Here is a 61870-nt window from a genome sequence, read left to right as displayed (position 1 = left end):
CGCCTGTACACTTTCTTGTTGACTCAGCTGGCTGCCAGTCTTGTGCTGCGTTCACATCATGCTGGAAGAAGTGGAAGAGTGGGATTACATTCACGTGTTTAACTTGGACGGTATTCTCGTGTTTAACTTGTCGCTGCTCACAAGCCAAATTATGTTTAATGATAAATTTCAGCTATCACTCTTCTCATAAGTTCAACTAGTGTGAATATAGTTTTATCTTTTGGAGTCCCTGTTTGATGCTCGTTGGTCACCAAACCACAGCTATGTTTATAATAAGTAATTGAGTCATTATAGTAATTACAACTACAGTCATTATCTACAATTTGTGGAGCAAAACAAACCAAAGTTTACTGTATTTTTCTTTTGTGACATCTTGGAAAATATTCTCATTCGTGCCCAGAGTTAGATGAGAAAAGCGATACCACTCGCAAATCTGTATGCTAATTATGGAGCTACAGGACAGCAGCCAGTTACTTTAGCCTAGCACAGTGATTTTCAAACTGCAGGCTGTAAGGAAAGGTCAGGAAAATGCTTGAATGATGTGAATTATTATAAAATATAATTTGTAATAACATAACATCTTACTTGTCCTGCCAGTCAAAACTATCACTCATCATGCCATAAGCTGTCAGTGTTGACCTGCACTGCCACAAAGCTCATAAAAACTGACAAGTTTTTGAAAACAATGAAACACGCAGACCAACAGTCTGACTGACAAAAGCTCCGCTGCAGAACACCCAAAGAACTCCTCCAAATAAAACTCACAAGTATAACGCAGCACATGTAAAGTATGGGTTTACCTCTGCTTATTACATTATTTTGTTAAATACTCAATTTGAATTGGTCAATTACATCATTCTGATCTATTATCTGGACGCACAATAAAAACTTTTTTAAATCCGTGAAATAGAAACGGAACAGTTATAGTTCTAGTTACAGGAGATTTTATGCATATTAAAACACGCTGTAATCAATCTCAGTTCTGTCAGCCAAAAATAATCAGAGAAAAGCAGGTCTCTTTTACTAAAAAGTAAATGTTCGTTGGGTTTGTTGTGTCTCTTGGCCCAATTACAAACAGAAAATGTAGCTCTGCAGTTAGAAAATAAAAAGTTTGATCCAAATCAAACAGCATGATGGCAAAAAACTCAGAAAATAAGGCCCAGATTTAAAAATAACTGGAATTATCCTTCACACTAATGAAAATAATGACCTATATGGTCACATATATAAAAGTTTTTGTGAAGAGTTAAACGAAGAGAAGTGCTGTTGTTTTGCTTGGGTTATACTGTGTCATTCAAAGGCCACCGTTCATACACCTGAAATCATCTCCACCCTGATGCTCCTGCTGCTCAAACAATAAATAAAACATCTTTCACCACCACCAAGCTGCTAAAACAGTGATACCTGCTACTTTTATCACATTCTTAGTCTTAAAGCAAAGAAGTGTTTTTATTATAGACTGGCATTTACTTTTACCATTCTCATGCTGATACGATTATGATCACAGGCAGGTAGGGCAGAAGTTATTGCTGACGTTACATTTTTTCCCCTCTGGTGGGTGAAGAAGACCACCTGAAAGTTACATTCACACAGAAAAGTCTAGGATGATTATTACATTTGCTACATTTATGTAAAAAAAAATAAATCAAAGTATAAAATCAACAGTTGTGTGGAGAAGCTTTAAAAAAAAAGGACAACAATTAAAAACTAAAAAGCTTATAAGTACAGGTGAAACAGAGAAATCACAAACTCTTTGACACGTACATTGAGGATCGCAACATCATGATATCCAATCGAAAGCAAGAAGCAGGCACTGGCGGCAAGATTTTCCTTTGCGAGATCTTTTTTTGTCGACCAGCTTGTGACATGATGTGCTCAGTTCAGCTCCAAGTTCAAAAAGCAGACCAAGTTCCCTTTAAATGATTGGTTGCATCTCTGTTTACACAGTAATTACAAACATAAGTGCTTGCTGAATCGTCTTTTAGCAGGGTGGTTGGCACATTTTGTCATCGATATAAAAATGTTTTTGTAGCATCTAAATTCACATGACAGAGAGATCTGTGCACACAGACGTGCTGACGCTCTGCAGCGTTCTCAGTCTTTGACTCGAGGTATGTTGTATGAGTAGTGTACCAGAGGAAGGCCTCTGCTCTGACAGAAGCACGCTCTGCCGCAGGCCTGAACCTGGTCTGAACTGTCCGACACAAACGAGTCGCCCTCGTCTGCATATTCAGACTGAGCAGAGGGCGTGCCACTATCTGCCCAGAACCCCTCGGCACGCTGGCAAACTGCAGCTCCCACCAGGAGGGTGGGACAGCTGTGAGACTTCACCAAGTGTCTACAGACTGTGGAGGACGAGGGAGATGAGCAGGTCCTGGCATGCAGTGCTGCCTCGCACTGCTCACATACAACTGTCTCTCCACAAAGCTGCGAGTAAACCCCGCAGTCAAAGCCCAGGTGGGTGGAGGAGCCGCCGTCTGTGAGCTCCGACCCTCCACCGCCATCGTCTCCATGACTTTCTGCGCCAGCCTTCACCTCCCTGCTCGAACCTCCACGGCCGCGCAGCCTCAGCCAGTCCTCCCTGAAAGCCGGGCTGAAGAACACGTACAACACCGGGTTCAGGCATGCAGGTAGCGGGAAGAAAATGAGCGTTACAGACTTGGCGATCTCAGGGCCGCCGGCTGTTGAGCCTGTCAGGAGAGGGGCAAAGGAGAAAGCCGCCACGGGGCAGAAGAAGATACAGTTGGTGAAGATGAGCCAAGCTACATGTCGCAGGGCGCCTGTTTGCTCCGGATCTGCTAGCTCCACTCGGCCCAGGTGGCAGTACAGCTGGGTGTACACAGCTGCGGTGAACAGGTACGCCAGCGCATTGAGCAGCACCAGCACGACCGTAACGCTAAGTGCTGGACTCTCCCCGCCAGCGAAGGGCAGGCAGAGTGGAGAGACCGACTGGTCGCTGGAGGTCAAGAGAGGCAGGCAGGCTCCAGCGGCAGCCAGCAGCCCCAGCAGTCCTGCAGCCAGGCTGAAGCGCCGGTCTCCTCTCCAGCATCCGCGATGGCTGCTGCCATTCCTCCTGGGAGACATCATAACCTTCCCAAGAATCGTCCGCACGGCCACGCTGCGCTCCACGGCAGCCAGGGAGAGTAACAAGACAGCCCACTCTGATGAGAAGACAGCAAGAGCTCCTGTGACCTGACAGCCGGGCCCCATCTCCCACCACACCCCGAACTCAGCAAAGGAACCCCACGTGGCAATGTCGAGCACAGTCAGCACGCCGACGTACAGGCCTGTGAGCAGGTTGGCGAGGGCCAGGAGCCCCATCAGCAACCGGGCCGGAGAGACAGCCGGGGCGAGGGAGTGGGAGTGGCCTGCCGCTCGGTGTGTGGAGGAGAAGGTGGCCACCAGCACCAGGCTGTTAAACACCAGCGACACCAGACAGATGAACCAGACAGTCAGACGAATCATCCAGTTACCCAGCAGGTGCTCACAAGGCTTGAAGGCTCCTGAAGACACAAACAATGTGGTTGTTCAAAAGTAGGGCTGCAACAATTTGTTGATTAATCAATCAAAATAAAATTAGCTGCCTATTCTGATAATCAATTCATTGCTTCAGTCATTTTCAAACTAAAATGTCCAACATTTGCTGGTTTCAGCTTCATAAATGTGAGGATTTGCTACTTTTCTTTGTCAGTTATGATAGTAAATGAAGAGTGTTTGGACAAAAGAAGCAATCTGAAGGTATCACTTTGGGCTCAGGGAAATCGTGATAAACATTTTTCTTTTCTTTTTTTTATTTTATAGACTAATCAATTAATCATGAAAATAATCTGCAGATTAATCAGTGATAAAAATAATAATTCGTCTCAGCCCTATTCAAAAGTGAACACTTAATTTTGTCATCTATTTAGATCATTTCAATAATAAACAAATACAAACATAATGAAAGATGCAAACAGCTGTTTGATGCTTACCTGGTGAAGGAGAACAATGTATAATCATTGAGATTCTTTCCACTTCCTCCCCACCTACAATAAAACATTTCATGTAAGAAAACAAATAGCAGACTTGCCAAAAACAGTAGTCAGGTGTATACAGTAGGAAGCATGTTAACAACTGCTTTTGTTTGACTTTCCAAATTGTTGTTTCTGCTATATAACAATCAACAATAGTTAAAGTTAATTATTACTGACCTAACTGTCCAGAAAAATAAGCAAACGATCGCAAAGAAGCAGAAATCCATTTTCAGGCATCTAAAACCCACTTTCAAAATATTAAACAAGGAAGATGCAAATTGTGCACTGGAGGAATAAAATTTGCTGGACTGATGTTCACTGCGACATTTGGAATCTCACACAAAATTCCAGGTGAAAACCCAAGAACACTGGATTTTTTACTTTATCCAAAACACATCTGGGTGAAATACTGCAGCATGTGATGGATTTACCGTCAGCAGCTGGTTGTGGCAAAAAGCGCCCCTCATTGAAGAAAGACACAAAAATGTGCCAGAATGTATCCATAGCCTCTCACCAAGTGAGTGAAAGCTTTTTTAGAGTTTTGTATTTTAGCTTTGAGTGATCATTAAGTTTATTAAGCCGACTATATTGAACATTGAAGTACACACGGTGCGTTCCCTCTGCTGCACACAGCAGCAGCCTCTGAATGCGAACAGAATGCAGAATCTGACTTTGAAAACACCAAATGACTTGTTTTAACAGATTTCATTTGTTTAAAATATAAAGAATTGCAAAATATTACTATCGTGAGAGTGTTCAGTCTGACAGTGACAGATCTCAGGCTGAACTTGGCATTTGCACACAGATACAGTCTGCTTCAATAACAATTATCAATACCACCAGATAAAACACTGAAGTGAAACCCACAAACTAAACAAAAATAGTGTTTCTTCCTCCCACCAGTCAATCATCCACATGTTACCCATTAATGGTGGAAACCGGCTGTCTGTACATGGTTATTCTGTGTTAACATGGTGCAAATATTTGTAATAAATGCCACATATATTTCTAATACATTTATCTTGTGTTGTTCTGTCATGTAATTGAGTGTGACTATAAAAAATAGGCTACATCAAATTATTCCAAGGGACATACATGAGAGGGTCCTGGTATATTTTCTACCCTGTAAGGGGTCCTTGGCTGAGAATAAATAATAAAACAAATAAAACACATTGTAACTATTCCCTGATGTACATAAAACTGCACTACACAATCTGTAAACAGCAAAAAATAGCATGTAGGCTGATGCCAGTGTGATTTAAATATTTAACCAGTACATCTAACAACTAAATCTGATAATCTGGTGGGAGATTGAAGAATACTGGTGATACATTCATGTTAAACATTCTCTGTCGATATTTTTAGCCACTTTTACATAACCAAAACAAAAAAGTTTATCTAACAAGTCAACTGTTCCAAGTAAAAGGCTCTGACTGCAGCATTCCCACCTGTAGATTTCTTTACATCATTTTCCTCAGAAGGGCTCGTCATTGAGTCACATCCAACAAACGCACAGCACTGGTAGGCGTACGGTACAGAGATGGACCTACAAACAAACAATAATCATTTAGAAAGGCTGTGAACATCCTGCTGAGGTCCTGTGTTAATAATAATACAGATGGTCCAGAATCTTAATACCAAACTGGGGAAAGGATAAATAATGTGTTTGTCTGCAAATATTTGGCCATCTTGATTTTTTTCAACGATAATATTTGGATGTTTCCATAGTGTGTCTACAATTGTGGAGAAAACAGATTCAGCTGGCTTTCTCATTTAACGTTAGAGAAGAGGTGGAGTTTGTCTGTTTTTCTGTCAGTCTGTCACACACACACACACACACACACACACACACACACACACACACACACACACACACACACACACACACAGAGAAAGAGAAAAACTGAAAAGGAGATGTACTATATTTTGTACACTTTTTGTTCTCTACAGGGTGAGTCCAGTTTATTTCAATCAAGGAATGTATGAACAGTCTATATGATGAGGGACGTCCCCCCTTTTCCTACTACCCATTTAAAACAAAAGTGTAGAAAATAACCTCACTAAATAGCTAAAAATCATATTCCAATTATTTTTGACCAATATTACAATTAAAATATGATTCACAAGTAGAGGGACTTATTTTTTTCATTACAATTTTCACTTTCACTAAAAAAAAATGTAATCATGATGATGTGACATTTGTTGGGGTCTGTACAGGACAAAAATGTTTCCTTACATCTGGAAAACAAGATTTGTAAACACATTTTACCTTTATCTAAAAATCGTTTTCTACAGTTTACAGCCTTAATGACATTTTTGTTTTAATTTAATGTTTTTATTTCAATACAAGTTGATCATTCTTGTATCTTAAGAGAAATCAAAATAATAATGTCTTAAATATTATTTTTTACAGTATTGTCTTAGAGAGACATTGGAGAAAATGAGAGGAGAGAGATGGGGGCTCATATGGCAGGAATCAAACCTGGGACAGTGCAGTTCAATAGTCAGAGCCAGCAGCCACTAGACCACCCACAGTTACATTTTTCTACTATCTCTCCTCAACACTTCAGATAACAGAACTAGGCTACAGAAGTGCTTTCTCACCTGAGTTTGGGCAGGTTTTTTGCAGTCAGCACATTTTTCATCTGCGGATTTCCTGAGAGCTTCAACTGACTGAGCACACTCAGTCCAGTCGTTGGAATCACAGTCAGACAGTTCATACTCAGATCTCTGCAAACAATGATTAAGAAACACAAGCAGTTTAATTCTGTATGATGCAGTCAAATGAAACAATGACATGCAAAGGCTGAAAAGTAACGGGAAGGTCAAACTCACAGGTTGGTGAGAGCGGTGAGGGTAAGGAAAGCATCTCCATGGATGACTCGAATTTCATTTCTGCTCAGATCTCTGTGTAAAATCAGAACACAATGAACTCACAATCCCAGCACAAAACATTTGTTTTTACAGCATCCAGTGTGTGTGTGTGACTGAGTGTGTGAGACCAAGTGGACTTACAGTAAACGCAGAGCAGAGAGACCTTGGAAAGTGTCCCTGTCAATTCGTTGAATATGGTTGTGTTGGAAGCTTCTGTTGATTGAAAACAAGAATAGAACCGATTGTAAACAACCAAATAATTATCATTCAATTATTTAAGCATTATTATTTTATTACATTATGTTAATCTTAAAAGAATCTGTCCTTTCAGCTTTACCATCCTTGTCTGAAATGATTTGTAAACTCACATCTCCTGCAGTCGGACGCAGCCCTGGAGGGCTGGTAGCTCCTTGATCTCATTGTAGGACAGGTCTCTGATGGAGGGAAATAAACAAAACAAAATGTTGAATTGTTAGTCATGCTACACTCTGTTTATCGGCCAATTACAGCTTACAATTACCTAATGCCTCAGTGTGAACACTTCTCTAAAATGGAATGTTTTTTTTTTTAACATAAATGGGAATCTGACTGTCTGTAACAGCAGTAAAACCATAGTGTGATTTACACTGTACCTGTAAGGTCCTAATTATCTTTAATCCTCCACAACTATTATTTGTAGAAGGTATGTTTTAAGTGCTACAGCAGGCGAGAGGACAAGAAAAGTCTCTTACAGTGTCCGGAGCAACTTGAGATCCTCACACAGATCAGCAGGGATGGATGATATCTTGGTTCCTGACAGTGTCCTGGAAATAAAAAACCTCATCAGTCACTTCTGAAACACACAAAGCACGAGCAGAAACAGATGCTGCATCCATGTTCACTCACAGACTCTCAAGGTTATTAGTCCATGTAAGGATGGGGAAGTCCTGCATCATGCAGGCCCCTCGCAACATCCTGAAACACACGTGGTGATGAATAGTGAAATCATAAACATCAAAGCATGAGAAGGTATGGATGGAACAAGAAGTCGTGCCTGACAGCGGGACTTACAGGGAGTGCAGGTCAGACAGATTCTGGAAAGCCGAGGCACCCACGAAGGACAGAGGGTTGTCATAAAGATGTCTGAGAGAGCAGAGGGGGAGAGTTCAAAGCAAAATCATTTACTATGCGAGAATGGCACCATCTTCTGGACATTCATCTACTGAAGCCTAAAACTCATAACCAGTTTTGGCTCACACTGTATGTGTGCTTTTCAGAAAGCCTGCTGTACGTTGTGCACAGTTCAAATTAGAGTTATTAGTGTGCTACATTTGTTTCTAAGTTCTGTCAGTAAATCAAAGGGGGGTTTGACCTTACATGGTTCGCAGCAGGGGGTTGTTATGGAAGGCCCCTTCAGGTATGGAAGCAATATTGTTGCTGTGAAACCCGCTGCAGGAAGAAAGTCAAGGACAGAGTGTAAAGAAATTTTGCTCAATGTGAAACCTGACATACAAGTAAATTAGGTTGACATATGCAAAACCAAAAAATGGAAATATGAAAAATACAAAAAGATGTAGACAGTAGCGTTGCAAATTGTAAACTCTTTCCTCAACCGATCACTGATAAAATTAACGATCAATTAATTAATTAATGATACTTACAAAATCTTAAACAAATTAGATGTACCAAACAACACCAAAAGCAATTTTCCCCTCAATAAAAGCTTTGTTTCCACAGCAACATGTTACATGTTCTCTGACAGCATCATAGGAGAACCATTTTTGGTTCCTGTTAAAAGGTTTTACAAAAGTTCACTTGGAACCCTTTTATGGTGCTGTGGTTCCACTTACAACCCTCTCTGGGGGCTCTATCCAGAACCTTTCAACCTTTCTAAGGGTGCTAACAAGACTCCAACCAGGGGCTCTACCGAGACTCATTGTAATATTCCAAGGGTTTTAGCAAAAACACAACCAGGGTTTAGTTAGAACTCAGACAGGGGGTTCTATGAGAAGCTTTTTATATTTCATAGGTTTGATCTAGAAGACACTTAGGAGGTTCTACTGAGAACCTTTTTATATTCCAAGGGTTTTAGTTAGAACCAGAGAACCCTTTTATATTATGGTACTAAGAACCATTGATGAAAGAACTCTTCCTTCTAAAAAAGGTTCTTTGCATAGGATTCCTAACAGAAACCTTAGTCTTACAAAGAACACATGACAAACCCTTTCTCCCAAAAAGGGTTCTTCAGGTGCAAGTTGTTCTGGGACCATTTTGGAACCGTTATTTTGAAAAGGGTAGCTTATGAAACATATAAAGGGCTACATATTAAATGCATATAAGATAATATTCAGAGTGCATTCAGAAAAATCTCCAATATACTTCAGACCATTATTTGATAGCAGATCGATTAAATTTTACATGATCAATCAAATTCTCAATTAATCAGCGACCGATTAATCAATCAATGATAAATTGTTATCATCTCTAGTAGACAGCTGAACTGAATCAAGTACCAACAAAAAATAATTCTTAGTGCCTGCTACAGTAAACAAGGTTGGTTAGTTGATTTAAAATACCTCCTTAATTAAATAAGTATTTGCTGAAAACCAAGAAACAAATCATGTGGCTTTCAAGCCTTCAAAATAAGAGCACAAATGTTGAAACACATTTCAAAATATTTCAGCTAATTTATTTCTATTTAATCATCATATCCACTTGATAAGTCAGACAAATAAAATAATGATAATAACAACAACAATAATTATAGTAATAGTAATACTAATATTAACACTACTACCACTACTACTACTACTACTACTACTACTACTACTACAACTACTACTACTAATGCTAATAATAATAATAATAATAATAATAATAATAATAATAATAATAATAATAATAATGATGATGTAATAAATTTAGTTTAATAATATTACAATAATTATTACAGGATCCTTTTAACCTCATGTTTCTGTATGTGAATACGAACTTTTAAACCACTCAATATTTGTATTTTAACTACTCGCTGAGACTGACAAAAAATGAGGACAGGTTTTGCTACTTTGCATGTGTGCTCCAGTTTTCCTTATTTAGCTACTTTGTCAGATATTTGTCAGCTCACTGACTTTAGTGTCAGAACAAAATGTTCTCTTCACTGAGGAGAAACAGGACGATATACTCACAGTTCCTTCAGTTTGGGCAGGGCCTCTATTGCTTTGGGAAAAACCTTCAGGTTGTTGAAGTTAAGATCTCTATGATGAGACAGAGAGAGACACAGGAAGTCAGTGCTGGGTTTCATTTTCATGCAAAAAGAAAAAAAAAATCAATCTCTCACAGCCCAAGACATAGTGAGCAAGGATGGATAATTTTGTATTCCACAGCTCAGGCCAAACCAACTCAAACTGACGCTAATCACTATCACAGCAAAGACGAACAACAGTTCATTCATTCATTTACAGTATTTTCTCCGGTAATCATTTAATGATCATTGTTTCAAAGGGCACAGACAAATACATAGCAGACCAGCAAATTTAGTCATACACTAACCCAAAGCAGGTAAAAAATACTGACTCCTTGGCTGTCAGTGGGGTTAAAGGAACATGGTGCGTGCCTTTCAGGTGCTGCTGTTAGTGTAAAACTGTATTAGAGCTTTAGTATTTTGTTCATGTCAGGGATGTAGAGAGTCTACCTAAATTCTTAAGAAGCCTCCCCATCACAGCAGCGCAAACTTCTCTTTCCACAGATATCATACAAAACACAACACTAAAGGTTATAAAACACCACTTGAAACATTGCAGAACAGCTATAATAGAGGACTGCACTGCATTACCTTTACTAATTTGTGGCTAAGTGTCTGCAGTGCTGTACACCAGCCTGAGTACCAGCAGACACGTCACTTTAAATGTACCAGACTGGGATTTAAAACCAAAAAAACACATCAGGTCATCCCTGATTTCCTGTAAAGGTCTGTGTGTTGTACAGTAGCTGTTTGCCATTAGGTAACATTGCAACTAAAAGATTTTTCATGGCTGTGTGGCAGGAGGAAGTGAACAGTGGGAGGGCAGATTTGATAAGCATCATGTACTTTGCTCTATTTATCCTAGAGCAATTAAAGGAGGAAGTGGACACAATGATGTCTGGAGGACTGGAGCAGAGGTGGGTGGGGAAGCTGTTAGCACACACAAACACGAGCAAAAACACACTCAAACTGACACACACACACACACACGTCAAATACTGTATGATTGTGCACTTACAGTGTCTCCAGGTTCACGAGGCCAGCAAAACAATTGTCTCTTATCTCTTTAATTCTGTTGTTATGAAGATGCCTGGAAAAGTAGTTTCATACACATCTGTAAGATTTTCATACCAGGACAGATATAAAATAATCTTTCACATTTATCTACTCTTGTTTTGCAGCTTTTGTTAAATGTTACAAATCAGTTTTGAATGTCACAGTGTGATTTGTGAATCAGGTGTCTGTCCAGTGTGTATATATGCAGAAGGCTTTCCTCGCCTAATACATTCAGGGTCTTTCCTTCCTGTTTATCCTGATGTGTTTATACTAACCCTGCAGCAATACCACTCTGTGTGTGTCTGTGTGCGTGTGCTTGTATGTGTGTTTGTGCAAATATATAACAGCAGAAAAAAAAAAAAAAAGCGGTATGTTTGGAACAATCCATCAGATTCGTAATGCACCACATATTTATAAGTTACCCTCGTGGAAGGTTTTAGCATTTTCCACCGTGCATTAAACAGGATAGACAAGATAATCTTAATTTTACATTAATGCTCAGAGTCAAGCAACTTTTTCAAAGTGTCATTAACATTCAAATTCAATCCCAATGGTGCATTTCACTGCAAAAGCGCTTGCATGCAAAAACGCAGCAGGGTATGAGCAGCAGCCTGTTTTGTTGACTTATTAACCGTAAGCTGTGGAAATAAATACAACAGTATGTTTGTGTTTGGAATGTGATTTGCAGTCGCTCGGAGGATACATTCAGAGCTCGAGCAGAACACAAGGAGAGGTGCTTTGCATTGATTTGTGGTGACAGAATAATGTAGATGATTTATGAACAACTAAACAGGAATTACAGCTTCTCTCATTTAGAGGGGAGCAGTAGCAGTACCATCATATTTTACTAACTGGATGGTAATCTGTGCTGTCAGGCAGACAGGAGATATTCCAGTTAGTTAATTCGAAAAATTACCCAAAAAAATCCCTTAAAATAAACAAAAAACACACCATGGCTCGGGAGCTAAAGAGACATCAAACCATTACTGTATAGTCACAGTGCAGAGAATTGCCTGTGTTGGCTTTCCTCATCTACTTAACACACAGTGACTTTTACTTCTCCAGATACTCCCTCAGGTCATTTTAGTAAACACGAGAATGTTCTCAGTCAGTGTGCCTGGTTAATTAAAGCTTTAAAAAGTACACCAGCAGGTTGTTCCTGCTGAGTAATTTAGTGTATAGGTCTGTGACAACTGCATGCAAAGTTCTCCTGGCTGTTCGGGTGAAGTTCACTTTGAGGACTCTGAAAATGTTTGTTAATCGCCTTCTGTAGCTTTTAAACGACACCTCACCAAAAGCCTAACTGATGAAACGGCATGTATATAACTGTCTAAACCATTTCTGAATTAATCCAGTGACTGATGGTGTCATGACATGGCCTATTATCCATTTACAAATGCTGTGCTTCTGGGTACCTTTTTCAGTTTTGTTTAGTGTTGGTGTAAAATATCATACTGTATTTGTATAAGGTTTATATTATATATATGATTTTTACTGCATCTGAAAAGATTAGTGCATATGGCTGACTGCAGTGGATGGTTTAGTCCAATGTAGTCAGAACCATTAGTGAAACAGATAAAGACATTTGAACATCAGGACTACTGTGCACCTTTGTCATTCTAAACCACAATTAGAACAATAAATTAATATAACTTACAGCACAACTAGACTGGTGAGGTTTGCAAAGGCGTTGTCTGGTATGTACGAGATGCAGTTGAGCGCCAATGTCAGAGCCTGAAGGTTCGCCTGGTGTCTCAGAGAACCGATAGGGACCTCCGTCAGGTTGTTATCATCCAACCAGAGGTGGCGCAGCTGCTGAAGGCCTTCAAAACTGTCATCTGGAACTGTGGTAATATGGTTTGCATCCAGGCGACTGACAAACAGAGATACAAGGAAAAGGCATGGGTTCGATACTGAAGTTTTCTCAGACAAATAGACCATTTTCATAACTGCCATTTTGACATGAAGTGTAAACACAGGTGTTACAAATGATACTAATTATGGTTCTATTGCATTCAGATCAAACAGAGTCAAGGTGCTGCTGCTGAGCAGAGTTGGCTACACTCAGGTTTGGGCAAATACCTAAATATCAATACTGCTACGATATTGTGAGGATGACTATTTGCTTTCACAATATATTGACACAATTAGATATTTTATAAATAATTAGCAGATGTGTAGATTTAATGACAAATGTATGATGGCAAATAATAGAACAGCTAGAACAGTCTGGTGAGTTCAGAATATGACATCCCTTTACTGTAAACCAGCCTTTAAAACAAGAAGACTACACTTATGACATATCACAATATGATGATACCCAAAATCTAAGACGATATATAGTCTCATATCACAACACCAATGTAATATTGATAAACGATGGTGATGGTAAGTTTATCCTGGGTTTGACTTTTGGTCTCCAGTTATTTTATTAACAGTTAAGTTTCCTTTAATTTAATTCAAGTTGTGCTATTTGTGTTTTTTTTTTATTTATAGTTATTTATAATTATTGAAAACACCAGCAAAAGTTTGCTGTTAGGGTGTCCAGATGTAATATAGTTTTTTATGTAAATAACTAACTAAATAAATAAATAATCCAACACACCCCTGCCATGAGTACATGGACAACACATTTAAGACCATGTGCTATGCACACATATATATTTAGATATTTTTATATTGTGTAGGATCTTAATATTTGATGTTTATATTTTTTATGCTTACATTTGTATTATGCTTATATTTTATTTAATTTATTCCTATTCATTCCTCTACATAGCTTTTGTATGCCACACTGAATCTTGCTGTACATGTACAATGACAATAAATCTATTCGCATTTGCAAATAAGAATATTGAATGATATATCAGTATCACAATCAGCCCCCAAAATCCAGTATTGGTTGGGCCTTAGTTTGCATCTAAAATGATTTCTCTCAGTGCAGAAGGGCAGAGGCTAAACTTCAACATACTGCTGGACTGCAGTCTCTTGAGGACTCATCTGATTCATTGGTCATTATCAACATCTTGTGACTTTGAGTGAAGGTTTGAAAAGAGGCAGACTGGTAAAAATTAAAGGGCTTTATCCTGTGGCTCCACTCCCTGTTTGCAACACTGTCCAGTACAATGCCTTCATTATTGTAACCACTGCTGCAATGGTTTTTTTTTACCCTTACTTCTGAGAAATATTGAGATACCTTCAATCCTCCACTTAGACCAACTCTTCATTCTTTAACTGAACGACACACATCATACTTCTAATTACCCAAAGGAGAATGACATAGATGTTTGCTTGGCTGCCATGGTAAATCTGATATATTAACTTGACTAACTGGTGACTTCACAAAACTTACATAATATAACAGAGCAGTAATACTTTCATGCTGTGGATATTCTCCCCATTGACCCTGCAAACTGATCAGATTCAAATTCTGATCACAGACCAATTCTTTGGTGGTAAAAAAGGAAATATTTTTAATTTAAGGAGTACTCTGAATGCACAAGTGCTCTTTTCACCATCACCACTCTGTTTTCTCCTGCTATCCTCCCTCACTGAGTGTCTCGCCCTCCCTCAAAATTCCTCAAGTGTCTGGGCTGGAAGAAAAACAGTCTTGATTGACATTTAGCTCTCTAAGGCTTTATACAAACCCAGTCCTGGCTCTGCCAAAGCATATTACTTCAGCTACAGACCTTAAAACCCTCACAGAGAAAAGACATCTGTTAAATAGAAAGAAGAAGGGCAGAAAAAAGAAGAGGGGAAGCAAAGGACAAGGGGAGGGATATAGAGGGGTGATAATAGCTGAAAGCTGGATTTTCAGCACGTTTCTCCAGCTGGATCCATTCCTCCATTAGTCCCTGTCAAACTCAAAGGCACAGTGGTGGAGGGAAGTGGCACAAATAGAGCCATGTACATACAATGGTCTCAATGAAAGTGACATTCAGTAGTTTCAGTAAACAATGCTAAGACTGAAGGCGAGTGGAGCTGGATTGTGAGAGCTACAGATAAACACGTGGAGACACATAAGCTCCTGAAGAACTCACCAATGTAACCTAAAAAATAGAAAAGTTTGCTACAGATCTGTTGAATAAGACTGACCTACATTTACACAGGGCTTTTGCTGGACTTAGTGCACAACAAACACTGCAGCAGTTAAGTATGTGATATGAGTGGAACCGCGCCTAAATGACATCAATGATGTCTCGAGTAAATAATGAATATTTGAACTTTTATTCTTGACGTGCAGGAAAAGTAAAGTCTTTAGTCTCATCATAATGCCATCTTAGAGTAGTGTAACATTTAAAATACTGCAAGTGACAGCTGCAGTCACATGACAAACAGGGGAATGTCAATTATCTTTGTGGACATCAGCTATCTGCCTGAATTGGGTCTGTATAGTTGAAGCAATCTGATCAACGTGACTGGGACTCCACCAGGAACTGTGGTGTAAGATGATGAGATTCTGTATGGGCGCTGAAGTTTCACAAAGTCTAACTCTATAATAACTGTAATAACATGTGATATAAATGCATGTGAAGACAATGAAGGAATTTCATAAAAGTTGTTAAGTATAGTTTTTAGTAAAATGGAACTCATAACTATATTGACATGCATGACAACAGTGAATAAATTCCAGTGAGAGACATGCTGTCTTCACTTAGAGACAATTTTTCCAGAGAAGTACAGAGAACTGATTGAATGCTCAACACTATGATGTCACTTTGACCTTTAGGATATGAAATGTCATCACCCCAACATTTTGTCCTACTATGTATTTGTGAGAAATTATGTCATAATTAGCCTATGAATTCTGGAGTTATGGCCAAACACATGTTTAGTGAGGTCACAGTGACCTTTGGCCCCTAACATCTAATCAGTTTATCCTTGAGTCCAAGTGGACATTTGTACCAATTTCCAAAGACTAGAGTCTACAGCCATGCTAACAGCTCTGTGAGGTTGTTCTGTGCAGGCTGGTACTTTGAGCTACGTGCTAATGGTGACAATACATACTGCCACAAGAGCCATCCTCAGCAAACCAAGAATGTCTGCACAAGATTTCATAGCAATCCATCTAGTGGTTTAGACATTATGCTGATAACAATGTTACACAGACTTTTAATGCATCCCATCTGCCTTTCACACTGAGAAATCAGTGACCAGTGGCCTCCAACTAAACTTCACTGTTGCATATTAGACCTATGTTTGCATAAATTTGTTTAGCAAATGTTCAGCACCAAACGTTTAGATCTTTACATACATTAGTAGATAAACTGTCCTGCGGTGCTCCTATTGCTGCTGCTTTCTGTATTATCTTTGTGAGTAACTGTCTAGAATGTGGTTGTTAGTTTGGCACAAACATTATGAATTCCACTTTGGGTAGTAGGTTGTGTAAACAGACTGCAGTGCTTTCCCTGACAACAGCATTGATGACTGCTGTGTGTCCTTCTGTCCAGGAATTCAGGACCAAATAGTTTTTTTTTCATTAACTTCTGGAGAAAACAGAGGCTATTCATAAAACTCATTAACATGGCTGGTGTGACATCAGAGCTTGAGACTGTCATAGTAGAGTGATTCTTGTATGTAAACATGAATGACTGCTTTTTGTAGCAGTAGTCCACCATATTTTGATCATTTAAACATTCCATCAGCAATTCAAAGGAGCTATTTTTCAGTCTTAATTCTGAGCTGTATTTCCTGTCCCATGTTTGACAGTTACAACCAATTCAAACTACATTACTCCAACCAAATAGCTAACCAGTACAATGACACTGACATACAATCATTACAATCTCTACAGTGGTAACAGTCAGTGTTTTCCTAATATGGTAAATGCAGGACAGAAAGGTGCACTTGAAATTCAAAAGCTCTTTGAGAAGACAATATCCCACGTGTGTGTGTGTGTGTGTGTGTGTGTGTGTGTGTGTGTGTGTGTGTGTGTGTGTGTGTGTGTGTGTGTGTGTGTTGATGACTTACAGAGACTGGAGAGAATGAAGGTTCTTCAGGGCTGCACTGGGCACAGTTTTCAGCTGATTATTCTGGAGCATCCTGAAGGTAAAATGGAAAATGATTTGAACTCACAAACTTTTTTTTATTGTTCATGAAAAATATGTATCTACAGTTGGGATGATAATTATTACAGAGAATTTAATATTTGATTGATCACATAGAATCTAATCGATCCACTGTCAAATAAAGATCTGACATATAGCTGAGATTATTAATATGAGCACGCCATGCATATTACCTGATATTCAGTTATATGTGTTTAATATGTATTCCTCTATGTCTTTATACCTGTTTGTTTCATAGGCTATGCAATGTCGTCAGAGATTATGCAATAAATTGCTGTGGAAATAACGCTTTGATTAAAGGAAAAATGCACATTATATTGTTTGGTATAAGTACATTTTAATGTAATCAATCGCTAATGTTACCAATACAATGAAAAGTGCTTATAAACAGCAACCCTAATCCACAGATATTCAATGCTACGTATGTTAGTTAGTTTTCTGAAGGTCTCATCTGTGTGTTGTTGTTAATGTGGATCCACACTGGTTAGGGTTTTTCCCTTTTCCTGAGTTTTCCTGTCTCAGTGTTTGCAAAAGGAAACAAATATGCCCGGTCACTGGGAGCATGAAGAATTGTGTATACTTACACAGTTACAGTATTTGTGAAAACTGAAACCAAATCTGATGTGAACAGGGTTTGTTTGATCTGCATCTAGTCAAAATGCTTCAGTTTGTTTTTTCTTGTGTAGTTACAAGTAACAATGTGAATACATTACTTGCTATGACAGTCATAGTATTTGTGTTTTCAGTCCTCTAACTAAGACCTCACCTGTAGATCAACAGGACTTTGAACTTTTGGCCCAGTGCAGAATCAACAGGGCAGCACCTTGTGCGGTGCTCCGTGTGTTCAAGTTTGTGCAAGCACACTAGGGTGTGCTGCCCGGTGTAAATTATGCAGAACTAATTTTTACACAGGTCTTGTATGTGATGCTCTGTTACGGTTCTTCAAAGCCACAGATCAGGCTGGGGCAGGGATGGAAAAGTGCATTTGGATGTAAATTGTGTGACTATGTTTAGGTTGGAAATAACTGACAGCACTATAATGTTGCCATAAACTGCAATATTTACTCCCTCCCCTAGAGTGTGGAAAACTTCACACTGTCACAGCCATAAGTGTGAGTGTGTTTGTGTGTGTTGACAGTGGCGGTGGTGGCAGGGAGGGTGCATGCTTACAGGACTTTGAGCTGATGGAGTCCAGACAGGGCTTCAGGGTGGATGAATGACAGGTCATTCCCCGCCAGTCGTCTGTGGTGAGAGAGACAGAGTTGTACTTTGGAAATTTGTCAAATATTTAAAAGGAGACATTTCTACATAAAAAGAAGAACACAATGTAACAAAAAACACAGAGTATATTTTTACTTCTGCGTAAAGCAATGCATGGTGTTGAGAAGTTCTTCACACCCAGCACCTTGGTAGATTAGGTTCCAGCTCTGATGCTGAACATGGAGCCTGGGGTGTCAAAGACATGAGTCTGTGCCATGGCCTGTTGTCACTTCGTCTGTCACCCACAAGAGATTAGAACTGTTCCTGGATATCCCCTCCTCAGATCCCTTTCTGAGCCTCCCAACCATCACTACTCAGTGCTCCCTTCAGAGAGAGTGAAAGACCAATTCACCCCTGTGGGGCTGATACAAGCTGTATTGCCTGGTAACATTTATCACTGGGCAGCTGTTTCAGTCCCCACGTGAATTACTTGAGGCTAAGGGGACACCTCCCTTTCCTGTTAGGCACAGGAAGTGTATAGGAAATAGGGGTGTAAATAAGCATGGGACAGGCTTACTGGGACACACAGCCCGAGTATACTATCTGGCCTGAGAGATTAGCAACAGATTTATCACTCTGCAACGTGAGTCAGGCCAGGCTGAATTCCCTGCAACAAGAGCAGCTGGGTGTGAGCCTGAGAATCAAGGCTGACTGTGTTAGACCACAGACCCTCCATGTAGACTCAAAACTGCTCTTTTGTGTGTTTGTATAAATACATTTCGGGCAATTTTCTAGCAAAACAGGTAAGAATAGCTGTAAGTTCCTGAGGAGACCAGCAAATCTAAAATACTTAGTAAATTATCTATTCTGTAGGTATAATATATGTCAGTGGCAGCCAAATCCAACCTTTGAGTATTTGGCTCCGCAATGAAAGCAGAAGATTTTCCCTTTCACAGTTCATCGTTAAAGTCTTTGAATAATTTTCACAAATCTCATGTAGGTAATAATGGGAATACAAGGCTTGTGGGAGTCCCAATAAACATGGCCTTGCTGCAACAAATATAATTGATCATTTGCATCTCAAACTCAAACAGGCAGTCTAATAGATCTGCCATGCTGTTAAAAATGTTTCAAAAACATTTATTGAGTGTGAATAACCCATCAATTACATTTTAAGTCCCATAGTGCAACACAAAGCATACATTTGTGTATGATATTTTGCCAAATAACTTTTACAAGAACACAAGCTGATGTAATGCTGTTAGCGCTCACTCGTTCATAGGAAAAATGACATCTGCCCCAGATACAATCCTGCAACAACAAGTTTTATAGTTGAAAGAAATAAAATACTTCACTAAAAACATATGGTGCTGCATCTCCACCAGGCCTATAAAACTGTCCCCCAGTGCAGCAAAAACCTGGACCAAACTAAACAAAAAAAAGTGTCTTCAGACTGCAGAAGTTGAGTGCAGCTTCCAAGATCAGAATTAGACCTGATCAAGGCATATCTGATCTTGACTGATCACCACTTTATTTACACTAAAAAGAAAATGTATGAGCCATAACTGGAAATTATCAACCACTCATGGCAGCAGTGCATCAGAGGCACATTGCACCATCATGTTATAGAGTGGAAGCATTTAACCTGTTACGGTGCATTAGGACAGTAAGTTCTTTGCAACCTTAATGTTGCTGGGCTAATGAGTTTCTAACCATCTGTAAGTGTTGTTGTGTTTAGTTAGCAAGTTTAATCTGCAGGATCTGCTGGTTTATGTTTTGTTATCACAAGGTCAGTTTCCATCCATCTGCTTTTATTTTGACTTTCAATTTGCACATAAGAAAATTCTGAGTGCAATCATGATGTACAAGAACCAGACTTGAACCTCCCCTGAAGCAACAAAAAATGGTAGCAAATGAAAACATCAGGTCAATGATGAGGAGGCAGTAAACTTCCTCAAATGAATATAGGATAGCAACATAAATGCTATGCATTAGGATTTTTACATTGATTTTTACTATTTGAGGTTCGACTGGCGCTATTAATTATGTCATCTCGCTCATCTGCAATTGTTAATATCACTCAACTGGAGAATTAGCGCCACCAGCTGTTTGGTTCCATGAACCTACCCCTAATTACAATAATAAATGGCACATTTGGATTAAGACCTGGCTACAGACTCAAATTCAAATTAATACATTTTTTTCTGTCTCCATGTACCTAAGAAATGGAAATGGCAAAGTCAACTGTCAAGCAGGCAAGAAACATGGTGTCACAGAAGATGGCAGGCCCAAAAGACAGACTTAAAAAAAAAGTTAAATAAATTCTTTCTATACCTCTAAACTGAAATTGTCCAAGAGCTTGTGAGTGTGACTAAGAGTTACTGTACAGTAACTTATTCAGAGACCTCCACAAACGAGACAAACTGCTCTAAATCCACATTAAATAGGCCAATCACAGGCCTTATTTACTGTTCTATTTATTGTGGTCAGCCCAACCTACCCTATTCGGATGTGACTGCTCACCAGTTTCATAGAAAGGCTGACTTGACTTTGAGACAAACCCAACATCCAAAGCTGAATTCCACAACTCACAATACCAACCAGTCAACCAATTGATGTAAACATCTGTGTCTCTCATGACCCACAATTTGTCAAGAAACAGCTTTCTGAAATCAGATTTTCATTCCAAGACCATAATCTGCAGTTATAGTCATGACTACAGTATACATTGTCATGCATATAGACGCCTACAAGTTCAAAACACAAATCTCATCTGTGGCTGTTGAGTCATTCTTGTTCATTCCCAGCAGATAGTGACCAACGTGGCTAATCCAATATGACTTAATTAGTTGAGAACTCATACAACCCTGAACTTCACTGACACCAGCCGCAAACCACCACATGCCAACATGGTTTGACAAATCATGATATCCTTCAGGTTTCACAACATAAAGAGCTTCTCCTCCCCTCACATCTTTCAGCAAATTCAGTACATGTCCCCCCAGGCTTCAGCGAGGTAAGAAGAATGTGCTAAATCTCGTTGAGGAAAGGCTAAATCCTCTCCTTGTGCAACACCACTCCCATTGGTCTACCTTTGTCAATAGCAAAATCACAAAAGAGCCCTGCAGAGCACTCCGACAGCAGTAAAGCGCTACAAACATGATTAGTTTACCACAGAAAAAATTTAGCTGTAACAATACAGGCAAAACCCAAACAAGCACCCGTCCCAAACGACATGCTCCCACATGTACAATACACACCTTTTTTTTACCAGTGTTGGTATAGGTAGCTGTGATCATAAGCCTGTGACTTCATTTCCTATACTCATCTTGGCAATGAACATGTTCATATGAAAAAATCTCAACAATCATATAATTATAATAGAGTTGTGAAGTGGGAGGAGCCATTTTAGGCACCACTCCTTCCAGCAGTAAGTGTCACATTCATTTTTCCCAGACAATTTTAGAGCTCTTCTCAGACTTGGATCAGTATGAAACTCGAGTCAGTGCAAAAAATAAAAAGTTAACTACCACTCAACAAAAAGTATCAGAGCAGGAAACATCACCAAGCTTAAAATTCTGTTATGTACAGCGTTTTTAGCAGCATAAGCTAAAAATTATGTGCCGTTTTAAATTTGCTTTTTTTCTGTTTGATGCCTCTGACTGGCTCCTCTTTAGTAACAGCGACCGCTGCTCTTGGGTATTGGAGTATTTGGAGCCATTCGCCATGCCAATCAGACAAACATTAATTAGAGCCGCAACAATTGGGCCCAATCAAATATTAATCATCTATTAAATTAATTGCTAAACCTATAATAAATCAATCATAAACCAATTAATCCAATTTGGTTTGGTTTGTTGTATTAACGCTTTTTGTTATTAAAGTCTTCTTGAAATTCTTATATATTCCTGTAGTTTGTTGTAAATCTGAACTTCTGCATTCAAACCACTTCCTTACTACTGAAGTCACTCTACTTTTTGGAACCAACTCCTCCAACATGGAGGTAGAAGCCATGGTACTTTCAATTGCAGTCATGCTTGTTGTTGCCATGTGCAACCATATTATGTCACAGTACTGGAATCATTACGATATGATTTGTTATGCTATCATATAAAAAAATTATTAAGATATTATCATATATGATAGGACACTTAAATATGGATACTGTTTTGTAATTATCAAGGCAAATGATAAATTACATGGACATGAATTTTACAGCACATCATTCAGCCAGGTCCATACTGATTAAAAGTAGCAAGAAAAAAAATGTCTTTATTTATTGTGCAAATATTACACAAATGGATACAACAGTATGAAAAATACATAGTTGTAATAAAGTGAAACTCAAAAACAACATAAAATTATTATTAAACAAATAAATTACAATAAATGTTTTAAATCATTCTGCCAACAAAATATAACATAAAGAAAACAGAAGACTGACCCAGGTGTCATTACCATAATTCACCTTAGATATATAGAGTGATATCAGTCATAGGTTATTTTCAAGAATATAAACAAACTGCAAAGAAGACAGAGAATACCTGTCATCACGTCTGCTGAGCTTTGAAGCGCCTTTGGCAAGAGAGAAAGAGAGCCGAGGAGATTGCGTGACTACGGAGGAGGGAATATTCCTCCCTCGTCTCCGGTCCTGTCCTGTGTGAGGATGGCCCACTCTCTTTTCTCTCCCTGATCTCTTTCTCTGTCAACTCTTTCTCTGCTGTCTCTGCCCTCAGGGCCCATGCCCTGGTTCACTGACACTGCTACAGCCCTACAGCGAAAAAGTCATCCACCAAAGTTCACTGAGACAACCCTGCAGATTTGTTCTCAGAAAAAAAAGGTTAAACAAACACATATATGAACTGGGCACATGTCAATCAAAATACCTTTCTTCAAGAACAGACACCCCAGCCAGAGTCCATCCATTACGACAATCTAAGACAAGAAAGAAGTAGCAGCGAGACTGGATGGGTTTTTTAGCCTTGTTGCCATGGAAACTATTGTTTTGCCCTCTTCCTTCCTGCCTTGCATTCCTCCACACAATGCGATGAAAAGTAAATTGCCTTTTTGACAAAGCAGACTGAAGTGGTATATGGAAAAGAAGAGGGTGAAGACCCGGCTGCCTGAAAGATGCACGAGAGCTGAAAAAACATGCCCACGAAAGGCCAAGTGGAGCTGGAACTGCTGGAGTTCTGCTCATTCACTGGTCATTTTGTTTTCGCAGGGCTGCATGTTACCTGATATCAGGTAGACAGATTTTATCTCTGACTCCCGGCAGCACTGAGCCAGACAGCGGACTATTTAAAGAGTGAAGAAATAACAAACACCCACTAAGATTAGATGTACGCCACTCAACAAAAGCCTCAGAGCATAGATGTGCTGTTGCCACCCTGATAATCCTTTAAAAGCAAAAAATCCACACAGGATGTCACATGACTGTGGCTTCAATACATGCTGTCTCACCTCACCTTTTTAATTGAGCTTTACTGCACCTTTTATAACTGCCCTTGTTCAACTCATGAATGGTGAGTGATTTGTGACCTCACGTAACGCTTATCTTCTTCAGCTGAGAAGGAGGGCATGTTGTGCACCTTTAATGTGTGCTTTGCAGTGCAAACTCAAATATCCAGGTGCATATCATAAAGCCCGACCCTCATGTCAACATTGTACAGAGTAAATACATCATTAACAAGGGAAAAAAGAGGCATGTACTCACAGTTCCTCCAGATAGGGGAAGTTCTTGAAAACATATGCTGGAAGCTCAGTGATATTGTTCATGCTCAGGTCACTGTGGAAACAAAAAGATCAGTTAGAAACACAGTTAGAAACGCAGTCATTCATTAAGACCCTTAAAAAAAGTTGGTTAACTTTGCATTTAGGATCTTGATAGGGAGACTGAGTCACATCACTGCTATGATACGTTTTAAATATTTTCATTGAAATACATTTTAAAACCTGTTCAGTTTTCATGCTGTTTCCAACAATAGACCACCATACAAGATTATCTATTCTCAAAGGCATTTACTTACACACCCTTGCCCCAATTTTGTTTTTATTCTTGGTACCACTTTACAATAAGACTACCCTTAGAAAATATTTATAAATGGTTTATAAATACATTTTTAATTAGGTTATAAAAACTTTATACATCATGAATAAGCTATTTCAACACATTAAGTTAAAAAGGGCAACAATGACTGGTTGCTTGCAAAATATTGATATTATCTGCAGTGTCAAGGCTCAGATCTCATTGCTTAATTAGTTATGTAGTCAGCAGCATTTATACTCTGAGTTTCAGCTTAACAAACAGATATTTGTTAATAAGTTAGTAGTATTTAACCAGAACAGTCAGAACATCTCAATAATCAAAAACTTTTGAAACTTTTCCAGGTATTTTTCATTATTATAAATGACCATAAATGAAAAACACAAATAGAACAAAATATATTTATACATTAAACTTGAATTAAGAAAAAAGATCAAATGCACATGAAATGTTGCCTATAAAGCAAACAAATAAAAAACAACTTGTATCATGTTCTGTTTAAAAAAAAAGTTTTCATATGAGTGTATATCGGACAACATATAAGCCGATACTGATACAGACCGACATAGTTGTGATCAGCCAATACCAGGGCAATAATATTGGCTAAATTATATATCGGTCAGGCTCTAATTCATACACTACAGCTTTGGCAATATTGTTTACCTTGACAATTTCAACTAGGCTACACTTTACAATGAGGCTCCTTTTGCCAGTCATAAACGATATTAAGTCATGACTAAATAGTCATGTCTTTTACACATTACAATAAGGCTTCCTTTTAACAGCTATAAATGTTCATAACTCTGCTAGTACGGTTAATTAGCAGTAAGCAGCAACTGGATCTTGCCAAATAGTGTAACTTACTTATAGCCGTTCATTAATAATTTATAAAGTGATTACAACCTAATTAACTTAATTATAAGTAAGTCACAAGTTACAAATCATTTACTATAAGGTTAGTCTTACTGTAAAGTGGCACTTTATTATTTAACCATTTGCTTGTCTTTAGTTTAAAATATTTATTTCAATGTTTTTTGTCACTGTGAAGCCACTTTTAACCGTGCTGATCAAAATTCTCTCAGATTTTAATAAAAGACTTAATTTGCAATTGTCTCGAAATGAAATCATCTGAGTGAAGCCTTATTCCAACAATTAAAAAAAAATATGCTAACATGATGAGGTCATTGATTGTGATTGTAAACATCATATATAAACAATAGGGTGGTTGTGTCACCTACCCCTTATGGCAGGTTCATGTCTTTTGACTGAGCCTGCATGAGTATAACCTCAACAAAAAAGCCCTGAAAAAGCCCTTCTCTTTAGCCCCAGGGATCTTCATTTTTCAAACCAACTTCAAGTAAAGATAGGCATGTAGCAGCATGAAAAATATGCACACAGGACTTGATTTGCTTCCCCACCAAAGCTAATATGAGTATATGTGTTTATCTTCATAATTATAATTCAAAAAAACACACACACACTGATGGGTATATGCTTGCTACTGAAAATGTATTACTTAGGAAAGCAGTGTAGTGTATTTTTTCTAAATGGTTGTGAAAAGTGAGGGACTATCACAATAAAAGAGGGGACAAAAGGCTGTCTTAGGTCTACTGAGGAGACATACACAATGACAGCCGCTCTGGATCCTAATCTTGATTACAAATCCACAACCTGCTTCAAAGAAAACCCCCCTCAACACCATACATAAAGAGATGGCACATATCAAGGCTGAAAAAACATCCGGGATTCACAAATGAAGCTGCCCCCCCGTCCCCCTCACTCCTCTTTCACTCTCCAACTGGCCATCTTGAATTTCACTGCCAGATCTCTCTAGGACCTTGTGTGTGGGCCCCTGAATCCTACAAGTATCATATTGCCCTTCCTCTGCAGTCCCAACTACACACACACACACACACAAACACACAGACGCACAGAAGCCTTAAAAGGCGGGCCCTGACAGAACCCTCATCATCCCCGCGACCTATGTCCCATCTCCACTTACCTGCTTATCCAATTACCATATAGACTGTGCGGCTACAACAACGCTTCCATCAACATCCACCCACTCTTTATCTTTTTTTTCTGACCCTGACAACATTTCTGGTGGTGTTCTGCAACCACTGCAGCAGATCTGCCACCACTGGTGGTCAGATGGATACATCCCTAACCACATTTTAAACCATTTGACTCAATCTTCCGCAGACTGTTGACTGGTCTGAACCACATGCAGGGCTGGGGAGTACGGGAGGCCTGCATGACTCTATCACACTTCCTCCCTCCCTCTGTGTCTGGCTGCTTTACTCATCAAGGTCTTGGCCCGTCCCTGCTAAGATAGATTGAAGGGGACACTAAAAATGCAGCTGTGATAAATGGTGACAAGCCTAAATGCTTCTACAAACAGGTATCAGTAAATTTCTATCCCATGTGCTGCTTGGCTTCATCTTACCAGAGAGGAAGCGGAGAACCTGAGAAAAGTAACAGACATGCTTGGAGAAAAAAAAAATATGGCTGCTAAGATGAAGTATGAACATGTTCTAAAAGTTAAAATATCACCCTTTTAAAGATACAGTCTGAATTTGATAGACAACATAGAAATACTACATAAAATGTTTTTAATGGATCGCTGTTGCCCTCTCTGTAGTTAATGTGTTGGTTAAGATTGTAGTAGCTGAATAATCTTTATTCATGAATAAATAATGCAATCCTAATTTGATTAATTTGCAGTTGCTATTTGCTCTCTCTTATATGGTACTGGGCCTGCAACTAACAGTTATATTCTTGATTAATCAATTTTTCCTTTGGACTATAAAATGCCATTAAATACTGAAAACTCACATTTTTTTAACCACCAAAATTCCCTGAAGGTCCTCGTGACATCTTCCAAATTGCTTGTTTTGTTAGATAACCAGTCCAAACCCCAAACATATTCAGTTTACTCCTTCATAAGATGAAGAAAAGTCACACAACTGAGAGGCTGCAACTTGTGAATGTTAGGTAATTTTGCTTAAAAATGACTTTAAACTTAATCAGGTTATCAAAATAGTTTTCTGTTGATCAACTAATCAAGTAATCATTTCATCTCTAAATGGTATAATCGATTAAGTTAGCCTGCACAGTGGTTAAAGTCAACTTACTCACTCATATGATTATGGTATATACCAGTATGTACATGGTATAAAATCATGGTTGGCAATGCAATGGTTTTCAAAGAGGCACAATTTTACTAGTTTACTAATAAAGACGATACAATAGGCCACATCAATCATGTTTCCTAGGGCCACCAACACATGATGATTTTATTTCTTAATGAATGAGATGAACAGTACATACACTGGGCGTTATAAATCTGTTAAGACCAACTGACCATATTTCTGCTTTTGAGGAAATACAGATGTTTTAGTCGTGAATCTACAGAAGTTACGGATTTGAACTGCTGTGTTTCTGCCCTGTTGTAACACACATGTTAATCTCTGTACATCTGTTACATCTTTGAAATTTCATACAATCAGACACAAAAAGTAACTGGAAATTGACTTTTTTGTAACTAATCTGCACACAATAAACTGAAAATAAACAATACTAAAGCAAACAACAAACTGGATTGAAACATTTGCAAGATACATACACAACTTAACAGTCCTGATCTGTAGCCCGATCAGGTTATTGGACAACATGTTAATATGACCATATTACCTTCCACAACAGACAGCGCCTACAACTGTCCACAAAAATTAAGCACTGATCTGCAGCCAGTTGCACCTACTGTTTGAAATTTAAGTTGCCCTAGTTATACAGATTTATGAGTCACTCAATTACCACACAAACAAAGTCATACAAAGAGCTTTCTAAATATTTACACCTAATACTACTGGGTGTAACTCTTGCAAAGGTATTTCTGACAATCTGACAAAAACTGCCTGTTGAGAAACTGTGTACAACTATTTCTAAGAGTGGAACAGACATCATCATTCGGAAAAACTACAAGCCAGATTCTTAATGGAATTAGTTATCCGACCAAAACAAACAACCAGGAGAGGACTTTGATTGAGATTATAGCTAAGATGCCAGGAACTGCAGTGACATAACTAGAGAGGTCACTGGCTCCAATGGGAGGTTTCACCAGAGAGACAACAATCAGTGCAGCACTTCACAAATCAAGCCTGTGTGGCAAAGTGGACACAACAAAATCTCTCCTCCAAAAAACGCACATTTGTTGAATAAAGATCCCACAGTCAAAAACTAAAATACTCCTGGTAGAAACCAGACAGAGCTACTGTACTCATTCTTTAAACACTACTGTATTGTGCACCACACTGTCTTGTAAAAATGTTCATGAAAACTTATGTACTGATTTTCAGTTTAGATTTAGTTTTCACTTTAACATAAAAACTATTTTCTGTTTGCCTATTAGATCTATTATGAGAGTCAATGCTGTAAAACAATAAGATATGAAAAAGATGAACAGAAATTGTAATTTTTTGTTTTAATTTCTGAATATTCTGCTGACTCATCTTACTGGTTGTTCCTGTGTGTTGTATTCTTAAGACAAAATTTCATGTTGTGAAAGCGAAAGTGAAACTTATGGCCTGAAGTTGACTGACTTGTATTTTGTGAAAATGTTCTGAGGTGTGTAAAAGACCTTCAATGTACATGAAAAAGACAGTGTTGTAAATCTGTCATGGTCAGACATGGCATGCCACACTGTTCATGACAAAATTTTACATGCAAAATGACTGACCTTGTCAGTGTTGCAATCATATTGAGAATATTGTAAACTACTCTTCACATAGTAATTAATTATGAAGACTTATAACATTCCTTATTTCATGTAAAAATTATGACTTACACATCCAATACCACCCACGTTAGTCAGTTAAACACTTAACTAAGTCTGTTTAACCTAAGTTAACTGCTAACATAGCACATAGCAGAAGACCTGTTGCTGTGGTTGGCTACAGTTTAATAAACCTTACACACTGGAGGTGGTTAAACTTTTAGCCAGAACTATATTTTACGTTGTATTAATGGACCGCAGGCAGCCAATCACAAAAGAGTAGTATAGATTGTGGCCATAGATAAAATACAAATTAAGACATGCAATGGCACTTAGAGAACTTGTCACATGTTCTCATTCACGTTTCAGTCACAGTTTATTTCTGTCATAGTTTGTTAGAAATGGCGTAGACAGGGAGGTCACTCAGGTTGACCACTCAGCCAGACAGTGGTCAGATGTGACGAGCAGTTCAAGAATCCATTCACTGGTAACTGAAACATTATTTTTTAATTTTTCTTTTACTCTGTGTCTCATGGTGCCAATTCTCAATGAAGGCCATAATTAACATGTTTAAAAAAGGCATGTGTAGGTTTTGGGGGGAAAAATCTAAGCAGTAGTTAGCTGAAACACTTAGTCTGTTAATCAAAATTATGTAATGTTTTCATATTCTCTAAATGAAATTGCTTCTTTTCTCTGATTTAGATCAGTGTAAATTCAATATTTTTTGGTTTTGGAGTGTTTCATCGAACAAAACATTTGAAGGTGAACTCTGCATACTGGTAAACCGGGATGGACATTTAGATCTTTTTAACCACTGTTTGACACTTAAGAATGAAGACTTGCAAACAATGAGACATGCAAACACAAAGTAGGTGTACATTCAGGCAGTGAGATTTAAAATTAAAATGAAAAAGTTCTTTTTCTTCATGATTTTGATCTCTTTTACTGTACAGGCACTTTCTCATTGATCCATTTCACACTATGTCTCCATTAGATGCATTTCAGCTGTGACTCTGAGTTGTCTGTCTGATGGATTAGATGCTTCCATTTGAACCAATACAGCTGCCAACACTAGCCTGTATAACTGCTGTCACGTTACATATGCCTACAACCTGAAATATCCCTTTAACTTCAAGTGTATTTTTTTTACTTAGGAATATGAGTCCATCACTGGGTGCTGGGCTGAGTTCTGTCAGAACCTCAAAGTGCTCAGCACTACTGCAGGTGAATGGATCCAGTGTCCACCGAAAGCTGCTGCTGTTGTGCTGCTTTCACTGCACAGCCAATCTGTACTAAATAGGAAACAAAGCTTCAGATAACAATATCCATTTCTAATTTTTTTTTTTATCAAGACTGAAATTAGGCCTCTAATTATTTCCATGTTTCTGAACTGTATCAAAAAGGCTTCATCATCATTAATGCTGAAAGTAAGTTAATAAAGGCTTCAATAAAATTCTTTCAACAGCAATTACACTGAAGAGCCTGATACAAACAATTTTTACAATTTTAATTGGCAGTAAGTTACATTTCCATGCGATATTTTTAATAGTACTGGCAATAATTTTGCATATTTATAGTGGGATTTACATATCTTGGAATGCAAATTACAAGTTCACTTCCTTTACGTTTTTATTTTAGCTATCGCTTTCTGAAAGAAGTGAGACCTGATTTACAGAGGTAGAGGAGCTTCCCCTTGTCTCCTCAACAATTTTGGAAAGGCAACTGCATTGCAAAGACCTTTTCCAGACTTTCTTTTATTTGAAGCTAAGTTTTCACTTTTGAGAAACCATAAAAATCTGACAGTCAGTCTTAGTGCCTGGTAATCAGGCACTAATACTCAACTTGCCTTACTTCTACAACATACTAGTATAGCAGAATATATTGATACTGAATATCTGAAATGCTTTCAATATTCGTTTTTCAAAGTATCCATACAAAGGTACCAGCTGAACTATCTCACTGTTTCTCCTCTCATACAGCGAGAGAAGAGACAGTCACCATTTCAGTGACAACATAGCCTGCATCCTCTCACTTACTCACAATGCTGTCTTCTTCTTGTCACTTCTCTCATTTGCTATATCTGTTGTCATTTTATGTCCTTGCTATATATATCTTTTAATAAAAATCAGTGTGGAGTCAATTTTCCCCATGGTATCGAAAATGTCACTATTTTTCAAGGTACTGATATCGAAATTAGAAATTTCAGTACCATGAAAACATTACTGCACACAAGAAAGTAGGGTTGAGACAACAAACTTATTGTCTAAGCATGCTGTCTAAACTAATTGTATTAACTTCAATACAATACTAGTATAAAGAAATAATACTTGATACCTCTTTCACTGCCATGGCAAAATTTAAACAAAAAAAAATCAGAGGCACAGAAAAAAAGGATATATATTTTCTCTTTTTTCAGAATTAACAACCTGCACGCAGTTGTGGCACAGAAAAGTCACTGAACAATGTCTGGTTTTGCTGCTGCAAGCCAAATTTCAGGCAAGACAATAAAGACTGAACTAAACTGAGATCTTAAATGAGGACTTTTCTTTTCTAGTATTACTTATTACTATTGATTGTTAGTATTGTATCGTTTTTAAACACGGTATTGGAAAAAGTATTGAAGTATCAATACTTTTGAGATACTACAATACTTTTCAGGACAGGACTAACTGTTTCACCCCCACCAACTATGTATCACTCCATTAAGCATATTTTCCTTAAAACTCACAATCAAGGATTTTTGAGCTAGTGTATGTAACAAACAGATAAGCCCAAACTAATGTTTCTCTGAGACACTCTGAGACCATTCAGTTTAACAGATAATGTAACATGTACTACATATGTACACAATTTGCTACAGAGGACATTTATAAGCTAACTTATCTTTATTACACCACATCAATAACCGAAACGAATGGGAGGTTCCGCACAGTTATTTCATGGATGAATGATGGGATGCAAAAATAGCAGCTCTTCCTTCTGCTCCAATCTAGGGTTACAACACAACTACACTAAGGTCTTCAGAGTGACTTAAGCTGACTAAATGTCATGTTCCTAGGACCACCTATAGAATTGGCGTCACAAGTGTTGGATGTGCCCTACATATTATAAACAATTCATATAAAGAATATTTGCTATACTTCAAATCAGGGGTGCACGATTCTTGCTAAAATGTGAATCACGATTTTCCTCCCTAAGAACTGACATCACACTTCTCTCACAAGATTCTTATTTTTTCACCAAAAAATTTAAAGAGCATTGTTTTGAAAATTTATTTTGTCCCTTTCCTTGCTTCTTGCTTCGCATGCATCAATGAAGACGTCGTATCAGGTTCATGTAGCACAATAACTTAATTCTCCCTGTATTTCATAAATCTGCACTGTCTATGTTAAGTATATTTATTGTACTGCTGTAATGTCAGTAAAGACTTGTTTCCAGCCTGCTCGTAAACTGGCCTCACCAAGTGATAAGCTAACCAGCTCGTGCAGCTAGCTCGCCCTGTATTACTGTGAACACACAGCTAATGTGGTTACTGCAACAGTAGTTTAAACACAGTCACACAGAGAGTATGTTTGTACGATTTTACAGTCTTTAAATGTTTTTAGTTGATGCTGGTTATCACTAACAAGTCACAGATATGCAGTAAAGAGCTGAAATCCCACTGATGACTCCATTCTCTGACCGGATGGAGCCATATATATGTCAATTTCCCACATAGTAATGAGGACTGACAGCGGAGCACTGTGAATGCAGAAGAGAAATGACAAAGAACACTGATTGAGTTCTATGCGTGAATGTTGAATTAATTGTGTGTTTTGCTTTACATTACTCATGTGCCATTGATAAAGCAACTGGGATTGTTCTGCAGCTAGTAAGTCAACACGTGAATGCAGCCTGACATGAATGTATAGGGAAATAGGAGCGAGTGAACTATCATCATTTAGAAACTAGATTGTAGATGTATGACTCAAGATAGGTGTAAGAGGTAAGAGGTGTAAGAAAATATTGTTACACTTCAAAATGGCAATGTTACATTTTGTGATATTGTATCAATATTCAAAAACACAATCGTGATGCATGCAGACAATCATGGCACCTGTTCATTTTGTGTTGTGCTTAAACCCCTGATTACCAGATAGCAGTGATGTCCCACGTGAGTATCTGTAATCATGACTATGGATATTAGCACATTGTACTTTGGTGTACCGATACTCATAATTTTAAGTACATTATCGGGACCAGATACGGCACAGATACAGATACTTTCAGCTGAGTCTTGCTCAACCTTTCCTCTTACACTTGTGATCAAAAACACTGATCTGAAGCTCAATTCTGAGGCAGTTCTGTAAACAGTTTTCTCATAAATAACAAAAATAGCAACTTCTGACCAACCCACATCGATTTCAAGCTTAAATGTTCAAATTTGGGTTGGTCTCACCCACTGCCCATTTAAGCCCCATCCATTTGCGAATACAGATGCAGATAATTCCGTTGGTTGAACATATACAAATACATATGATAGTATACTCACTCATCCCTACAAAAGATATCACAGTCTTACCCTCTAAGCAATCAGTGGTCAATTATCATGTCCTAAGATTTTGCAGACTAAGAGGCTAAACATGAAAATTCTAGCTAAACATTGAAGTCAAAAACCCTAAAATATTACATTTCTACCAAACTCAGTTTGAATAACATTTAATTGTGAATACTGGATTCAGAAAACCTGCAATCATTAGCAGTAGGAAGCAATGTGATGGGGGGATGGTAACAGGTGTATTAGTGGAGGACAGAGTTGGGGACTCAGAGAGGGGGAGAGCATTAATATTCTCCCATCCACAAGTCATCCTGTTGGGAGTGGGAACTACTGACTGGCTCCTTTCACCTCTGCTGACCAAGAACAAAAGTATCATTCAGTTAAAAATGGATTGAGGGCACCAATGGTGAGGCCGGCAAGCTCCACCAGCAGAGTGCAAGACCCCTGACGCCACCCCTCCTTTTTCCCTAAGTCTCAACCTTGTTCATGCTATGAAAGGATCTAACATAACTGAGATGTTAGCTGCAATAACCCCCTCTTACTCCCTCAAAATGCACAAGGGTTCATGTAGACAGTGTACCAAAAGGGAAACCTGTACAGAGATTCAGTGGCAGGTAAACTACATACCTTCAAAAGGAGTGTTTGCTTTGTTACTGGCTGAGGGGCCTCGTCTTTTCTCTCATCTGCTTTTCTGTGAGAGGGCTGTTTCCATTACAGATGCCAAAACTCAAGCCCCTGTGGGCTGTAGGTAAGAGTCTACTCCAACATTGTCTTATGATTTATTGTGAAATGAGTGGCCCTCCATTACCATATGTTTTTTTTTTTCTAAAGCAAAGGTACAAATTGACAACAATAGAATAATTAACCCAAAACACTCACTCTTGAATGTGGAATTTTCCTGACCTTTGGGCATTGTTGCACATACAAAACACTCCCTTGAATCTGTCTGTTTCTGCTATTATGTGTGCTTGTATCTTTTAATTTACACACCTTCCTGTTGTTGGCATCGACTAGACTAGATTTTTCTGAGTGTCTATTCAATCATACTGATTCTAAAGACATAATAACTGCAAACAAATCTGCACAAGTTCAGGTCAAATATTTTCATGACGAGACACTCATATATAAGATTTTTCCTTACACATCAGCAAAGCATTGTGGGTGCATTAGCCCTGAGAGAAGGAGCCCTTGCAGCTGCAATATGTCTCACTAATCCATCATGATCCCTAACCCCAGTGCTCCACATACAAAAGACGGAGGGAGTGGGAGAGGACAACTTAAGTTCAAGAGACCAAGAGAACAAATGAGAGCAGGACAGAGAGAGGGACAAACAACCTTTCACATACTTTGTAAGAGTTTGAACTGAATATATTAGGCAGTTCAGTGTTTAAAACCTGTCACAGAGCATTTAGATAACCAGCTGTGAGACAAGAAGATAGTATAATCTTGAAAAACAACATTTTGTTTTCCATTTTGGTATAAAATAGACCAGCAGAGTGTCAGAAAGGGCTATCATATCATTTTGTGAAAACATTGTTTCATGTGATTGAGATGCCAGACTGCCCAGAATAAATTGAAGTATTTTTTCCCTGAGTAGTATGCTGAGAGCTTCAGCTGTAAGCAGTAGGCCTAGTGCGACATGTCCTGACAGCGTGGTATATGAATCCACTTCCTCCGTTTACCTAACACTCACAATAATGGTGATTTTAAGAGGCACACTATTGGTTCTGGTGTAGCGAGGCTTAGGCCACTATTCTTAAAAGGTGGCAAAACAGCACAGAGGTTTCCACAAACAAGAACCTTTATACTTTCAGGCAATGTGACAGCAAAACACAGGTTGGGCTACATTCTAAACCAAACAACACATTTTAAATAGACGAGTGCATTATGTAAACTTGAAGTTGTAATGTATTCTTTTCCTTTTTTGAGGGAAGACAGTAATTACAAAAAGCCTCAATAAATTGCTGTTTTCAATGCTGTTGCCAAGGTGGTTACTTTAGTTTATGATTAACCCAGAGGTTGTGAAACAAACTGAGGAGTTTCTTCATGGGGCAATCAACTGTAACTGCACCATTCCATAAAGATATGACATACCTGGTGCCCATTTTCTCCACTTTTGATAAGAATTAGTCCCCTCACTTGAAGCAGTTGTCAGACTTGTGGTGAGCATGTGTTAACGGCACATGCTTGACTCCTAATTATTTTGTACTACATGTACAGCACAGGGAACAAGGCACTGTTGGCTACAATCCATGCAGCATTACTCACCCAAATCTGGTCCTATGTGTGACCTCAGCACTCAGTACATTACTTTGTGATTCGGTCACATAGCATTTCCAACCCAAACCTTAGGCGGAAAAATCTAAACATTACATTTTAATCTGCTGTTATCCAGCAGCAGGTTGCAACTTCAAATGACATATTTGTGATCGCAGAAATGTCCTCTGTTTGCCAGAATAATGAAATGTTTGTCAGGGGCCAAACCAATGTTTAAACCAGTATTTCCATGGACTGCACTACCACAGCTTGCACAGAGGACTTCACAATGTTACAGTAAAGAGGAAATGCAGAGTATAGAAGACCAAATACTAGCTTTAAACACTAGTGTGGCCCTAGACAAACACGTTATCACTCCTAGCAAAAAGTAGACATTTTTGTGAACACAAAATACCTTTAAAGATGCAACGTGCTGCGCAACAACAGGTAGATAATAACTCTTTGATGGAAGGTATGGAGTGCTGAGGTCACAAATAGGACTAAACCCAATCATGTTGATCAGAAATTCTGATAATTGATTTATCACTTTAATCAAGCAAAAATGCTCAACATTCACTGGTTCCAGCCTCTTAAATATGTCGTGTTGCTGCTTTTTGAAGTTTTGCATATTTGTAAATTGAATATCTTGACCATTGGTTGGAGAAAACAAGCAACTTGTAGACATTGCATTGGCTCTGGAAACTTGTGATGAGTATTTTTGACCACCTTGACATATAACAGAGTTAATTTGGCAACTGACACTTTTTCTCATTATCAATTAACATGACAATAATTCTTTTAATTAATTGTTCAGTCTAAAAATCGGCCAATATAATTTCCAAGATGACATATTCAACTTGCCTATCTATCCAAGCAACAGAACCAGTCCCCAAAAATATGCAGTTTACCAACACATGGAAGAATCAAATTTGCACATCTGAGATGCTGGATTTTTAAGTATTTTTTCTTTAAATGATTCATCAATTATTAATATAGCTGCTGGTTAGTTTTCCGTATATTGATTATTGACTACTGACCAATTAAAATTAACTGATAATCTACTAGAGCTGCAATAATTAGACAATTAATCAACTACTCAGTCAAAAAAAAAATAAAAGATGCCTACTCAATTAATCATTTCGGTCAATTTTCAAGCAAAGATATTGAATATTTGATAGTTCCAAATCGTACATGTAAGGATTTGCTGCTTTCCTTCCTTATTTATGATTGTAAATGAAGACTTTCAAGGTTTTGGACTGTTAGTTGGACGAAAGAAGCCATCTGAAGATGTCACTTTGAGCTCTGGGAAATGGTGATGCGTATTTTTCACAATTTTTTGACATTTTATAGAGAGCTGAACAATTTAGAACAATTACTGGGGTGAATGATTATTAATCAACTATTAAATTAATTGCCAATCATTTTGCTAATCTATTTATATATTTTGAGTCATTTTTTTAATAAAAGAAATTCTTAGTTTTTAGCTTTTCAAATGTAAATATTTTCTGGTTTCTTTACTCCTCTATGACAGTAAACCTGGGGAGTGGACAAAAAAAGACTTTTGGGGACGTCACCGGGACTTTGGAAAACACTGATCAATTGATTCGCACAATTCTTTGACATTTTATACACCAAATAAACAATTATTTGAGACCATAACTGACAGATTTATTGATAATGAAAATGCTCATTAGTTGCAGCCCTAACTTAATAGACAAAATGATTAATTGTGAAAATAATTGACAGATTAATTGATCATGAAAATATTTATTATTTGCAGCCCTACATTACAACATGAGTAGAAACTATAAGCTAATTTCACACTGTCTCAGGGAAGGATTCAACTTTTTGACTGAAATGGAAAGTTCGTGACAAGTTGTCAACAGGGCTGCACCAATAATCACAATTGCACTAAAATCGCAATATGGCCAAGTGCAATATCCAAATTGCTGAATTAGAACCGAATTACAAATGGAAAAATGTCTGAGAAAAGTAAATTATGATGAAGTACTGTAGTGCTGCATAGATGACAGACCTCAATAAATATCACATCATCACAAATTTAATAGTTTTTCTTTCAGTGAACATGAAAATTATAATGCAAAGCTGATCATTTCCACTAGTCAGATCACATATCGCAATTTCGGTCAAAATAATCGCAATAAATAATCACAATATGACTTCTGTGCCAAATCGTGCAGCCCTAGCTGTCAAGCTTTAACTCTGTGTAGTTTACAAAGTTGTTTTCAAACTGGAGTCCATGAGTGCATTGTAAGGGGTCCCCAGCAAAAAGAGTAAGGAATATTTTTTAACTTTCATCACATCTTATGGAAGTTGAAACAACAAGGGAATAAAAAGTGTTGGCTGTTTTGACTGATTGTAATTTAGTGCTCCTATTTTGATCGGTGATTGACGATCAGGACTTTACAATCGTCAAACCTAAAAAATAAAAAAGTACGAAGAGATTCCTTAAGAAGAAGATTCCTTAAGACACAACCCTCTCAAACTCGGTAACCGTAGTAATGTGCATCTTTTGTGGGGGGTCGTTGACATTAAATAGTTTGTGAGCCCCTGGTTTAGTCCACTGCACAATGAGTTATGTCACATTAGTGGTTAAATAATTACTAGAAACCCTTACTAACCGGGAGAGCCTTCCTAACATCTTTCCTCTGGCAAGCCATTTGTGTGAAGTTCACCCCCATGATGTTGAATGCCCTTTCACTCACATGCGATGTAAACACAACAAACATCCCATACCCAGGCCTTAACAGTTCGGTGTATATAAGTGCACAGACATGTTCTGAGGTTGTGGACGTCGGTTAGTTACTTACAGGTAGTAGGTGAAAGCACTGAGCCCAGTCGGGACGGTGGTCAGCCCTCTCCCGGAGCAGTCTGCACCCCCATCTTCATCGCAGCTGCATGAGGGCGAACAAACGGCCGTCGACTGCCCTTGACCGGTGGCACCAGGACGAAGGAAACACCACAAACATATCCAAAACAAATCCACACGCATTTTGCTCCTCGTCGGTTCGGATGAAAGCGATTAAAAAGAGGGGCAGGGGGGCTTTTGTTTTGCGGTTAAATCTATTCCGGACGTCGACTTCTTCTTCTCATGTGGTTGCTGGTCGGTTGAGGCATGAAGACGAAGAGATGAAGCCTAACCGACGCTTTTCAAAACAAGATCCGAGCACTTCATACATTCACGAGGCAGAAAAACACCAACGGTTAGCGGTTAGTTAGCGTTAAAAGCCACACGTTGTCTCCGAAGACGAGCGGTTTACCTTGCCGTGAAACATTTCTCAGCCCCCTTGTGTGTCGTATTAGTCCATGAAAATAAAGTAGCAGCAGGGCTGGCGACAGGAGCGGTAGCCTACCTTGCGTTTTTTTGCGTTTTCGTTGTCCCATTAAATAACCACAAAAAAACCGAGCGGTTGGCCGCTTATGCGTCGCGAGGCTGAGAGGGGCAGTGAAATCTTCAGCTAAACGTACCGGACAATCATTAGCCGTGCTGGTTTGTTTCCTAACAGGAGATCACCGTCAGTTTTCAGCCATTCCTCACGTTCCCCTCCTCTGCTCCTGACATCAACAGCATGCTTGTAGCTCGGCAGGCACCCTACCGGACAACCTGCAGCACTGGGCCCGGCCTGCCTGTGCAATACTGAAACCTGCACCACAACTCAACGTCAGAGTGTGCCGAACCGCTGCACAGTACCCAGCTACAGTTACACACAAAGTCAGGTAAAAGTGCTCACAACATGTGTGCAGGTCCTACATAGGTAATAAGCAATTCATTTCACTTTAAACAACTGTTTCAAAAGTCAAATTTGCAGTTTTGCACTGGTTGTTGTATGTATTAGCAGTGGTGGCTGACGTGCTAGGGCTTTTTATTCATGTAAAAGTAGCAATACTACTGTGTAGAAATACCAGTGGTGGAAAGTAACTAAGTAGGGGAGACTGGGGACGGTTGCAACCCCTTTTGCCTTTCTGTTAGTTACTCAGGGACAATTTACTCTTTATCTATTAAACTTACATCCGTATGATAATGAAACATACAATTTAAACATGATTATGTATGTAAGGATGGATGATACGGATTTTTTTCAGCTGATAAGCGATAATTATCTGCTTTCGTGGGTAACATGATAAGATAACTTCCAGTTTCACACTTTTGTATTTTAAAAAGATGTTCATATAACCTGTTGTTTATGCACACCTGAAGGTAAGAAAGGTTTAGATATAGTGAGCAAAGGTGAATGATTTATTATTCCACAGCTCTGAATTAACTAAATCTGATCTGACATCACTATTACAACAAAAACAAAGAACAGTTCTAACTTTTCAAATATTCTTTTTTTTTGTAAAGTTCACCAAAAAACTTAAGATTTTAAAATTTAAAATTTAAGTTAGCTTTTATAGAATATTTTTTAAAGAATTCAAATTAAATGCTTTGACATAATCTGTCACATCAGATATTAGTATAGCCAATATTTGTTGACTAATATATGCCGATACTAATATAGACTGATATAACAAGATAATTTATCAGCCCTGATATTTAACTGTCCCAACATTTATCATGCATCCCTATATTCACAATATTTATATGAAAGGAAGAAGTCCGATGTTGCAACAGACCCCCAAACCTTTATTAAAAATGTATATTTGTACTTGGGTGACCTATAATTTGATGAACCTCACAATGTCTTGTTCATGTTGAAATATACTGTTGTGTGGCCTGTTCTCATAAGGCTGCTTAGCTGTTCATCAGCCATGAACAGAACAACACTGAGGATATCCCACTGTCACTTTTGGCCGCGTCAGATCAAACCAAGTCAAGTTAGGACGTGTTTATGGAAAAGGGGTACATGTACTGGCTAGACACACTGACCTTGACCCATGCTAAACTTGTGAGTTAGACTTCAACAAAATATTGATTCAAACTGAGTAAGTTTGATTAATTAATTTTTAAAAGCCCAGGATTGTATGATGAAAATGCATGGCATGAAAAAAATTGTTTCATACCTCTAAGAAAAGTTTTTCTTTTTTTTTCCTTCTTTTTTTTTTCAATAAAAGTAGCAGCAGATGTTGAGTCTTCTGTGTCCTTGGTTCAGACTTACATATTATACTTTTTACTCTACTACATTTATCTGATAACAGTTACTTTGCAGATTGCGAGTAATGATACAAAATCAAATCAACAAATAAAGTAAGAATTTACCCCCAGGGGTAAATTCATAACCTACTATATGTAAGTAATTAAAATTAGCTCCAGTTTTACAAACTGCACCTTTAAAGTGACTACACAAGACTTTGGTCAGTGGATGAGTTAGGTTTTACCTAGTATTTAAGTCAGTATTAAGGCTGATTTGACTCAGTATGTAGCCCTGTTTGAATCAATATTTAGCCTGTTTATTACTTCTTTTTTTTTTTACTCAGTATTAAACCTGATTTGGCTCAGTATGTGGTGTGTTTTAACTGGGTGTTTAGCCTGGTTTGCACCTAATATTTCATTCAGTATTAAACCTGGTTTGAAGTGTAGTATTAGCAGCAAATTGTACCTATGTTTCAAAAATTAAAAGTACACAGTGTGAAATTAGTGATACATTAACCTGCAGTATTTGAATGTTAGCATTAATAGCATCCATTAAAATCATGTATCAGCAAAACTGAACTTAAAGTTAAAAGCACAGAGGGTTAAATTGTTGCTAACACATAACGTAATACAAAATCTTAAGCTGGTTCAAACTGCTAACTCTGACTCATTTATTTACTCTGGTTGCTCAGAACAGTTTAATGGAACAAAAGTACAAAGTTTCACAAAATGGAAATACCCAAGTAAAATACAAGTGCTTTTATTTACAACACCTAACAACTCTAATTCTGTGGTTGAAAACCAGTATTTTTCTTCACTAATCTGAGGTGGTGGATAATTGACTGGGTGGATACGACACAAAGGAGGTTCACAATGAACACAGTTCAGTGGAGATCATATTAAGTATGCACGGATAATCCAGGCATCCGTACATGCCGTGTCAGTGGCAATGTTAAGAAATAAGAAAATAGTATAGAATAATAAGTAGATGTAATAACAAACTATAGAATAACCATCATGAGCAATTACAAGGGACTAATATGCACAAGGTTTTTTTTTTAAGTGCACTTCTCATAGGGGCTGAAAGGTAAATCAGTTGAAGAATGCAGGGACTAACAGTACACTTCCTGCCTCACCAGGATTGCATATTGTTGTTTTTAGGGTTACCTATTACCTCCTCGTCTGTTTAACCCACAATATACAAGGAAGCACAAAGATGAGAGAAAAGGAGCTACCATCAAAAACCTTTGAGCAAGAAGACACTGAACTGTCAACATCTCATGGTGAACTGTTCAGCTGATTGTGGCAGGTCTAAGCTGTTTCCAGATGTTTTCGTCAGGTGTCTTAATCAAATAGGGGTCAGTTTGCCATTACGGTCACGTCTTTTCCATATTTTTTCCCACTCCAGCCACCATTTTCTCTAGGTGATTTTGAAAAAAAAGTTTAATGCAAGACAAAATGATATTTTGATCAAATAATGTACAATGTCAGATATAAAGTGGTCCGTTTTAATTGATTAAACTGTATTGTTTAAGTTTTTGTAAACTCACTGAACCAAAACAGCTATTGTTAAGCCAAATTAATGTTAAGTCATGTTAACATTAGCAGTTATATTAATTATATTTAACAAACTAAACTAAAATTGCACACTAACTAGTTTTCCTGAAACCATACTTTTAAATTATTAACAGCAGTATTTTACCTTTGAGTAAAGCAAATCATTGAGTTGGAAAATTAGAAACATTTAAATTGCCTTGCCCTAATTTAAGTTGCATGACTGTTAATTTGAAAGTAATCAGATTATTAAGTGCATCACACTTGAAGGAATCTAACTTGTTAACTTGATTTGAAAAAACATTTTTTAAGTTGGTCCAACAATTCTCTTTTTTCACTGTAAGTATGGCTAAAACATACTCTAGAATATGCTGTACTGATGTTAATTTTTAGATTTGCTATCAGTTCTGAGAAATATCAGCAGCTCCCTATGATTTTTTTTGCTCTGTTTTGTACTAAAATAACCTCAAGTAGTTTTAACAGTTTTTAAAGATTAAAAGAATAGTTGTTTTTTCTTTTTCCTTTTTTTTTTATTACCTGCAGTAAATGGCTATTGACATGCCTCAAGTTTGGAGAAGCAGAGAGGGTTGCCAGTATGGAAGCTAAGCAATGTACTGCTGTAGACAGGGTCATCAACAAAACATATTTTAATCACAGTTTAAATGCACAATATAATGAAAATATTTTGACTGCAGACCACAGGCATTGCTGGTCTACCACTGCCTCGACTGGTTAGTTAGTTTGTATTATTGTGTGTGTGTTCCTCCACTTTTATGTAATTTCTGTCAGTAATGTTATTGCCCCCACATCTTTTTTCTCATGAATATTTCCACCATGAATAAACTGTTCTTCTTAACACACCACTTCCAAATGCACTCTTGCAGCACCTGACACTCAGAGCATCTCCACCCTGCACATAATAGGATAACCAGTGGTCCATGTGAGAAAGGGCAGTCAACCAGACCATGCACAAGGTGCACAGGGTGTGGCGACTATGTTTGGTATTCCTGTAGCCAGAGGCGCACGGCACACCTGCAGCACATATAGAAACTGGGATTAGATTACAAATAATGAATTATCAACAGGGTGGTTTACAGCATGGCATCAACCATGGCCAGTCAAATCAGCCCCATTCATTTACTTTAAAAGTACCCTTATAATGTTTTGCAGTGGCCTCTTCCAAGAATGAACTAATGTCTTATTAAGAAGCTACAGAGTTATATTCAGATTTCTGGAAATAATAAAAGATAATTAGATGAAATCAGCACATACTGACCTTGGTGAAATAATGCTGTTGCACACATACACTAAATAAAACTTCCTACAGTAAAATGTGGCCTGATCAGGGCTCAACGATAAGGATTACCCACTTGCCATGCTGGGTTAGTAAACATGGCTACTCACTTTTATCCAGCTGGGCAATAATTAATCTATGAAACCATTTTGATAAGCAATTAACTGTCGGTGTTGCACAATGTGCTGTAGTACAGGTGACATTTGAATGTTTTGCTTACTAGCTTACTAGTTAACATTGTTTTTGTTAAGTAATGTTCACTGTCTCCTTTCATAGGCATAGATTTCAGGGGGGACATGGCTGGGAACATGTCCCCTTCAATGCTATAAAATGGAAATAAGAAGAAGCAGCTATATACAGTTAATAACCATGGCAGAGCCAGAAGAGAAGAAGAGGAGGAGGTCCAGTATTTGGACATTTTTTTTTATCTCAAAAAGTATTTTCCTTTACATAGAGAGAGACATTGCCATCTTAAACAGATGCAAAAAAGGCACAAACTGGTATATAAACATTCACCAGAATGTAGGAAATGAAGTGTTAAATGCTCAAAACTTCATGGTGGAGGACCCCCAGATGCCCCCACTGAATAAGTGTCCCCTCCATGTTGAAACATAACCTTCACCCTACACCCTTGCCTTAAGCTAAGCAAGGCTGAAGTCATCCTGGACCTTTGTACTGGACCCACAGACGTGAAGTTCATTTCATCAGTCTCGTTTTACTCTGGCTGAGATGACAAACAAGCAGATTTTCCAGAGTATTCCTGCAAGATAAAGTAATAACTTTAATAACTTTGAGCCTCAGGAAATGAAATCCTTGCAAGTGAGCAAGTACCAGTATGTTATAGCAATGCTAAAAAGTACAAAACCTTGCAAAAGTTTTAAGTTACTTAAAAGTTGCCAATTTTTAATGCCCACACATTATAATTTTATAGGACAAGTTATCAAACTTGTGATCTATTTGAGTGGGACATAAAGCGAAAGGTCAAAACACATTGAATTACCCACTAGACTGAAGTTGTAGACAACCTTGGGTCTGTACTGTCTAGAGTACACTATGCCATAAGTGGGCCCCTTCCATTTTGCTTTATTGAATTAGTTCCTTGAAACATCCAAAAGGATCAGCAGTTAAGTCTGGCACTATTATTACATTATGACTAACATCATGTCTGTGTCTATTGGCATGAATGAAAATATGCACTGAGGGGCAGTGTTTCTTTAAATAATCTCATTGAATACCAGTACTAACCCCTTGTAATTATTTATTAATTTATGTCATTTTTGTAAAAGAGGAGAAGTTATATAGTTGTGAAAGTAAAGTAGAGACATGAAATACTGATAAAATGCAGAAAAAATAGATATGAGATTGTTCCTACAACTTACTTTGGTCAAGAATAATAGTTTGTCTTAATTACAATACTTTCTTAAATTCATCTACTTAGCCTCTTTTCAAGTATTTAAATAGACAAATACAGTGGTAAGTCTCCATTCAACAAAATTACATTAGACATGTATCTAAAAGGTATATGTGTGTAAGGAAGTGAATGAGTTGGTCTTGGTCTTTCAAGCAAATATTCCAAGAAGAACTAGTGAAGGTCACTATTTTTTAATATGTACGCCCTGTGGAATTTCATCTGACTATGTTGTGATTCAGCACGCAGATATTAAGCTGGAAATGTGTAGATTTTTATAATAGTTTCACAGTTGTGGGTGTATCTGAATTCTTATGAAGAGAAACACTACCCCACAGTGGTTAGATTTTCTCAGTGCTGCAAACTATTTTCCATTCACACTTGACGGTCATGAATTTTGCCCCCCAGGAGTATTACACTGTACTGAAACTGACACTGTGCGTATGTTGCATTTACTGAGAGGAAAACTGTGTGTTAATATATTCCAATCCACATGACAGAGGATTAAGAAACCGTATGGAAGAATTCAAATGTGACACCAGAGCTTCATTATTGTACCGTGTGTAACAAATGTCATCTCTGTTGTCAGAAAGGCTCGTGTCTGTCTGTCATCTTAAAGAATCAGAAGAAATACAGGAAGAAAGAGAAAAAAAGAGAAAAGAAGAATTATTTGAACAGCACAAATCCAAAATAACTAACACTGAATAGAATAAAACAGTTCATGAAATAACCACAGTACCTGATTAAATCACAGTAGAGGAAAGTAACGGAGTACATTTTTACTGTACAACTTTGTGGTGCCCTATATTTCTACTCCGCAATATTTTAGAGGGGAATATTGTGCTTTTTACTCCACTGCATTTATTTGACATATTTAGTCATTAGTTTGGAGAAATTGTTACACAGTACATTAAATTACCCCATAGTATAGTCTAACTCCACCTCAACCAGGCTGCAAATTCCTGATATTAAAGGTAGAGTATGTAAGATTTACAGGGATGTATTGGCAGAATATATCAGAAATGGAATACAGTATTGGAATAAAAAAATAATAATTATGTTTTCATTTGTGGATAATCTCCTGATGATCTCATGTTGCACTGCCATGTTTCTACAATAGCCCAGAACGTGCAAACTAAGTTTCACGGCCACTGTAGATACGCCGATGTGCTTGGAAGGGGAGAGCGCAACGAGCCGTTTGCAATTTGCAAGCTCACCACTGGATGCCAGTAAATCCAGCACAATTGTACTTAAAAGCTCCCAATCCATAATTTAAGTAATGTGATAAATCCTCAGAGATTTATCACTACATTCAGGTCTACAGTGTGTTAGCATCTTTCAGCTCATTGTTTAGCTCTCTGGTCCACAACTTTACTGTTTTGGTTCCCACCCACTGCTCTCAAAAGCACTGTTTGCATCTATAGCAGGCAGTAAAAAAGCTCTAAATCCCACTGTGTGCTACTAGCTCAGAACAAAACAGCAAGCAGGAAAGGTTAGCAATTAGCTGGTGAACATGGTAGCGTATTTGGCAGCTAAAGAGCCAGATATTTCTCTCAGGGGTTGGTAGAGACCAAAACAGAACTAAAAATAGGTAGAATATTGGGTAATCACCAGGTGGCCTGAAACTCGACTTAAAATGGATGATTATGTTTCTCTGTGTCTGCTGAATGTAAAAAAGGCAGCTGTTCACTAACACATTCACTGCCCTTCAAGTGCCCAAATAAAAAATAAAATTGCAAGTTTGAGGCATGTTCCAGGTTTTGCAAACTAATACAAAGTTCATGTGGTCAGCACAAGGAAAATTAGTTAATTAATGGAAAAAAAAAAAAAAAAGCAGACTCGTGCTGTGGACTGCAAGCAGCCTATCAGCAAATAAGATGACAGTGACCGATACTTATCTGTCGCATCAAATCTCTGCTCACTAAATTTTATGTTGGTTATTTGCAGTCAGACTCAGACACCAGTAGCTAGTACACCAAGCTGCTCTCTCTGAGATGAAGCCACTGGCTCGACACAGCTCTGGTATGATGTAAGAGGGCAATGGGTGCCATGTTTTCTTTGTTTCCCTGGCACAAAGAGGGGAATAAATAACAATGACATAAAAAAAAAAAAAACAAAAAAAAAAACTTCAGCTTCTGCCAAATTGTTATTTTAAACATCAAATTTCACAGTTTTTGTGCATTCCTAATGGAGGCATATGTGTTTCATGGGAAGGACAAGTGACAGAAGTTCAAAAACACTCTAGAGACACTTCAAAAAACATGACCAGTGACCTACTACCTCTAAATCTGACCATGTAAAGCTAAACTTGTTCAACTTCACACTTTCTGCTCCACTCGTGGTAAAAATCTGTTAACAAGTCCGTCTATCTATTTTCCAGCTATCCAAAAATAATAACAATGTCCAAAGTTATAAACATTTGAATCCACTTTATGCAGCAGACACATCCAATTCCCTGTAAGTGCTGATGACTAACACAGTCCAGTGTCACAGAATTCTTTTATATAGCGCTGATTTCGTGTTCATGCAGAACACAACCTTGGCTCTCTCACGGGCCTGTCTTCTTCTGCTGAGGTCGAGTTGGACTTCTTTGTCCTGTCATCACGTGAGACACGTAGCTTCCACTGTGTACTGTGAAAAATGTCAATGATTGTCACTTTTTGTCTCTCTGTCTGTGCGGCTGTTCCTTTTAGCTCTGATGCTCAATAAGAAAGGCAAGCCCTGAGGGACAATTTGATGCTAAGGCTAGAACAGTTATTAGCAAGTAAGGGATAGAGTGACCGTAACGCCAGATGACGCTATCTGTCTGTCCTCAGAGGAGTGTCAGTGGTCACAATGATCACCTTCTTCTGGAGCGGCTTTGGATGTCTGATGTTTGTCAGACTATAATAAAGCTTCTTTTGTCTGATGACCATAGCTGACACAAATAAGGAGCATCTCAGGCGAAAGCATCACAGAAACAGAGCGGGCTGTGAAGTGAACTAATGAAAATAAAGTCTTCATCTGCATTTCAAGGTAATGAAGCACTTGTCATTTTGTTCAGACAGCATTATATAAATAACCTTGGGACATTGCTGTATTTTGAAGCCTGTGAAAGGGGGCTTTGAGGGCGTGCACAGTTGCAGCCATTCAAACCTCAATGTGCTGTTGTTGCTCATGAGTGTCATTTACACGAATTTTATGTGCCCCAACCAAGAGACGCTACATTTACTATAAACCTGAGCTAAATAGAAACTGGATCGGGTTGTACTGACTCAGATAGATGAGGCTTGCGGATATGGTGACCTAGAAATGTTAACTATTAAGGCCTACAGCTAACATTCCCATATTAAAGGTTACTCATGGATATAATTCCTCAGCAGCAATGGAGGACAAATTGCTCTAAAGAAGCGTCTAAGTCTTAAGGCCTAAAGCTACCACTCTCATTAAAAGTTACTCATGGATATAATGCCTTACCAGCAAAAGAGGGCAAATTGTTCCAGTTTTTTTAAACCAAAGAATGGTTGTCATAGGTTAATGAAGACACTCTCATATTTCAGTGCATATGTTTCAGTTGTCGTTTTTTTTGCTGAAAGGCTCTTGGCGGTGGAACATTGTGGCACAAATGTTCTGTAAGTTAAGACGTTTTATCCCCAAATTACCCTTTAAAATCTGACAGAATGCATGTCCAGTAATTGCATTCTTTCATGATCAGCCTATGTGGTCCTGTCACTCATCCTCTCCATCTGTATAAATGCTCATTGTGATACTGTCCCCTCAAGCTATCTTCTAGTATACAAGCACGCTAGCATCAGTACAGTGCTCACTGTTGTCTCTCACCAGTTGGTGACATATGACTGACATAGAGTATCCTCTCAGATGAACAAGATGTGCCTTCATCAGACTGACTTCTGTAGATGTTCAGATCTGACAGTACACTCCATGATGGAGCTTATACTGTCCATACAGAGACCCTAAATGTTCTGTCATTTTTCTCATGTGAGGGAAAAGACTATGGAACATCCATGTGTATATGGGATCAGTCAGGACTCGGTTCAATTAGAATTTTTTTCTCAGCCAATACCGATAACACCGTGGACACTGTCTTCACTAATTTCTTGGGGGGTTTTAATTGAACTAAAACTCGTACGTTTTGAAATAAACTTACAAAAAAAAGTCTTTTGTTGCCAGTTCTTCCTCAAAAAAAACAAAAAAACAAACAAACAATAAAACTTGAATGTTTGAGTTTAAGAAAGAACAAAAACAAGTTTAAAAAAAAGTTAAGTAAATTAATTAAAATGAAAATAACTAATTTATTATTGTCAGTTGTAACCATTTAATTTTCAAGCACACACACACAATGACTTATCAGGTAACAATTTTTGAAATTTTTTTTTTAATCCTTCTAAAACTTAAACTTAAATAATCTCAACAAAAGACTGTAGTTTGGTACAACTTGTTTTTGATTATTTCAAAATGTAAGACTTTGAGTCTGAGTTATTTGACTTATTCTTTATAGTGTATACATGCATCTCATGGACAGTACTCACAAGATAATTAATAATTTTTAATATTTTTGTATTTTAAAAATTAGTTCGTATAACCTGTGGTTTATGCACACCAAAGGGTAAGAAAGGTCAAATCTAACTGACTCACTATTACAACAAAAACAACAACAGTTCTTTAGTTTTTCATCAAGTTCATCAAAGAAGTAATAAAGACACTTTGGCGTTTATAGAGCATTTTGCCTAAGAATTCAAGTTTAATTCTTAGAGAGAATCTGTCAACATTTATCAGCTATAATTCCATTAGCAGAATAATAAATAATAATAAATTTCCCAATATCAGCTGATAATTTAAATAATATGTAATATTATAAGCAATATGTAAATTCTCCCACTATGGGTCTCTCTCAAATTAAAACAACAAAAGATGTAGGCTGACGATGTCGTGAATTCAGGCAGACTCAGACAGAAATCATGTTCATAGACAATTAAAGATTTATTCACATTACGTTTAGTCACATTTACCGTCTTACTCGTTCTGTGATGGATCTGATGTATTGGTTTCCAGGAAGTTATGACAACTTGCCAACACTAGCAGGAAATGTACCGTTAACTTGAATACGTCACAGATTTCTCTGTGTTTGAACATTGTTAGAAACATTTGAGATCAAAAAATACAAAACATATGTCTGGCATTTTTAAACATTTTGATGTGCTACGTGTTTCAGCTTAACTGTCCTGATATTGATCACGCATCCCTACAATCAATGGATAACAAAGGGTATACAAATAACTGACTGGTTTATAAAATGTCCCCATCACAATTGCCCATCACAACAAAACCCCAAACCCCCAAATATTCAATTATAATAAAACCAGTAAATTAATTAATTAATTAATTGTTGCCATTTAATCATCCATCAACCAATTAATTGATTAATCAACTAATTGTTTCAGCTGTCATAGATACTTTGTCTTTATTGACACTACATTGCACATTTGAAATGTGTTTTTTTTCCTCTGTGCTTTAAAATAAATGATATTTGGCATATTTACAAGCCGATATCAGTAAAAAATATTCGTAGAAAACTCCCAGTCGATGATGAATTTAATGTGAACCTTTTTATCCACAAAGAGCAGCCCAGTGTGAAACTGTGCCCAAATAGTCCCAAAACATAGTAATTGAAAACCACCGCGACAGGAAAAACATAGAAACACATATTAGCCCATGTGTGTCCTGTAGCTCCAGGCTGTGTTTTGAAAGCATGCTGTCAGATTAATTTTCAACCTCTCAATCTGAAAGTCCTGCTGATGGCGAGGTTTGGCTTATCCTGCCTGTTCATTGTGGGACTACATTTGCAATTGATGGAGCACCAGAAAACCATGCTGCTTTCCTTTTGTATGTCCACAAAGTCTACTGGGTGTAGACAATGACAAGAAACAGTGGTGTAATTTGGACAGTGCAATGCGTAGGGGGGTGGGGAATGAAAATCAGTTAAAAGGTTGCAGGTTTGTGACATGTGTGAGCTGAAATTATTGAGAAAGCAAATGACATCCTAGCAAGTTGTTTACTATTGACGGATGCAATTAATTGAGGCAAAAACTGTCTGATAAATTATGTAAATGTTGCACTTTCTAAAGATGACGTTTTGGAGGATCTCCCAATTCTTCCTCATGAATTAGATTCATAATGTGTAAATTTAAATGTCATTAGATTTTTGGATGATCCATCATTTTGTTAATTTTGTGGTTATATGTTGGGTGGAATGTCTAGATATATAGAGTGTCTGTAAAAAATATTCAGTGGGAAATCCCTGTGAAAGTGTGTAGCTGATAGAAACCAATAATCTATTTTATCTATTCTTATCTTAAGACTTGATGAATAAGACTTAAAGGACCAGTGTGTGGAATTTAGTTGCATCTAGTGGTGTGTTTGCAGGTTGCAGTGAACTGAAAACTGCTCGCCTCATCCACCCCTTCCAAACATGCTGCCCTGGCTCCAAAATTTGAGAAAAATGCAAAAGGCCCAAAAGGTTACATGAGAAATTTCTTTTCCCCATTTTCTACCTTGCTAATTCACTCATACCCCCCTGAGTGTCCTGAGACCAGAGAAAGAGTTTTTTAATGTGTCTGTTTGTTCAGCTCTCAGTATTTTGTAGCTTTTCACTGAATCTATGTTGTTTTTAGTTTAGTTTCTTTCCTGTGTTGCTGTTAGTAAAATAAGGCAGATATCTGAAATTATTGTTTCATGTTCGCTTTCAGCTGGATAGGAGTTGTGTTAAGTTAACCCAATACTCTCCTGCTTCATAATAAAAGCTTTTAAATAATAAAATAAAGTCAGACCATTATTGTGAAGAATGTATAGGAAATTAAGTTTTATAGCCTTTGACTTGAGCTTCAGGGTAAAGACGTGACTTCAAGTGTGTAGCCCTGTGGTAAAGAGATGCAAATCCCTGCTGTGCTGTGCTGACATGAAACCGGGTCAGGCCAAGCCAGCTTATGTGTATGGGAAAGGGTTATTAAGTTAATTTCAGGACACCTTGTGGGGGGTACTTACCCCCCGGGTTGAGAACCACTTGTGTAGAGCAAGAAAAATGCTGTTTTCATTCATTAGCTAAGTTAAACAAGGATGCCATAATCAAATATTACATTCCAAACATATCCTGAAATCTCGATAAATTCAATTAAGTGGAAATGTAACATAAGGCAAAGAGTCCACAGCCATACTAGCAGCTCTCAGAGCCTGTATTTTGGCACAATGCTACTTTGAGTTAAATGCTAATACAGCATACTAACATGCTCAGTGGACAGTGCTAACATGCTGATGCTAAGCATATAGGCTCTAAAATATGTTTATCATATTTACAATCTTAGTTTAGAATGTTAGCACGCTATCATTTGCTATTTAGCACTAAAAATCAAAGGCAGCTGAGGCCTATGAGAATGTTGTCAGTTTTGCAGATATTTGGTCATAAACCAAACTGATAAATTATATTTTAACCTGATGATTTCACCACACATAAAGGGAAAGTATCACCTAAGTTGTTAAATTTCATCCTGAGGGGAATGTGAATGTCTGTACCAAATTTCATGGCAATCCCCCCAATAGGTGTTGAGACATTTCACTCAGAACCACAAGTGTAAAACTCATGGTGGCACTAGAAGAAAAATCTGAGGTTCCTCAAAGTGATGAAGACTCCTCCTGTGGGGACCATGAATGTCTGTATAAAAACTGTGGACAAACCATCCAGTTTGGAGACATTCCAGTCTGGACCAAAGTGATGGAATCAACAGATAGACATTTCATCCATAGAGCCATACCGCCTGCATGCATGGCTAAAATATTTTCCTCATTGACTGTGTAAGATGAGAACAAGACGCTTCCCCAAAAGCAAAGACAAAACCTTTTGATTGTCACCTGCTGGCTAGCTGCAGTGTAGGTCAGAAACCTTACCTGCTCAACGTTTGCAGTACACGTCAAGCAAATCTGTACAAAGATGGTTTCAGTCCTTTAGGTAGTTCTTAATCATGCTGATGTATATTCAAGTATTCGTTTTTCTGAAAATGGTGTTGTTTTAATTAGTTATTTGATGCTATAGAAAGTTAGTTTCACGTCATGATTGACAGCTGAGCCCTGTTTGCAATTGAGTTGGTTCAGTCTATGGATGGACCTTGAAACCGCGGCTCCAACCTTGATCACTGCTGCACAGACTCTGGCTCCAGATGACGTCACCAGTACAAAATGGCAGCACTCGTATCAGATATTTTGGCTTTATTTTTGTACAGTGGGACGAAGTGGAGACGCGTTGTTCGTCTTCATACAGTCAGTGGTTTTGCCTTTGAACTGTAAATGGCACAATTAGTGTCCTTCCTGGTGGTAGAATCTGTTGCTATGTTGACACATTGCTGTGGCATGAAACATCTGAGCAGTAAAATTTCTCTCAGAGCCTCATCTGACCTTCTTGCGAGTGCATTCGCTGCACTTGGTGAACCAAATCCTAATGTCACTCTGCAGTGACCCTGACATGCATTGCATAAGACAACTCCTTCTTGTTTCTTAAATCACCCTATTTCCTTTTTTGTCCTTGCAGAGTTAACCCACTCCCTAGTGAGAGAAAACAAACGATTTTCTATTAGTTCTCAAGATTCAAACGGTGAGTGTGACTCACCGTTGGCTTATACAACACAAACCTTCATAGTTCTCTAAGCTCTCTCCTCTCCTCTCCTCTCCTCTCTCCTTCTGTCACTCCTCTCATTCTGTCTTTCTCTCTCCATTTTCTTCACCATCGTGCAAAGTCTCAAGGGTAGACTGAATGTCCTCTTCCATTTGGCTGCTATTTTGGTCTCCATGTCAACAAGATATGAGTCACCACACCCTCCAAAAACGTGGACACAATCACTAAAACATGTTACTATTAATACAGCAATCAACCAAATCATGTCCTGCTCACACGTTACTGTACGTCAGTCATGCTCAATTTGAACAGCTGGCCTAATGAAGAGAAGAAGAATAAAAGTACATGAACATTTGAACAAAGCGTCGCACTGTAAGCATTTTCTTGTAAAGGAGCTCTTGAAAGATTCTGACTCCTCTGAGCCTATTTTTACATGCTGCTGTTAAAGCACTTTCAGCAAACAAAATATAGGATCACAGACTCCATATGTGTGTGTGTGTGTTCGTGTGTGTGTGAATTCCTGGCAACATAAATATATAGATTGTGTAGACATCACATCTGTCTGTTTGTCTGTCTACTCTCAGAAACAAGGGTTCCAAAACGGTACTTTCTCAAGGGCTAAGGGTTGGTCAAGGATTCTTTTTAAGTAAACCTATTTTGAAAGAAAGAGTTCTCCAAAGATTGTTGAAATCGTTGAGGAACTCTTTTGTCAAGGGCTCTTAATAGAGCCCCCCAGGTGTGCTCTATATAAAACCCTTGGCACATAAAAGGGGTCTTGGTTGAACCCCCCCACAGTGGGTGCGAGCTAAAACACAAGGATTCTTCGTAGAACCCCCTGGCGGGATCTATATAAAAACACTTGGATTATTAAAGGGTTCTTGGTAGAACACCTAGGTGGGTTCTAGCTAAAGCCCTTGGAATATAAAAGAATTCTTGATAGAATCCCCTGGTGGCTTCTATATAAAACCTTGGACTTTAAAAAGGTTATTTGTAGAACCCCTAGGTGGGTTCTATCTATCTCTAATGATGTTGTATTTCTGCTACCAAGCAGGAGGTAATACAGTCCAGCCAAATTCAATTTAGAATAATTGAGAGCGTTAAGATTTGTTTAAAGTGGCTAATTTGATATTATTCATTTGCTAATGAGTAGACCGTCACTGTATAATAATATTTCCGTAGACTGAAATCAAGCGCGGAATCTCACTTGATTTGCAAATTGTTCTAACTATGCACAATGTGTCAGCTTGGCTTGGCCGCATAATGCAATTAAACCTTCATGATAAATACGTTATGTTAATGACGGCATGGTGGCTCAGCAGTTATCCCTGCCGCCTTGCAGAAAGAAGCTTCTGGGCTCTGGGGCTTTTCACTGTCTTTTTTATGTGTGGGTGTCCTCTGGGGGGGTCTGCTTTCTTCTAGTCTTAGTTTTACTTCCAGCTTATTAGTTTATTTGTAAAAGACAAGTACAGAAAATGTTCAGAAAGACATTGACCATTGCTTAAGTGGTATCCGATGTAGTGTACATGTGTTCATGTGGGCCTGAGCACCACACATACCCCTAACCCCAGACAGTTCGAACTGGCGGTCTCACCTCCTCAACCCCCGGAGGCCCCCCAGGGCTGTGTGCTCAGCTCCCTTCTGATCACGCTGTACACCCATGACTGCAGCCCCCGGCATGGACAAAACTCTGTTGTGAAGTTTGCAGATGACACCACCATCATCAGCCAGATTTCAAACAATGATGAGACCTAATATCAAGAGGAAATCAACAGTCTTACAGAGTGAAATAACCTACTGCTCAACATTTGCAAAACCAAGGATCTGATTGTTGATTTTCAGAAAAAGGAGGCAAAAACTCACACACCCGTCTACATCCGTGGAGCTGAGGTAGAATAGATGAACAGTTTGAGGTTGCTGGGAATCAGCATCACAGAGAATCTGCCCTTGGCCCATCTCCACCCTGGTCAACACGGCTCAGAAACAGCTGTATTTCTTAGGAAGACTTACAAAGGCAACGTTTCCATGACATGTTCTTGTCATTTTCTACAGAGCAACAACTAAAAACATCCTGACTGGAAACATCAAAAACTGTCATGGGATGTGCACAACCCAGGACAGAAAAACTCTGATCATTAAAACCACCAAGACAATCAGAACAAGGTGCTCTTGATATTTCCTTCATGAGAATGGGACAGATATAAGGTCACAGTGATCTTGACCTTTGACCACCAAACTTTAACCAGTTCATCCTTGAGTCCAAGTGGACATTTGTGTAAAATTTGAAGAAATTCCCTCAAGGTGTTTTTCAGATATCACGTTCACAAAAATGAGATGACCTAAAAAACATGATGCCTGTGGCCAAAGAGCCATGAAAAAGGTTCTTCAAGATTTTTTCAAAATTGTGAATCACAGAGGTCCTTCAGCATACAGACATGAATGTGCACAAAAAACTGGCTGATCACACACACACCTGCACACACACACATCCACAAGGAAGCAATTGGCTGGTTAAAGGTAAACTATATAATAAAATTTTGGATTTGCTTTAGTGCAGAATATGCAGTGCAAATTATTCCTAGAGGACAGTGTGCTAGAAAAGACTATACAAGGATCAAAAATATTAATGATACTGCTTTGTGCTAAAACCTGATTACATCATATTTTTATATTTCCAGGTGGTCTTTGTGTTAGATTAGGTCATTAATTCCTGCCATGGTACATCTTCCAGGCCTGTTTGATACATATCCATCCAGAGACTTGAAAACAATGTAAAAGAAGAAGAGAACAGAGGAGGAATTTGAGATCATTTTACAATGCCACCAAAAGAGAGTGGGAGTGTAAGTCCATCTATATACCACCAGATCATGAAAGATGTGTGTCTGACACCTACTCCCCACCAGACATTGATGGACTGTCACAAAGCAAAGGTGCACATGTGAGCTCTCAATAGAGTGACACCAGAGCAGCAGACAAGATTTAACTTGAACAAGAAGACTGAAAAAAATCAGCACTCATTTCTATGAATCACAAACCCAAAAACGGGTAGGCAAGTGGATGAAATAAAAATGAAGCCAAGGATGAATTTTCAACTCGTCATTCCCAATAAGTTGTGCAAACAATGTGAAAGCAACATGGACATGCATGAAATAAATAATGACCCCATGACTGTCACAGCTGTGTTGTTATTCAAGCTGAAACTGAGCTGAATTCTGAAGTTAAAGGTTCAGAAAGTTGCATGATTGTACATATTCACTTAAAGAAGTCAGTGATGTTCGGCTGCATGAGCTCAGGTTGGGCCATTCATGAGAACCTGATACTGTAGGAGAGTCAAAATTAAAGTACCGTGTACTGAACTTTTGGCATCAGCTAGCATTTTGGTTAAGGGAAAGTTCTGGACACGGTAGTGAGTGAGACTTTTTGTCCCTACACTCTTAGAAATAAGGGTTCCAGATGGGTTCTTCCTTAGGGCAAAGGATCTATCCAGGAGCCTTTGAAGAAATGGTTTGTCAAGGGTTCTTTGCAAGATTAAGGATTCCATTAAGAACCCTTTTCATCCAAAGGACCTTTTTTGAAAGAATGAGTTCTTCAAGCAGTGTTGAAATCCTTGAAGAACTCTTTTCTTAAGGGTTCTTTGTATCATGATATAAAAGGTTTCTCAGTAGAACCCCCTGGGTGAGTTCTAGATAAAACACTTCTATATATAATTTTTTTTAAAAAAGGTTCTGCATAAAACCCCCATAGAGAGCTCAGGGTGGAACCCTTACACCACAGAAGGGTTCTCTGGAGAACCTCTCAGATAGTTTTCCACCAACATGGAACGGACCCCATCCTGGTTCCTGCACCTAATTTTGAACCATTCTGAGCATTTCCACCAAAAATACGTTGTTTTGGAACCTGAAAAGTTGGATCCCTGATGGAACCAAAAATAGCAGGTTTTCCTTGGGAACCAAAGTGGGCATGTCATATTCTACAGCTTGTTGTTTGTACATTGTGTGACACCCACTGTTGAGCCTTGATTATGACGGTTCCACTCAAAAGAAGTGGGAATGTGGCTGGTTGACTAGATAGCGCCAAGGTTCCAAGAATCTTGAATGGAACAGGTCCAAAAAACCAGAGCATATTTTGTTGAAAGGGCGTCTTAGGTTCCCAGATGGTTCTAGGTATTAACCTTCATGTTGGTTTCTCTGAAAGGGTTCCAAGTGCAACCTTTTACCTCTATGAGGAACCACAAAAGGTTCTCTGTGGGGACAAAGTGAAGAGCCCTGAATGGTTCTGATTAGTACTGGTATTTCTAAGAGTGTTGCACCAATCGAATACCAGCTGCTCTCCTCTCTGACTGACCTTCCTCGTCTCATGTCTGTCTCTTAAGTTACGAATGAAGAAATGCAACAAGGTGACAAAAGAGAAGACAAGACAAAAGCAGGGGAAGTTTTCCTCACATGATAAAATACCAGCGTTCTTTCTCAATCAGCAGTATTTTCTTTATTCTGTAAATGAAACTAAATGCAAAATTATTAAATAACTCTATACATGTGGATACCAGGAGTGCTATTGATTGTGAAAACTGGCATGTATATCCATTGATAAATTTGAAAAATTTGTTTTGCAGTTTTGTATGTTTTATGTGTCCGCTGCCGAGCTTCAACTTGTACTCTACTTATTTTATTTGCAACATGGAAATTGAGATTGATTTGCTTTTCTCAGTTAGATACCATAATGTCTCTTCTATCACATTGTCTTTTAGTGGTATACAAACAAATAACATTACTGTAAGCCATTACAGTAATACAATGGATAGGAATTCAAATATAAACACTTCTGTCCACTGAGAGAAACCATACCAGTCTATAGGAGCCAAAGTTTATAGCCTTAAGTATAGCTGATAGTATTTCCAGCCTACCACTCTTGTGCAAAACTAATTAATAATTTCTCAGCTGATGTCCTCTATGAGAGACATCAGAGGCTTGAATCACGTCACTGGATCTCTCTTGCGCACACATTTCTGCCAGCACAGTTAAGCAAGGCTTTCCCAAAGACCTCTAGGCGTTTGTTTGATGAGATGCTGTTAATAAAGGAATCATGAAGCAGAGAAACGCAGAAGGACTGAAAGGGAATAACTGTGCATGAGCCTTGTAAATTAAGCTTGTTGTTTTTGCAACGCTGTGGCATATATTCAACATAATAGACTAATCAACTGCACATTTACAATAACAGAGAGTCTTTACATGCTTTAGCTATAGTCATATTTCATAACTGCAGCTACCAACCACAAGAAGGACGGCTCCTCTGTCTTCTTTCTCCACAAGTTGCCTCTCACAATTCATGATCTGCGTCATGCAACACAAATGCATACACCCACAACACATACAGACACATTTATGCAGTGCCTTCACAAGGTTATATGGAGCTAGTTTTCACTTGCTGTTTGTTATTTCTCTGCACCAGCTCTGGATATTATAATCGCACATGACCTGAATCTCTCAAAGACAATTATTAACCATAAATATATAAAAGAAAAAATGAACAAAACAATGCATACTTTAACACACACATGCCTACAAACAAAAAGTCCATTCAGGGGCACCCCTATAGCTCAGCTTGCAGGGCGTGTGCACCATGTGTTGAGGCCGGTTCGATTCCCACCTGCAGCACATTTGCTGTGTGTCATCCCTTCTCGCTCTCTCCTCCTTTCCTGTCATATCTTCAGCTGTCCTATCTGAATAAAGACAAAAAGCCCAAAAAATAATCTAAAAAGGAGTTGGTGTAAATGAGTTTCATATTTAGTTTTGTCTGACAATAACTTGGTGTATCACGACTAATCAACAAATAGTAAGTCATGACTCGCACACAGGTTTTGGCCACTTCAGGACAGTGGAAACAAGCTAAACACAATGCTGACATATTAGGATATAGTGAACCTTTTAGCAAAAAAATTCACATCCAGCAGTTATGGGTATGGCTGGGTTTCAACCAAAATAATTCAAGCAATATCTACATTCAATCCTTTTTGTAAAATGAGCTAGAAAAAGTTTGGCCTTAGGCCTCTTAAAAAAAATTAAACTGCTCTGCAGCCACAGTGGCCTTGATGCCCCACTTGCACTGCCACAGCTGATTTTGTCATTCTCTCCTTTGCCTTTTTTCTGTCCATGTAGTTTTTAGACATCAGTTTCTTTTGTTCAGATTCTTATTGGGCAACATTGAGTGAAACAATGCGCACATCATCAGTGGTAGATTTTGAGCCTGGTATGAATTGCTGGAAAACCAGGAGGCTACAGAGAGATGACAGAGGATGACTGAGAATGAATTGTGGTTTACACTGCAGACTGGAGTCTCTGTTACAAAGAGAAACCCTCTCAAAATACTGAGAAACTGTTTTGAAATGAGTTAGTACATCAAAATAAAAATAAATAAATAAAATCATCCTTAACCCTCAAGTTTAATTAATTATTTCCATGGATTTAAAATTATGGTTTTATTGATTGCTTGATGGCTTTGCTGCCTGAGCATTTGGCCTTTGTGCCCTTCAAAAAACTGACAACGCCAAATGTCACCATGTCCCTAAAATGATGAAATTTCAGTCCATGGAGCAGTGAAGCTGAAGGTGGTATATTTGTCAGAGTTGGCCATTTAATGTGCTGGAATGCCACTAAAAAGTTTGAAAGTAGCTCTGTGCTACATGCCTGCGTTGCAGAAGGATTACTTCAGGAATGCTTCCAGTCACACAATGAGTATTGAATGAAATAGAAAAAAATTAAATAAAGTATTCTATTGGTATCAGTATCACTGTAAGGGTAATGGTATTAATCCTGGGATGGTAATTTTTAAAATGATACCTCTAGTTACGAGGCAACATCATTCATTTTGAGTCATGTTTCTGGACATCTGGTGAATGTATGTCTAATATTCACTCTCATTTTAGCTCTAATTTGGTCTCCTACATTTCCTGAGGGAAATATCTAGCTCTTTAGATGCTCCATGCTCTACAGTGTCAACCAGAAGCTGTCTCTGTTTGCTTGTTTGATGCTGAGCAGGTAGCATATAGTCCGTTTCTAGAGCTTTTTCACTGAAAACAGCTGCCTCTCGCAAACAAAAATGACGCCATGAGAACATCGGGAGTGAACTAAAACAGTAAAGTTGTGGCTCAGACAGCTAAACAATTAGCTCAAGGAACTAGTCCCTTCCCTCTTATATTGAGGCAGTATTGTGATCCACTGTTAATGTAAAAAATATTGATTATTGCCTCTTTAAATTGTTTGATGACCTCATGGAATAGTAATCACTCAAGCCTGTCAGCAGCTAGTGTGAGATAATACATGAGTCCCTTTTATGTGGATTAATGAGAGAATGAAATTGTTTTTTCTTCTCTGTAAAATTGAAACAGTGAAGCATACAGCAGATTGCTATACCGAAGAATGATCCCCATGTGAGCCATAGAAAGAAGAGTTCATAGTGATTATGTCTGTTGCTGTGCCAGAAACAAACCCTAACACATGATCAGCTGCATTACTATTTTGAGCCTTGTTTTTATTGTCCCGTGCCATTCCAACCATTGAGTTTTACAACTAATAATTTTTTATTTACTTTTAAAGACTTCATCCAAATTAAGTAGATTAAATTAACTAGAATAAGCATATAGGCATATACAAATCTTAAATTCCCACATGGCTGACATTACAAGGAACACATGAAGACTGGGAAGTTAAGAGTCTCACCAAACAGACAACAGATGTAACAAGTTCATGTGTCCCCAGAACAGGCATCATCAATAGGCAGCTGGTGAGACAGATCTGGACTGCTAGTATTTCTTTCTTTTGCAAAC

The 61870-nt window shown here is 38.2% G+C and overlaps 1 protein-coding gene across 2 annotated transcripts; it reads right to left on the bottom strand.

Annotated features, from left to right (window-relative positions):
- Positions 1 to 1327: 1327 nt before the first annotated feature.
- Positions 1328 to 39787, bottom strand: lgr4 (leucine-rich repeat containing G protein-coupled receptor 4). Of its 2 annotated transcripts, XM_084716154.1 has the most exons (18): positions 38876 to 39787; positions 24148 to 24219; positions 18402 to 18473; positions 17134 to 17205; positions 12821 to 13036; positions 11126 to 11197; positions 10052 to 10120; positions 8244 to 8315; positions 7938 to 8009; positions 7773 to 7841; positions 7619 to 7690; positions 7256 to 7321; positions 7029 to 7100; positions 6849 to 6920; positions 6618 to 6743; positions 5462 to 5559; positions 3972 to 4025; positions 1328 to 3503 (listed from the first exon to the last, which is right to left on the bottom strand). In XM_084716154.1, the coding sequence occupies exons 1-18, from the start codon at positions 39055 to 39057 to the stop codon at positions 2095 to 2097; spliced, it is 2937 nt and encodes a 978-aa protein (XP_084572280.1). In that variant the 5' UTR covers positions 39058 to 39787; the 3' UTR covers positions 1328 to 2094. The 2 variants fall into 2 exon arrangements, with proteins under 2 accessions (XP_084572280.1, XP_084572290.1); XM_084716164.1 differs by lacking the exon at positions 11126 to 11197.
- Between the last annotated feature and the right edge of the window lie 22083 nt (positions 39788 to 61870).

Source organism: Lutjanus erythropterus, chromosome 1, assembly GCF_056507025.1.
Source record: "Lutjanus erythropterus isolate fLutEry1 chromosome 1, fLutEry1.hap2, whole genome shotgun sequence".
Taxonomy (NCBI): Eukaryota; Metazoa; Chordata; class Actinopteri; order Lutjaniformes; family Lutjanidae; genus Lutjanus; species Lutjanus erythropterus.
This window is presented reverse-complemented; position numbering and strand designations above follow the sequence as displayed.

Excerpts from the sequence above, each read along its gene's own strand:
- lgr4 (XM_084716154.1), bottom strand. The coding sequence starts at position 39,057 with ATGCGTGTGGATTTGTTTTGGATATGTTTGTGGTGTTTCCTTCGTCCT. Across the intron at positions 11,198-12,820 it reads CTCACCAGTCTAGTTGTGCT|GCATCTTCATAACAACAGAA; the intron begins GTAAGTTATATT and ends CTACTTTTCCAG. Across the intron at positions 7,322-7,618 it reads CTCAAGTTGCTCCGGACACT|AGACCTGTCCTACAATGAGA; the intron begins GTAAGAGACTTT and ends TCCCTCCATCAG.